Source organism: Dermacentor silvarum, chromosome 5, assembly GCF_013339745.2.
Source record: "Dermacentor silvarum isolate Dsil-2018 chromosome 5, BIME_Dsil_1.4, whole genome shotgun sequence".
Lineage (NCBI taxonomy): Eukaryota > Metazoa > Arthropoda > Arachnida > Ixodida > Ixodidae > Dermacentor > Dermacentor silvarum.
In genome coordinates this window covers 8,475,947-8,548,035 of record NC_051158.1, presented here as the reverse complement: position 1 = coordinate 8,548,035, position 72,089 = coordinate 8,475,947, and the positions used below count along the sequence as shown (strand labels likewise).

Genomic DNA, 72,089 nt, shown 5'->3' with positions numbered 1-72,089 from the left:
GGACAAACTGTGTAGCTGATTGCAAGCAAATGAGGGATAGAGGTTATTTGTCTCGTTCCTAGCACATCCTTTAACAGGAAGCAATAGAGCCCGAAGGCTGGCGGCTTCGTTACCCCATCAGAATTTGGGCAGTGTGGCTTTATTTTTGCTTTACAGAGACAGTTGCTCACACACTTTTTTCTATGTTTGTAATGTATTAACAACTTACTTGGATTTTGTTGTGGTACCATGATTAGCCGTAAGAAGGCACGCAGCAACTATTTCGGTCATCCATTTATATTTGGCGGCAAGGATTGCCATTTAACAAACCTCCAAATGCAATAATGAGTTTTAGTGCTAAAGGTAGCCGTTATGACTTTCAGCTTCCTGATAACTTCATATCGTATTCAACACAACAAGAAACTTAAATGTAGTTTTCCATGCATTAAACTTCACTGTTTGGCAATCATAAGCTGAAATTGCGGCGCTTCTGTACAATAAATGTTCAAGTATTTACAAGTTCTTACACTATTGCTTCGATATCATCCTTTTCTGTTTATCTAATTACCCCGAACTTTCTTTGTAAAACTGAGGGTTATAAAAGAGAAATTGGGTGAGGTGTGTTACGTTTCTAACCAAAAATATTGAAGCCTACATATTGTTACGGCAACACTCAGATATATGGTTCACTAATAATATCGCAGTAAATAAATATTGCGTCTGCTTTTAACATGCGGCGGGTCATCAGTGAACGCCCGTTAACTCAATGTTTGTATTTAATTATGTGTGTGGACAGGCCAGAAAAGCTACACGAGTCATGCGAGGATAAAAGAAATCTATGCGACACTACCTAAAGAAGTCCCCGTAGAAAGCCCGCAGTAGTCCACGATTCTATACTAAAATCTGAATAAATGACTCTAGAGTCTTTGCACTTGATGTAAATGTGTTGCTAGCGTTCTCCAGTAAATGAGTAGGCACAGCGATTGTGTGCCAATATGGGTGCTCTAGAATACGGAGTTTTCTTTATCATAAAAAAAATGCAGCCAGTTTCTCTGCTCCTGTTTATGTTAGCGCAGTAAAATAGAGCGTCGGTCAGGACTGATACACAGAATGTCTAATTTTCGTGATGATCTGAAATGCTTCATATTTCACTAGAGCCTTCCGGCCTACATATTACATCGCCATCACCCATATGTCAATTCCTGGTGGTACCGACTCCAACTGCTGGGTCTTTCCAATGTCTATGATGAACTCTACCGTGGATTTTCGGGACAAGAAATTCGAAAATGGCCCAACCTCGATTGTAAGTTTACGGGGGATTTTATCTGCTCACATTCTGTTAACAAACTCATGAAGTGGCTGGAGACATGAAGAGCGTTTAGTAAAAATCTTTTTTTTTTAATATATAGAAGAAATATTGAAAAATACTTACGCGTTAATAAGCGTGCGCACCTAGAAATCTCATGCTCTTCGTTACAACTAAGCTTTGCTTAGAACTGAATTTACTACTATATTATGCGAAGTAATCTCTAATATTTAGATCTGGGATAAGCCCTTGATTTCGTTGAACACAATTGCGAGACCCAGATTGCTAGGCGCTCGAAACAATACCCACGATTTTTGCGTGCTTGATGTTTTGCCGCGTCACGCTTCAAGTAGCAGTGGAATCTGAGAATTTAAAGTTTATTGTTGCCGCGTTTCTTGGCATCTTCAGAAATGCGAAAATCGCACAGCTCTTCTGCAGATTACAAAATTTTCATTCTTTACTTTGTTTTGTTAAGTTCCAGAGAGTAGACTCTATCCAGGAACTCTGCGCGAGACTTGAGACGTGATAACTAACTATTCATATCTTGCATATTTGAAAACGACGCATCAAGCCCCACTCAGGGTATGTTTCATGTAAAGCATCGTGAAAAAAAATGAAATGCATCGACCATTTATAAGACGCCATGCTGACACCGAGTGCAACGTACCACACAACAGTCTAAATTCCAAGTTGTTTTACTATGGCACGTTTTACACATATTGTTCGGAATTGCAGCGCAGGCACAATAATATTTGTTTCAATATTTATACTGCACGTTTTGAACTCCAATATTTTAATCAGTGCTTTTATTTTGGTGCACACTCTTTGCTCCTTTAGTGGGCTATGGATAAAAGGTGAAATCTGCGACGGTTGGACATATTGGGGTACTGTGACTAATATTCCTGACCTGGTTGTTTCGTTCACCTCTTAGTATTTCACGATTATGTGACTTTTCACTGCTTCAGGTTCTCGCATCCCACTACGAGACGACTTACTGGGGAAATCTTAAAACATTTAACCTGCGAGTATGCCACCGGGGTTTGCTATGAGGATTGCACTATACGGATGTTATTTTTCACCGCACATATTGACAGAACTACATTTGTTTCTTTACTCTGACGTCCCCAGGTGAAAGCTCTGGACATCCTGACGTGGATGAAGAACAACATTCCTGTAAATATGTTAATATATATATCTTTCTCGATGAGGGCTCACCAGTACGCACTGGAAAACATATCGAGCAATGTAGAAGCGTCCTTCAACCTATTCAACCCATGCGTTGAGACTCCCGACGCTCAGAATCACGGACACATCCATCCAAAACAAGTAAGTTTATTGTTACGATAGCAGTTACGCCGACGACCCAGTCGCGGTCGCGGCATCGCCGCCGCCAGTGTGAATGTCGCCCAGCGTCCCACTATAAATGGCGGTGCATGCCGGGGCCACTCGCGGGTTTTAGAGAGCCTTCCAAAACGCCGAGTGCCTTTGGCTGCAAGAACGACGGAGCGAAGTGGGCCCATTCTCTGTGCTTCGACATTGACACGGTGGTGGACTCGGGGCAGCGTTCAGCCTTCGGCTGCTGGCGTGAGTGCTGTCCCCGCGAACGCTGCAAGCGCACAAGCGTTGCTGCTCAGCTGCGGTGTGTTCGCACTGGTCCAAATTCAGTGGAGAGCAAACGTCATGCCGACGGTAACCAGTATTTCACTGGGCGCTGACAAATAACGCGGATTGTCCGTGTCATCTCGTGGGCCAGCGAGGGGAGACGCCTGGAACGCGACCGGAGTTGTTCTTCCTCACGTCGGCATTGTGAGATGCCTGATAGCCGACAGGGCGCTGTTCATTCAACCGTGCCAGCGTGCCGCTCCCGCATGTATGGCTAGAACAACGTTCTAGGAATCCAAGCGCAGCGCTAAACCGTGCCCTTTGGAGCAAACGGCCATTTTTTTTGCCACTACCAGATGAAGACGAGAAACAATTTCAGGCAGCAGTTGGAAGTATAGTCCCCCTAAAAAATAGTGTTCTAAATTCTAAAAGAGAACCCTTTTTGCTGCTTGGAATGACTCTCATTAAATGAAAGCCGCTGGTATTTGGGCAGCTGCACTTGTGCATACATCGTTCTTCGTGCGGTCCTTAACTTGTTCTCGAGATTTTTTGTTAACCTCCAAGTTCCTGCCCCATATGTTAACACCGGTGGAATGCAATGATTGTACACTTTTTATTTTCAACGGCAGTGGTAAGCTCTCAGTCGGGAGCGATGGAACGAAACATGTTAGGCTTAACATCAAGATACAGGAAGAGAACGGCGTGGGTCAGAGAGCAAACGGGGATAGCCGATATTCTAGTTGACATTAAGAGGAAAAAATGAAGCTGGGCAGGCCATGTAACGCGTAGGATGGATAACCCGTGGACCATTAGAGTTACAGAATGGATACCAAGGGAAGGGAAGTGCATTCGAGGACGGCAGAAAACCAGGTGGGATGATGAAGTTAGAAAATTTGCAGCCGCAAATTGGAATCAGCTAGCGCAAGGCAGGGATAATTGGAGATCGCAGGGAGAGGCCTGTGTCCTGCACTGGACATAAATATAGGCTGATGATGAGGGTGATGGTTTTTGCTTCACTGCGACGGTGACGTTTCGTGCAACGAACGGCGACGCAGTGGTAAAGGTCCCGGAAGCCCTCTTAGCTGTAAAATTTCTTGTCTACTCGCAGCCTTGATTCTATGAGGTAGCATACGTTGCTTTGTTGGCTAGTTGCCTGTCCCTATGTTGAAGTACTACTTGACGCCTGCTGCTGAAAGGTTGCTCCGCAACGGCTGCTATGGCTGTTATCGACGCTCGCTTACACTCTAAGGGCCAGCGTCCAAGTCTCGATCAATTACTCAATAGGATAAAACGCTGAGCATGTCGATGCAGGTTCTCCATTAAAATTGACGGCAGTTGTGTTGCCTCAGCCACCTTCGTCTTCATCTTCGAATCGCTGGTATAGTTTGAACCATTGAATATGCTATGGACTTAGGCTACGCTCTCGACTGTAACGCCATCCCACTTAGCATAGTAAGCAGTTGTTGATTACTCTCTTGTTGTTATGCGACGTCTGCGCCCCATATCGTAATTTTCTCTGATTTTACCTTTGGTAGTTTTCAGTGTTTCGTGTATAGGTTATTGTTCAATACCTTTATATATGTCTGCACAAATGAAAGACAATTTGTAAGTCGGTACGAGGTGCGTAGTTTCTTCCGGGCGTTCTCTATTATCCCTAGCTTCTGCGAAATTTGCGGGACAGTATAGCACTAATAAAACTTCATCATTTGGTGTACTGAAGGTAATAATGTATGACATTTTCTCTCCAGGTTTGCTCGGAGGAGTACGAAAAATACTACCGCCATCATCCCGAAGTGGATGCCGAGTACACGTTTGATCCTGTTGACAATTACACTTTGGCGTTCGACTCGGAAAAAGGGCTGAAGGGAAAGGTGATCACCGTTCACATTAACAAAACTATTCCCTGAACTGTTAAAGCACGAGTAAGGTAGAATGGCTAATTTGTATGTCGTTGCAGCTTAACGCAGGCAGCCTTTCCTTTTACTATTCCGGCGTGATAGACGTGACCGTATGTCATCAACCTTCGAGCAAGATCAAATAATGCTTCGGTAGATGAAACGAGCAAATGATCAACTGAGTTTGTATATATTGCAACGCATGGTCCGCCGAAAGCTCGTTAGAGAGGGTTACATATGTTGGCTAAAAGCATCTGTAACTTAAGAATGTTGCAAAAGGTATAGCGATCCGGTTTGTTTTTCAGTAATTATTCAGGATAAGCTAGTGTCTCGCGTGTTGGCTGGGCAAGCTTGAGAAGCCGGTAACATTGTTAAAGGGGCACTAAAGGTAAATACTAAGTCAAGCTAAAGTGATGGATTAGGGCTCGAGAACCTCTAAGGCGTCAATATTATCGCGAACAGAGCCTGAGTAATCGAGAAATTGAGGTAAATGCAGGACATGATTAGAGACTCTCCCGGAACATCCAAGTACTTGTCCGATGACGAAGGCACTCCTCATTTAAATTCTGTTGCTAGTACTCAATCACTCAATATAAAAACATAATTGTATTGTATTATAAGACGAAAGAAAATGCTACTTGAGCAGTTTTGTTTCATTTTTAGAAAAAAAAAAATAAACTCATTGATTTAAGACCGTTGACAACGGTGCGGCCGGTCGAAATGTTTCGTTCTCGCTCGACTCTGCGCAGCTCGCGCCTTCGCGTTTCACTTGTTTCGCTATCGCGTAGTGCTGCGCTACTTTTGCTGGCTCGCGAAACTCGCACAAACTGCAAGTAACAGAGAATTCCACGTCCATGCGATTTCGCGGCATACCCGAATGGTCCACGCCACTTGACCGAAAGCTGTGGCTGCGGCGCATCGTTCCGCCTTCTGTCGGGCGCCGTTTTACTCACCGACGGCAGCAAAGGGCGGTGATGGCATATGCAACGTCACGACTCCCCGGTTGGCGTGGCGGGAGACTTGAATTGCCATAAAGGTATTCGGACTCTTCAGATGCAATTTTATCGTAAACTAATTTTCACGAAACAAGCGTTGGGAGGTTTCTGGAATGGTATTTAAACAGTGTACGTCGACTTAGTATTTGCCTTTAGTGTCTGTTTAAAATTATTTCGTTACAGTTAGTTCAAGAAATTGCAGTCAACGTTGAAACTATTTACAACCTCCCCATTGTTTTGTCACGAGAAGATCACACGAATACGGTTAGTTTCTTCCTGCTGTAGAACAGATGCGCTTATAAACTTATTCTGCGTACAAACCCATAATAGAATCGTTCCACAGAAAAATTTCCTGCCACGTCAGGTAATCATGTGTGTTCCATTTTGCCGTGACAGTTGACTTATTTGTTGACGTCATAGATTTTGACGCCGTTGCTCCAGTCTGGTTATTAGTCATGGATCAGGGATTGCACGCGGCTTGTGTTACGCAAGTTAGCCGCTTCGGTCCGCTAATCTATGTGACGTTTATCTGTAAGGAGCACTACAAAACTCGCCACTAACTTTTTAACGAGTAGTTTTGTAGTTACATGATTTTTCAATTCATGCGTAGTTAGATGCGTTTTTAATTTTTTTTAGGATGTTTACTTTCCGTCCATACTTGCCCTGAAGCTACTGAGATAATTAAACGACCTGTCTTCCGCGCAAATTACCTTCGTTACAAGCAACGCGAAATCGGGAATCGACTGTGGGGAGAGCGCTTTCTTGTATAGGTGGCATGCAGTCACAGGCTTGTGATTGTTGATAACGCACTTTAGTCAACCTACAAAGAGGAAGAAGCCCTCTAGGTAATTACCAAATTTGCACGTAAATAACGCGACCACAAATTTAACGCCCAGTGAGGGCTTTCATTCTCTCATAAAAACAAAATAAAAGTATATTACTATGTTAACGCGAAGTAATGCAGCAATCAAAGAGGAAAATACGCATGAACGCGGCAGCCCTTAGGGGTTTAATTATCGTTACTGCGAACTGCCATCGCAAAATAAAGTGTGTACGAGTGCTGACGTCCTTGTCACTCTCGTCGAGAGCTGCGTCACCTTCCGTGACACCGATCAAGTTTATTGAACAAGAAGCACTTCAGCAATGCCCGTCACGCAATCGAAGGCGGCAAAGCGTTTCACGGATGGCGCGGTGATGCACCGCACGACTTCGAAGACTGCTCGCTTCCAGCAAAAACAGCGCCAATCGTCCTGCGCCCGGTTGCGATTAGTACGCTGAGAATACATTGATGCGACAACTAACATCGGTCAAAATCAAAAGAACAAAAACAGCGCTCGGCGCTCTTGTGCGAGGCTAGTGGCAGCGGGTTCCGAAAGCATGAAGGACTGCAGGCGTTAAAAAAAAGAAAACTCGATGTATCCGTGTGAGAAGCTCGAATGTCATACGAGGCGCATTCTGAAGCGCACACTTTTGAAAAAAAAAATGATACAGGCGAAAACTTCTAATATTTCTGCGCATACGTTTTTGTTTGGAAACTCACATGGGATTTGTGTTCAGATGCCGTGTAGACACAAGATCATCATCAGTTCAAGTCAACCTTGACTTAGGCAGGGATCAGAAGCGCTTATTCGTTTTCCCTCATGGTTACATCGATGGAGAAGTTGTACAGAACTATACCATGTGCTTGCGTGAAATTGCGCTTTTTCGCTCATCCACCCGAAAATGTTGTTTAGGTTGAAGTGTACTCGACCTAGCAATGACAATAACAGTCAAACGCACCCATGAGAATGGAATGTGTTTGCTATGTGTTTTCGCATCCGTTCATTACCCCCGGTGTGGTCATAATCGTCGTCAGACCACCACCTAGTCCTTAGCTTGACCCTCCCTTATATGGGAGGAAAAAAAAAGGAGAGATCACCATCGTTGATGATATTGGAACTCCCGTCTTGGTGCGGCAGCTTGCTCGAATGTAACGATCGAACTTTTCGGCGCAGCTCGAAACCTTTGTAATTAGTCCGACACGCAGAATCTGAGAGTGACACGATTGATGCGCGTATATTAGAGGTCAAAGAATAGGTTGGGGTATCCGACAAGGACGACGTTCGGCGCATTGTAAAATTTAGCAGACGTAACGGTCGTTGAAATCTATGTAATGCAAAGCATTGCGGGAATTGTTGCAGCACGAGACGCCGACGCTCGTCGAGCTGGCCGAGCTGCAGCGCCATGAGGCGCGCTTCGGCTATTTCTTATTGTCTACTGTTTTAAGACCTCGAACGAACAGAAAGTGAGTAAACGAACGAACGAACGAACAAACAAGAGAGCTAACTAACGAATGAAGGAATGAAGGAAGGAACAAATAAATAAAAAGAGCGAATGAACTAACCAACACACGAGCAGAAAAGTGTGCGAACGAACGCATGGAGGAACGAGCTTCCAAACGAACAACAAAGCGAATGAGCGAACAAGAGAGAGAATGAACGAACAGAGGAAGGAACGAACAAACAAACGAACAAAAAAGTGAGCGATCGAACGAACGAATGTAGGAACGAAAGAAAAATGAACCAAAGTGTGATCGAACGAATGAAAGAACGAACGAACAAAACAAAAAGGCGAGTGAACGAACGAAGAAGTGAGCGAATTAACGTCCATATAAGCGAACGATCAAGAAATTGAGTGAGCGAAGGAACTAATGAACAAAGGAACAAAAAAGTGAGCGGATGAACGAATGAACAAGTGAGCGAATACAGGAATGAATTAAAGAGCAAACGAACTAAACAGTGAACGAAGGAATAAATGAACGAAGGAATGACCCAACAAAGGAACTAGAAAGTGAGCGAACGGACTCACAAGTGAGCGAATGAACGAGATAATGAATTAACGAAAGAACGAACACAAAAGTTCAGAGCCCTTCCACTGCGAAGATGGAAGCCAGCGAAGCTGTGACTATGGTGGGTCTGCTATAGTGAATATTGCTATAGCGAATTTATATATTATCATTATTGACCATATTTAGCGTCTTCGGCATGTTGGTCTGAGCAAGGATACCGGCGTCTTGTTTTCGCCCGGTGCGATGGCCAAATGGTGCGTTTGCTGCACCAAGTCCGCCCAATCGTCATAGACTAGCGTATGAATCGCAGAGTTCATTGCCAAAGCATACTGCGTGGCATCGTCTGGATCCTGACGTCAGGATCCTGGAACATATGGTTAAACAAGCGTCCGTCCCATAGCGAGCCCATCGGGCAACTGTCGATAACAGCGCTAGCGCGATCTCTGCGTCACGAGACAAAGGGGCACAAAGATTGGTGAGACATGCCACCGCCGAGTATCGCGACACTTGTAAAAGAGGCATCGGCGGTGGTGAGGGGCTTAACAATGGTCCATTCATCATCCGTTTTCACACCTATGCTAAGGCACAAGTGGCGGGAAACCTCCTCGCACATGGAGCCAAACCACCACGCACATGGAGCCGTATCTGAATTGTACACGCCGGTCAGTCTACTATACGGACGCGATCTCCTGGAACCTAGCCCTCAGCAGCTTCGATGTAAAAAGCCAGCGATCGAAAGAACGAACGAACAAGTGAGCGAATTAATGAACGAATGAACAAACGAGTGAGAGAGCAAGTGAACGATCATCGGACTAACGAGGTTGCTCGATGACCCATGGAACCACAGATATACTGAAATACACCACAATAACTGGCGTGCCTCGGAGAAGAATGCTTCGCAATTTAAAATATACTTTTTCTTCAAAAGCGAAAGTGACGGTTGTAAGAAGTGCTGCTATCGTGCAAAATGATTTCCGATCATAAGGAAGTGCGGAAGTCTGCTGATTTTTTTTGTTGAAAGCGAAGCACTTTAAACGCCATAGCGCTTTTGTTAACTACCCTACCCCATGCTAGTCTGTCTATGTATTCTCCATAAGACGACCACGTAACAACAACAAAAAAAATCTATCCCCTACGAGGATTAGAACCCGTGCTTGCAGCGGCGTAAGCGAGCACCAATGCACGCGCCACATTTTTTTTTCTCGTTAATACATTAGATGAAAAGAGGCAAGGCAACCACACAAATAAACGACGGTAGAAACTGCAACAAACTGCGGAAGGGAATTCAGCTTTTCAAAGCGATGAACCCTGTCCACTTTCAGCTCTCGTCTGTCAACTTTCAGCTCTCGTTCTTGATCACACACGGTGAGTCTACACCGGCCGGGCCTAGCCAGAGGCAAATAGCTTGAGGCGGTAGGGTTCAATGAATGCCACTATCGAAGAGGGGAAACAGGCCTTAGTAGATCGCTCTTCGATATCGCCGTGTATACGTATGTTTCGTACGCTATAACAGACCAATGGGGCGTCAAAAATGTAGGCCACTCCAACAGTTGTGAAAAGCGCACAATAGGCACGACAGTTGAGCGAAGGAGCATGGCCACCATCGGAATTTCACGATATCACTGCGCATGCGCGTCTAACGTGTGAATGGCTAAAATATACTTACCATGCATCTGCAGCTGAAGGAAGCACGATGCCCAGCGGATGCACCGTGATTCTCTGCTCAGTCGACTGCAATGTATACTTGAAGTATTCGTAGCTGTGAGAATGCTATCGCACAAGTTATCCCGTGTTCGAGAGCGTCCCTCCACTCAAATCTCGACTCAGGAAAATAGATAACGGGGCCACCTCTCAACCGTTGTGGTCACCGCGATTCCATAATGGTCCACGACAGTTTTTGACAAGCGTTGCATCTTCGTCATTTGAAGAGGCGGCGATGTGCTGAACTCTGTGAAGTGTGGGAAGTGCCTCGAATTGATCGGATCGCTTGAAAATACGGGTGTTGGACGATAATCGTAGATGGGTTCTGGCAGCCATTTTTCACTATCTCGCATTTAGACTACCTCTTGGATCGCTGGGTTAGTGCCACTGCGTATATGCCTCATTCTTGGCTAATTCTCCGAGTAGGCACGCGGCACTCTAAGAGGCATATAATCCTTAAACGTGTTTACAAATGCGTCGCACTTCTCTCTACTTCAATTTACCGTTCTAGCTTCGACGGCCTTTATTACATCGCCTTCGTGCTCGTTAGATCGCTACACTGATACGTCTCGGAGTGTGCGTCAGCCTGAATTGGCGTTCTTATTTGCACATACATACAGCTTGTGAACGCTGTAGTGCGTAATTGTACCAACTGTACCGATTTGAGAAAACTTTGTGACCTGCGCCTTGCATAATCATATTAATTACTTGAGATTGCACGTTGCATAGAATGAAAGCAAATACAATCGCACATATTACATTTAGTTATTATATTTCAGCAGCTGCTTCAAGAAACTTTAGCTTCACATACATTATGACCATGCGCGTTCGATCTGTTTAATTATTGCGCATCCTTTGGAAGCTCTTATTACGCCGTGTTTCGTAGCACCATATGGGGTTTTTGTAGACAGTTATCTTCAATGTATTTGGCTTCCGCGGTCATTTGATATATATTTACTTTTGTGCTGCTGTAGGTCTGCGGTGCGAAGGCCATGTACAGCAACCTGAAATTTAGCGTAGCCGTCTACGACGTCGACTTCGACCAGGAAGACACGACAGTGCCTGGCTTTCTACATGGGCCGCGGCTCCTTCAGACGTGTCAAGGCAATCTCCGCCATGATTCCCGAGCCGAGCCATAGTTACTTCTACGACTCTACACTACACGAATGCCTGGCACGCGAATACATTCGTTTGGGTAATCCCTGTTGCCCCGGTTCTAGGATACGGGGACGTTGAAGATGGAAAATATAAATTATGTCCACCACAGCGAGATCAGAATTTCTGAGCCTAGTTATTGCCATCGCTTCGATATTAGTTTCAATGCAGCGTGAATTGTATCTTGGTTGTTCGTTCTCGCCTGTATCTTTTGTAGTCTTCTCTATACACACCCTGCCACGATTGTTTGAGAAAGACTGCAGTATTTATAAACAAAATAAAATATTTTAAAACGAAAGAAAACGAGCTCAAACAAGAGCGTTATACTTTTGGAACGGTTGTTTCTCTGTGTAGATTTAACAGTTCCTTAATAACAAGCCAAATTTCTGATCACCTATTCTAAATCAATGTTTCTCCATAGCTTTTCAAGAATAACTAAATAGGAGGCTTCAGTTGGGACTTTAGAAGCACTGCAGTGTTCCGCGAAAACCATAAACACGGAGCGGTCGTATTCAACTTGTATAATTGCACATAAATCCCTAGATGTTGCACTAAATGGGTTTTAGGCGGCACCGCTGTCAGCCATAGCGTCGGAATTCGACCGTAACGCCGTCCTGTTATTTTTCAAATTGGTCCTTATTGCGAAAGGTCGGATCCGGTCGTACACTCAGATTAGTTGTTTATTTTACATTAGGCACGTCTGCCTTGGTTACAGAAACGCGAAAAGAACTGTGCTGTGCAATGGGAGCAAGCGCAATTTTCGAATCGCACCAAACAGGCCACGTTGATGAACAAATGGACAGCATCACATTTTCTGCTCAAGTTAGCAAGATGAAGAAATTATCACTTTGCTTTAGGCGAGCTCCCAATCCCGTGTTATCAGCAACGTCAGCGAAAAGTACTTAGAAGACCAACAAGCTCCATTGCCTATGGGCTGCATTATGTTGGCATAAAGATCAAGCCTGTTGGTTTCCCGGATTCTTCTTCCTTATATGATTTTGATTTGATTTTGGTGTTTATTTCTTTTAACGAAAGGGGAAATCTAGGCGAAAGGCGGTAGGCCTGACTGTGCCTTGGCTTAATGTTACAGAAAGCAGCACACACATGCAGTGCATATACAACAACAAAATACACGTGTAAATCAAATACACAACTTGATAAAATACAACAGAAAATACAATGCTTATGCACATAGAAAACAGCTATGACGATGCTTCAGTACAATAACTGAATATTTATACATAGAAAAGATCCCAAATAAAAAACTTGTCGCGCAGCGTGTACCTTCCTACAGCGAGCCCCACAGCGAGTGGAACCATATAGGATATTCGTTCAAATATTGCTTCATATTCTGTTTAAACAGCGCTGCTGATGTCAAAAATTACACATCTAGTGAAGTTTGGCTGATGACAAATGGTACCTGAAAGGTTAATATCGTTTTGCAGTAGCTAGTTCGAGTAAAAGACACTAATTGTCGATGTGTTCTCATATGGTATATTACGGCAGGCCGGTCAGGAACAGTGACATCAAGTTTGTTTTGGTGAATGTATTGCAGTAGATGATAGTAATAAATTTGATGTGCTGGTAGAATAGTATATTTTCTTAATAAGGGTTCTGTGGACAAATCCTGCGGTCTGCTATAATTACCTTCAATGGCTCTAAGGGCTTTTTCTTGCAGAACAAGCAACCTATTCAAAATTTAAGATGGAGTGGTTGCCTACACAAGAATACGATATATTTTGGAATGAAAAAGAAAGAGCGTAGCACATAGAAATTTCGAGCCATGTGGGTATTAAATGAGTCATTTTATAAAGACATCCTATAGTTTAACTCAATTCTTTTACTAAATTAAAACATGCACATTCCATAAAACGTTTTCATTAAACAAAACACCAAGAAACTTGTGATTGGTAACTAGTTTTATGATATTGTTTTTATATTTAACAATTTCACTACATCGTTCAGTAGTATTGATCGGCCTAAATAATATCTGCGTAGCTTATTTTCTATGAGCCTATTCTCCAACCTGTTTAAATAAGAATTGATGCTTATTTCTAATTTAGTTAGGGAACAGTCAGTGAAAAAGGGCATTGATGTCATCGGCGTACATGACCAGATCGAGTGAGTCAGGAATATTAGCTATATCATTAATTTACACTATGAATAATAACGGTCCCAAAATTGATGCCTGGGGAACAACTTGTTGTATGCCCATGGAAGTAGAAGAGCAGTGATTGACTCTTACAAACTGGAACCTGTTACCAGTTCACTGATAATCTGCGTTCGAATAGTGTTATCTTGAGCGATTGCAATAACTTTTGTCTTTGACGCGCTCCACGTTAGACCAAGGCATATCGAGTAGACATGGGCTTGGATACCTTGTATTCAGGTTAGTTATGCAGGTGTTGGATATAACCGGTAGGCTGTACCACAGGAATCCAATAAAGAGAGGACCCTGTACAGTTGCAGCATAGAGAGTACTGACACTGCCCAGATCTTCCTGCTAGGAGCCTAAACATATGGCGAATTCGCTGGACCTTCGGCCGGACCCCTACCCACAACCTCGCAATTGTCTCCCAGTGAAAAGGCCCCATACGCAACTGTCTTCGCGCATCGTGCCTTTCTTACGTCAGGGTACGCACCTGTAGCAAGGACTTCAATTCTTTCATGGTGTGTGAGGCGTAGTGAAGTAAACCTCACAATCCCAGAACTTCCGAAAACGTCGGATTTACCGCCATCTGCACTCATGTCACTTAGTTTGCTCCTCTTGTACAAGAAATACAGCGATGGTGCACAGGTCTCTACGGATGGCCCAACTACATCAACCAGTTCCGGTGGCGCTGTAGTTCTACCAGCTACGGGAATAACCCAACGTTTCAAGACTTCGCATATCACTGTCTACAGTCTAGAGCAGCAGAGCTCACAGCTCTCCGCGGAGCGCTTCACGTGATCAATACAGAGAGTCCTGGAAAAAGGTCAGTCTTCTGCGATTCAAGGCTGGTCTTAAATGTATACAGTCGTTCCTCCGACATAGCACTCACAATCAACTGACGTGCGAAATCGTGGAACTTATCAATCACTGCAGAGAAAAAGGCCATAATACATCTCTTTTCAATGGATACCAGGCCCTTGCGGTATCATTTGTAATGACGCAGATAAGGTAGCTTGGACATCAAACCAAGAAGACCTCTGCGTCCACATTCCTCTCTCAAGGACAGACTCTGCGAGACAGCTTCGCATTCTAGCTGGACTCTCTCGTTAGCTGGGTTGAATACCGCACACAAAAAGTGCATCAGACAGCACAGAGTACACCCTTCGCGGCAACTCGGCCGTCCGGCCAGACTGCACCGACGCGAAGCGTCTCTTCTGTGTGGGGTGTGCTTGGCAGTTTCCTTCACGAAAGCTTATTCAGCACTAACTGGAATGGCTGGCCGTCCTGCATGTCCAAAGCATTCAGGTAACTAGATGATCGTCTTCTGAGTGAACAGACAATACTAGAACACCGTCCACTCCGATCATCGACGCAGAAGGCAGTGAAGGCCCTTTTGTGATTTCTGAGAACGTCTGGCTTGTGCGAGCGTCTTTGACTCTGCAGTGCTGTCCATGCACGTCCCTCTACCCCTCTGTCTCACTTACTTTTAGTCCCTTTCATAATAATGATACATGCATTTTGCGTGTTCACTGCGCACGGTGCGCGCGAGCGCCCCTACGAAGAAGACGAACTGGCTAATTCCATCCAAATCTTGGTCAATACCCCGCAGATGGTGTGCGCCATCAGATAAGGAATACCATATCATACTATACTCTCGAGCTGTCGGCTGAACTGGCCAGCGCTGCAGGTATCTTGCGTAAATATACATCGTAAATAGTCTCCAGTGCTTAATCCTTCATTTCGCGTAACAATATGCGCTTCATGATGTGACGTAAGCATCGGGTGTAAATCAGGGGCAGATTGCGTGAGTTCCCTGCAGACCCGCTCGTCTCCTCCTAAGGCCTTTAAGGACCAGCTTAAGACATATAATGAGCTCATCAAGCACTTTTACTTAGGACGTAGATAATTCTTCCTTCCAAACATGGAACTTAACAGGGCACAGTCAGTGACTCTCCGCTTGCTACAGACGAACTCGTACCCCAATCCTTGGCGTATGAGCCGAATCGACCCAGACTACGACGGAACTTTCAATTGTGCACAGTGTGGTGGACATGTGAACTTTGGACACATGTTGTGGGGATGCGCGACGCAGGCCTCCTATCTGGACGACAAGAACAAGTGGGGACGGCGCTCTTAGGAGCAGCGAGCTGCAAGACCATCTCTGGGCTGTCCAGAAGGCCCGCGAAGCGGCGGAGAGCCTAGGGCTCCCCGTCCCGACGTGGGAGGTGCCCTCTACACTTTAACGAACAGTCTGGTGTCCTTCAGGACCCTATTTAGAAATAAAGTTTAACCACCACCACCACCGATGTACACGTGTTCACAACCAGCGCAAGGAATCCTGTTCACGACCCCCAGGAATTTCTCTTTCGCGAACTTGTCTTTCACCGTCACCATTGCGTGTCTGAGCTTGCGCGTAGGGACATATGCGACATCGACTTCGTACGATCGAAAGATTCGGGACAGGCTTTCGCTTATGCCGGAGATGTATGGCATTGGAATTATTTTTCTTTTTTGTTGTCGCTGAAGCTGTTGTGGCGTTGTATTAGCTAAGCGATTTTCGATAGTTTGGATAAACGAACTGGGGTAGCCCGAAGACGACAGGTCACGGCGGGTAGTAGCCAGATCAGCTGCTTGGTACTCTGGGGTTGAGCAGAGTTTAAGCCGGCCGTAAGTCCGTGGCGCGTTAACAGAAAATGTGGGCCGATCCTGGCGGTAGTACAGAAAGGGTCCAAGCGCAATGGCACATACCCCTGTGAACTAGCGCAGCTGAGCCTGACTAATTTTAGCTAAGCATGGTTGGGACTACTTAAGCTTAGTCCGTCATCGATAACCAATTCAATAGCTAATCGATAATCTATAAATAATCAATAAATTCAGGAAAACGCTGGGGATGACTTCGTAGTGCAATAGGGTAGTACTTAGCCTAGCCCAAATACGGTGGCAATGCCTTGCGATAGCCAATCGATAGCTAATCAATAACTAATCGATAAATTATCAATTATTTCCGGAAAATGCTGAGGATGGCTTGGTAGTGCTTAGTCTAGCCCAAAAGCCAGGACTTCAGCTAGGTGCCCATCAGCTCCAATTTCTCTTTGGCATTGCGCCTCCAGTATAAGCTACGCAATTTTTTTTCTGCATAGCGTATAAGGGAGGCGAACACCGACTTTTTGTGGCAGGCCGGGTGCACAGAGCTGAAGTTGAAGTACATGCCGGTGTGCGTGTCCTTCCTGACTACGCTGAACGACATTCTGTTACCGTCGCGTTATACTAGGGTGTCTGGAAAAGGCAGACGGCTGTCGGCTTCTTCCTCTGTCGTGAACTGTATAGCCGGTTATATGCTATTGAGATGCAAAAGAAATGAGCTCAAAGCCGTTTCCTTAATCACGGAGAAGCAATCATCCACGTACCGAAGGTAGATCCTTGGAGAGGGTGCGAGACTCTAGTGACTCCAACGGCAAGTTCGCTGTGGTTACTGAAATCGGAGCACCCATCGACGTTCCATGAACCTGCTTGAAGTTGTTCTTCTGGAACGTGAAATAGTATTGCCCAGACAGAAGTGCAGGAGTCTGCCGATGTCTGCAAGGTCGATTGGTGGTCTTCCCGGTAGACTTGGGTCAGACTCGAGCGCATCAGCGCAAACCTTGACGGCGAGGTCTATTGGCGCGCCCGTGAAAAACGATCTCACATCGAAGGACACCAGGATTTTGTCATCATCGAGATCAATGTCGTGAACTTTTCCAATGAAGTCGTACGAGTTCAGTACGTGCGTTGTGTTTTGCCGTCCAAAGGGGAGATAATGCGGTGAAGGTAATTCGGCAACTTGTGCAAGGGCGAGCGGATGAAGTCGATGACTGGGCGCATTGGGACTCCTTCTTTGTGCATCTTGGGTAATGCACATAGAGCTTGCGCGCAATCATTGTTGCACGCACTTGATTGAGGTCAAAAAATCTATAGTACAAAGATAGAGAACGCAAAGACTCAACAGAAGGTTCAGGAAGAAGATAGCGCAACCAAATAAGTAAATTGAGGAGCACTCGAAGACACTCGCAAAGCAGCAGTGGGACAAGATCTGGGACTCAGGTGATGGTAGAATTAAACACGGGGGTAACAGGAATCTCCTCAAACACTTGCTTAACGAAAATGAAACAAGGGTGAATAAAAGAACAGCAATAGCTAAGTTGGTTCATCAGGAAATTCGGGATAGAACGCCGGAGGAAATGATGGATTGACTGGATTGCATTTTAAGAAATCACAGGGTTGCGGCATTTGCGATGTAGAAATGGTGCAAATAAAGGACACACTTTGGCATGCATGACGTCACACTGACATGCTGGTCGGAGGGTGCGGCGCAAATTTCTAAAAGTGCCAAGAAAGAAGTTCATTTCGCCGGCAGTAACAATAAATTTGCCTTAATATTCTGTCACAATAATCGTTCCAAACAGTAACTCACCCGACTAAATTGTTTCAGAACTGACTAGCAGTGCCTCTTAATGCAAGTACATAAAAAAATTACCTGCTTAACACTCTGGTTCTGAGTGGCAGAAAAGGAAGTTGTAACGGCTGACGGTACATGTAACACCAGTCATTACAAAGTCCAACAAAAACAGACCACAACCCGCATGGACGTGTGTGGCATTATGAATTCTGCGTTGCCTAAAAATAGTTTGAAATCAAGAAAAGTTAGGACAATTTGTGCACTTTTGCTTCTGGCCATGAAGACTACATATCCAAAGAAACGACAAAATAACAATAAATGTCACTTATTTGAATAAAACGTTAATTAGTACATTAATTATACAATTATTAATTTGTTCGCTGAACTCTCCACAACTGAAAGATTGCTGCAGCTTATCAAAAGCGCTACAATAGCGTATGCGTTAAATTTTGCGTGCCGAAATCAGAATGTTGATATGAGGGATAGTACTCGGAGTAGCATGTACGTGTGATGGGCTGGACATCACAGTTTTAAGAAAGCTGAAGTCGCTTCAGGGCTGCGATATGTCCCAATGGCAGTCTCTATCCTTAATACAATTCCAATGATACTTACAATATTGTTCTCGTCCCGCCGATGGCCACATTCAATTTCGCAAAAAAATTCATTAAGCAGAACGCGTCGACGAGTTTCCTCAGAAGTGACCCACTGGTGGAAACGATGTTCTCTTTGAGCGTCAATTTTCGCAGGGAGCAATTTATTTTTGGCGAGGTATGTCGGGAACATTGCATTGGATTCTGTATTTCAGTAAGAGAGCACAGAGGTCGGTGATACTTTCGTTTTCAATGCGCGCCTGAACGAACCATCAGGCCTCAGTCCAGGGCATTATCAGCTCTGCGAGGTGAAGGGTTGACAGATAATTTATGCGAAGGTCAAATCAGCAGTCAAACATACACCTCTTGGCCAAGGACTTCTTCTCGAAGTCGTAAGACTTGAACGCAAGATTCTCGAGCTGCGAGAGAGATTTGACCAAATCGAACGCCTCAGCTGTGCCGTCAGATACAATGAATCTTCCGCACACAGTAATGCTTTTCAAGTAGGGATGATGTCTTGCTGCTGATAGCAACGAAGGCCAAAGCATCAAGTCGTGGTTGAATTCCATCGCTGTGATGCAGCGGTGCTCGGCGAGTAGAGGTTTAACAAGGTCCAGTGGTGCGCCCGCTTTTCACAAGTTTTCCTCAGAGCCGTATGAGGCTTACCTGCAAGTGCTTGCCTCGACAACCGCAATATGGACATCACCATTGCTCTTTCCTCGTCCGTCTTCCCAAAGCTCCAGGGCAGTGCCTAGAAGTATCCTATTAAATTCCGGATGGTGCTGCAGTAACTGACAGCTCGCAGCGCCCTCATTTGTGCATGCAATGTTCTGCGCATTCCAATCGTTGCTGCTCCAGTCAAGGGTACATCTGGTGTCGACGGCATGTTCTGCATGCTGTGACTTAGAAATGATTCAGCAGTCCTCTTGGTGGTCCTCTTGACCACGTTAACGCAGTCCAGTAAGACCTGGAAGTAAAAAGAAATAGTGCACACCAGTGTTAGCGAATTAACAGTTGTTCCTCAGTAAAGCTCTATCAACACGCTTGCCTCAAGATCTGTCAATTCTGTTGTGAAACAGGTTTCTGCCATGAAGGCAGAAAATGTCATGAACGCTCGCTTGGTTTGGTTTGGTTTGGAGCCTATAGAAATAGCACAACCAACTACGGGGGATTGGCCATAAATCGGGCGGCAGTGGGAAGAAAAATGGGTACTTAAATGGGATTTTCTTACTTAAGAATGAGATAAGAAATTAATTTTAATCCTTAATATTAATTTTCATGCTATAGCATCTTAAAATTTGAAGCAAATATTTTTGTGGTCTTGTGAAAAAAAATTAGCATGGCAGTCTCCTTGTTTCCATTACAAAATTAAATATGGCATCGCATACGTTCCTACTACAGTGTCCTAGTGCCAACGCCCCCAGAGATAGAATGATAGGTAGCGTAATGGTCAATCCAAGTTGGCGGAGGGGACCTTCTAGAAGTCGTTTTCTATGAACTCTCGCCCATCTATATTGTTATGGGGAGATGTCAAAAAAGGGATTATACACAATATTTACAAGTGACAGTGAATGACACCACAAAATAAAATGGCGTCCCGGAATACAGCTCGTCCTCTTTCTCGTCTGCTATGCTACCCCTATTTCGTCTGCAGGATAGGAGCATGGCTCATAAAAATTACCCCCCAGAGGCGATAGCACCGACTCGGTGCAGTCGAAGTACGACGGCACGGATAAAGTTCCTAATCGGCATTGTCGCCAGAAATCTCTCAAGAAGAGATTCGTCGCGCGAACAGCAACGAGCTCGGTGACAGAGGCAGCGAGAGTCGACCGACGAAGAAAATGTGCTTTCGCACGATATTGCGTGGTTGGCCGTATGTTAACCGTATGTTAATTTTTGTGTTCTTTTTATGTTTCATGGCCAACTACAGTTTCTTTATTTCTTTCTTTTTTTTTCTTTGCAAAGCGAACATATTTCTTTCTTTATTTATTTCTTCATTTATTTATTTACTAGAACACAGAATATTCAATCAAGCATTGGTTCTCTTAAAATGTGTGTGTGTGTTTTTTTTTCGTAACACACATGTATTCTATCTACATGCTGTTGACATCCCATTCCTGGTCTGTCCCCCATCGTTGGCTTATGCTACTTTCCAGCACCGTTACTAGGTAATCTAGTAACCTTGCTTTCCAGTCCCATCCTCATCATCATTAAATGCAGCACGCTCCTCGAGCCTCCTAGAACGTTCTCTCGCTCGAACGAGGTCGCACCGGTCGTGCAGTGCCCCAGCGCAAGTTAAAGCTGTAGCTGTTCCCAGCGTTCGCTTCCTCCTAATTTGCATCGGTAAGTGCACATGTACCTTTACGCTACCCCCTTCATCAAAATTGTACCTTTGCTTGTCACTGGAGTAGCTTGATTTTTTCAGTCTGCCCATAAGTGACGCCATAACTCAAAGGAGCCAAGAAGGCTCCTTGCAATTAGGAATTTATTTTTTTAAATTCGAGGTGGGCTGCCTTAGGGCATAGCAGCGTTGCCTATGAGGGACACCGCGCAGGGCCCCTAAATAATGTTGGCCACCTGAAGTTCTCTAACGTGCACTCACGAGCCCGGCACACGGACGTTTTTTCAATCAGATTCCATCGAAATGTAGTTGTGGTGGCAGGCTCCCCCACGCCTTCGTCATCAGCAGCAGACTGCTAGAGCCGCCACGGTGGGTCTGACATTGATTGATTGAATAAATGTTTACGCTTTATAAAGGAGACCCAAAATCTTTTCGAAGAAAGGGAATGTTAGGAATGAGTCATAGCCGGCAGAATGCGTCCGTGTCTTTAGAATAGGCTATTGGTGTGAAACTGCCACAGCCAACTGACTACACTAGTAGTCAGTTGGTTATGAGCTAATTGACATCTGAACAATGATCCCTGCTGCTCCTGGGAACAATATTGATTAACTGTGATTCTTTCACATGCACCCAATATTCGGTCACTGGTAGAAAATCTCTGTTCTGGTTGAGCAGTGGAGAGTGTGTCTTCCTCTGGCAACCCTTCAGTCTCGTCGTTTGATTTTTTTCTTGACTTTGCCGACCCGTGACCTCGACTGGTTGTTTTTCGATTGTTTTTGCGAATTTTCCACTTTTTCGAGTTTACGCTGCAACCACCCTACAGGCTGCGCAGCTAGTCAGTCCACTGTAATCGTTACAAAATTCTGACGGACGTACTTATTTATTAAGGAACGAAAAAGCCTCAGCTAATGTCTATTAGACGTTGACTTTCATATCCATAGGTCGGCAATGCCACTCATCAGTCGACTAGGGGTGTTAGTCTGAGTGGGAGTGAGCTCGGTTGAGCGCGATCTTGCTAAGGTTAAGTCCAAGTGAGTCTGGCTGAGCAAAATTGGCGAGTCTGAGTAAGAGCGGGCTTTAAGCACAAAAATATATTGGTGAGCGAGTCTGAGTGCCGTATATTTTGCCGATGTATGCCAGTCAAACCATATTGCTTGTAATTTGTCTTCGCCTTTCAATAAACTTCCTTAAATGTCTGCAAATTATTTTCCTGCTGTGCCCCCACCAATGGCTGACGTTGTGAGCGAAGATAATAGGTGTTTTAGTTTGCAGGTTCAATAAGTGAGCATGGCCTACCAAGATCCAACGGCTTACCAAGCAGCCTATGGCGCCGCGGCCTACGTCCCCGCGCCATACGACCCCGCGGCATACGGCCCCGCGGCATACGACCAGGCGGCGTACGGCCAGGCGGCGTACGGCCAGGCTGCGTACGGCCAGGCTGCGTACGGCCAGGCGGCGTACGGCCAGGCGGCGTACGCCCAGCCGACGTACGGTCAGACGGCGTACGGAGAGACAATTGCACCCAAAGGTACATAGAACGGAAATCGCTGTGGGCCTATTGTGGACAAGCAGCACGTTTGCAAAAAAAAAAAAAAAAAAAGATAACGGCTTAAGGTTTATAGTTAGTGAAGGGAAACGCACCATTGCGATACTTCACCGCTTGTTCTTGCAATTGGGCGCTCTGAACGACGACTATCGCCAACTTTTAAGCGAAGATTTATAGGCTCACAAGTTTCGGTGGTGGTGGTGGTAGTGGTATCACGCTGAAAAGTGGGCCGATCCTGGCGATAGTGCAGAAAGGGTCCAAGCACAATGGCACATACCAAGGACAAAATAGAGAGAGAGAAAGAAAGACAGCAAGAAAGAGAGATAGAGAGGGAAGAGGGAGAAAGAGAGAGAGATAAAGAAAGCAAGAAAAAGAAAATCACCAGCCCTTCCCCTGCCGAGAAAATGGGGGTGAGGAAAGGTTGTCGTGTGTGTACTTGACCTACTACTTTCCCTTCCCTTTCCTTCTAATTTTGTTTCTCTTTCGTGCAACTTTTCCTTAAGTTGCGTTGTACGTTTCCTTCCCTCGATGCATACATTTAATAAACGTATATGTTTCAATGTTTCATTAACGTGACATGTCGTGAACTTTACGTTACCCTGACGAAGGTCAGATACACGACAAGCTTCGCTTACCCCCATTTTCTCGTCAGGGCAAAGGGCTGGTGAATTTTTGAAGTCTCGCTAAAGCTTGTCGAAAATCTATTTCGCCTGTGCTGACGCTGACGGCAACGCTAGCACATTTTTGTTGCTTGCTCGGCACAAACATATGTCACATGCTCGGAGCGAGCCCGTACATCCGCTGTCACAGTTTGACAAGCGGGCACATTGTAGTAACCTGTATACTTTATACAGAACTGCTGGCGCGCGTACAGAACCACGAACAAGCATTTATATCGATGGTCGTGAACCGTCCTTTATCACCAATGCGTGTACATGCGTAGATAGTCCAGTTTGCGCATTTTATCTTTTGGGCAGTGCCTCGGAGTATAATTTTTTACCTTAAAAACAACACAGGATTGCGGCTGTTTTTTTTTACTTGTGTGGTTACGCAGAAGCATTAACTCGAAGTGAACACGGACTCATTTATTCAAATATACATGAAACGCAGGACTGCTCTCCCCGAACAACTGCTTAACCGATATAAATAAAATTCACTCCATAGAAGAGAGCAGGTTAAACTCTACCACTCTACCAACTGAAGCAAGGAGAATTTCCAAAAAAAGATTCCACAATTTGATAAGTAAGATTATCATCAAGAAATACAAATTTTGAGCATTGTAACAAAAACAGATATCGCAGTTATGCAAACTGCATCTGCTAGAGCACTTGAAGAGTAAATACAAGTGGCTGTACAGCTTACATGAAGTTGTAACAACGCATATGAAAGTGTTGCAACTATACGTACGTGCTCACAATCGAGGTATGTTTCAGAGCAGGGGAGTTTTTCGTCAGCTAAAACCATTGTGGCGAGGCGAGAGCGCAAATTTAACACCGCCTACTCAGTGACGTATGAGGGAAAGGGAACACGTGGAAAGCAAGGTGCTTGTGCCATCTCGGCCCCGAGTACAGTACGTCAATATTGACTACTTTGGAAGTCTTAATACGTTCACTCACAGAATCGTGGAATCCTGTTTTCGACGCGAAGGCTTCAAGTGGTCCATTGAGCGAAAGAGCCGGCGTCTGTAGTCTGTATCACCGAAACGGGACATAAATTCCCATTGGCTGCGACGCCACGTCATGAACGCGCCTCGACGGAGCAGAGCGGGCGAAAGGGAACACTTGATGGGCGATAGCGCGCCACGCGTTGCGTCAGGGGAGAGAGCATCGCCGCGACGCCACGTCACCCTCACGCTTGCTCTTGGAAGCCGGTGCGCGGTCCTCATCTCTCTCTCTCACCCCTACTAGGCTTAGCTGTGGCGCGCGCCGGCCGGCCTTGGTGGCCGCTACTGCTTCCTCGGTCTCTTGTCGCGCAGGACGTCCGGTGCTTGCGGCGATGGCACCGCAGCTGCTGCTGCTGGCTGGCTCGGGCAGCACGTACCACTATGGTACATTACTCGTAGCACAAAAGTCGAAGCACCGCTCAGCGGCGTTCAATTGGACATTAATGCATTCGCATTCACGACTCATAAGAAGTGCTTAGATGTCCTCGGGTTTTTTCATTTTTATTTTTGAGTTGCGAAGTTCTAAGAATGATTCCTCAAACTATTTTGCGACTTGCAACATTTGATGTTCTAAAAGCAAAAATGTACCCCATACAATCGGTAAATGATCTTTTCACGCAAGAAATGTTATAAAATGCGGTACAGTCCATGCCGAGCAGTACGATTTCTCTATGCCCACATATTTGGAACGTAGCGTGACGTAAACCACCAATTTAAATCAATGCGAACATCTGCGCTGAGATGGAAGCAACGAGCTTCACTGACAATGCATCCGTCTAGAAACATGTACAATGTACTAATTTCTTAAAATACTTTTTTTTATTTCAGAAGAGAAGGAGGAGAAGTAAGTATAACCTGTCGCTTGAAGCATCTCAGGGTAAACAAGGTAATGGTATCGCGTATATGCATTCATGTGTGTAGAGTAAAACTAAGTCACGCGTTCTGTCTCCATACTTAGAATGAATGGCGGGTGTTTTATGCACTGTGCCACGTATTTGGAACAAACACTTTTGCTGGTCACTATGCAAAAGCTTAAACTTCACGATGCGAATGCAGGTTTACCAATGTTTGCCATCTTAATATACGGATGCTAGAAAGAAGAAACGTGCTGGACAAAACTATGTTAACCCTGAACGAATTTTTTCGCATGTGATAGCTGTTATGGGCTTCCGGCTGTCTGAATGTCCATAGTCGTCTTCTATCGTACAAGTGTGTCACGCGTGGTGTCGTTAAGTAACGCCTAAAAAAAAACCACGTTGCAGGATCGCACAATTAGTACTTACTCGAGAGCGGGGACTTTAGTGTGCCCAGACTGTTCAAGGGATACTCATATTATCTTAGAGTATTCATTATTCGTCCTTTAAATGAAAAAAATCCCTCTAGACACCATAAAAAATAGCGACGAGGCTCGCAGCACCATAAGTAATTTATTATAACATAAATAATTTCCTAAAGACAGTTTGTGTTTCACTTCTATTGTGTCGTAACATCATAACGCAGCATGTGGTCACGTGGAGGCAGAATATTGGGACGTTTTGTCGCTCGCAGTGGCTCGCTCAGTCGTACGCTGTGCTGCTACAGGGACCCTCAAGACGAATAGCAACTTACGAGGCGACCGAGGTAGCCAGTGTGATCATTCAAAAAGTCGCCATGTCCTGCTCTCACGTAAGCACATACTGTGTCATGACATCACAGCCAGTGTCCTCCTGGATCACGGAAATGAAACTTGTCGTAAGAAAGCTATTACAATAAATTATTTACGGCACTCAGAGCAACGTCCCAATTTTCGTCCTAGGATTTAGAGGTGTAGGACGCGCATCTAATGCAATGAAATGAACAGGTTAAAAGTATGTTCATATTTCTTTAACGAACGTCTTGCGCTTCACTAACGAGATTGTAAATCTGCCAGGGCCGGGACAACGTAAAACTATTCCAATCCGTTTTCATTCCAAATCCGCCATTAGCCCTCCGTGATAGGTCGAAATGGCGCGGGTCCCGGCGAGGCCGGCGTCACAATAGTCGCTGAGCGCGCGCTTAGGAGGTGCAGTACATTTTATTTTAACTCACGTTAATAAAGGGGCCCTGAACCACTTTTTACTGAAGTGGAGAAAGACATTTGAAGTGAAAATAGGCTATTTCAGAAATTATCATCATCATCAGCTTATATTTTATGTCAGCTGCAGGACGAAGGCCTCTCCCTGTGATCTCCAATTACCCCTGTCTTGCGCTAGGTGATTCCAACTTGCCCCACCATGTTTTCAGCCGTCCTCGACTGCGCTTTCCTTCTCTTGGTATCCATTCTGCAATTCTAATGGTCCACTGGTTATGCCATCCTACCTGCCCAGCTCCATTTTTTCCTCTTAACGTCAACTAGAATATCGGCTCTCCCCGTTTGCTTTCTGATCCATATCGCTCTCTTCCTGTCTCTTAACGTTAGGCCTAACATTTTTCGTTCCATGGCTCTTTGTGCGGTCCTTAACTTGTTCTCGAGCTTCTTTGTGAACCACCAAGTTTCTGCCCATATGTTAGCACCGTTAGAATGCAATGTTCGTACACTTTTCTTTCAACGACAATGGTACGCTCCCAGTCAGGATTTGGTAATGCATGCCGTATGCACTCCAACCCAATTTTATTCTTCTGTAAATTTCTTTCTCGTGATCAGGGTCCCTTGTGAGTAATTGACCTAGATAAACGTACTCTTTTACAGACTCTAGAAGCTGACTGGCGATCCTGAATTCTTGTTCTCTTGCCAGGCTATTTAACACTATCTCTGTCTTCTGCATAATAATCTCCAACTCCAGTATTACACTTTCACTGTTAAGGTCCTCAATCGTTTGCTGTAATTCGTCCCCATTGTTGCTGAATAGGACAATGTCATCTGCAAACCGAAGGTTGCTGAGATATTCGCCGTGAAACCTCCCTCCTAAGCCTTCCCAGGCTTAGGAGTGAGCACGACGCTCCGCCTTCTAAATTACACCGTGGCGCACAGTTCAAATTTCATTAGGATGTTAACGTAGAGTCCCGACTTCCAATTTTGGTGCCTACGACGCGGTAGACTAAGTCAAACGTGGGTGTCCTCAGCGAGTCGTAGTGCGCTTAGCCAGTGGACTCGTGGCGGCACCCCGCGGCGACCACGTTATCTACGCTTGCGCAGCCGACCTCAGCGACCAATAGCAGCCGCGTACGGAAATCCGCTTTATTACGAAATAAAGCGGCCAGAAGGCAATGTGGAGCAGGCTTCTGTTTGAAAAGAGAGCTTTTGAGAGAAAGGTGCCTTAGCGCTCCGCTTTCGAGCTCCACGCACCGCGTACGATAGCAAAACTTCGCTGAGATGTTCACAGCAGCTAGACTATGCTACCCGCGGACTACGTTATTTCACCAAGCCGGAGGGGTGATTCAGGACCCCTTTAACACCGGATACATTAGGCAAGTAACTAAGTGCATGCGTGGTGCTTGCGTTATTTATCGAGGTGCGTGCATTATTTATCTACGCAGATGGAGCGTCGCCGCGTGGGCAACTGTGTTGTGTGCCATCGTTATCTCTTTGATACTAGTCGGCGCACTGATCGTTTTCTTCGCCATGGGCTTCGGTAAGCATTTGTGTCTGAATTCAAGTGAATCTTTTCAGAATTCGTTTCAGGTTCACACATAATCATTAAACTGTGTTTTAGCTGAGCGCACTCTCATTGCGCTTCGCTCGTGGTGTCATGCTCTCAGATGGGCTGCAGAGAGCTCGGTTCATTTCACTTTTTTACCCTGCACGTCTCTCAGAGACGCGAGCGACAAGCACTTGGCTTGGATGCGAAACGACAAAAGCCATGCACCGTCACGCTCCGATCAATCAGCTCGGCAGTGGAGCGAGGACACCGCAGCTGGGCGCAAACTGCTTGGCAACGCGCATGGCCTCCGTGATGGAAGGGTACGCACTATCTTCACTTCCCAATTTCGGAGGCTACGCTACGCCCATCACTACAGGGAACTCCGACCACACAAACCCAACAGACAATAAAGCCATAGAAAGCATCGGGGAAATTAGCTGTGGTTGAAACTAAAGCGCAGTAAACAAAGATCATGACCCATTCCACTCTGTGAAAGTGGATGACCAACGAAGCTGTTTAGCACACGACGCAAAGCACACGACTTGCGTCGTCTTGCATGGCGAGCCGCTTGCAGCTGGCCTCTCGGGAACGATCTTCATCGGTTGTTTGCCGCCCGCGCCACCGATTGCATTCTCGTATCTGTTTTCGCCGTCGCTCTTCGTAGGGCGCTGCTCTTCGGGAGTGCGCACTATATATGCGCGGTCCCCATTACGACGAGAGAAGGGAAATTCAAAATGGAGAACGGCAGCTTGCCTTGCCTTCAACGTACGATGGTGCCGCCGCCCTGGGAGAGCGGAAGGAAACCAGGCACGCACGAGCTTGGAACGACGACAAAGGGAGGGCGGTGTGAACGTAGGACATGGCTGACGCGGCCGAACAGCAGTAAATCTTTGAGAAACCTTTATTATCTATCCGAGGGTCTACTGATCTTGAAAATGGTGCCTATTGACAACTAATTTACTCAAGATGGATATCCAAGTGATGAGACGTATAAGGTTTTGCTTAGAATGAAGCGATATTATATCAAATTCGGGACCTTAGTTTTTGCTTACGGAGTTGAAAAATTCATGGAAGCCTAGTGACCTACGGCTTCGCTCTACAAAAAAAAAAAAAAAAGGGGGGGGGAGGGGGAACAAAGTGGACGAAAAGATAACTTGTCGCCGCTAGGAGCCGAACCCACAAACTCAGCATAACGCGTGCATTGCACTACCTATTGTGCTACGGCGGCGGCTATCAATTCGTCCAGTAACTTGGGTATCTATGTTTAGTAGATATAGCCCTATATGAGAGCGTTAGCCAGCGCCACTAAGAACCATAGCGGGCGGATGTAGAACATTATTTTTGCCCAGTGGTGTCACGTAACATGCGATCTTATGAGAGCAGGCACGTGGCTAATAAACCTTCGTATGCTACGTTCCTAATGACATCAAGGCTGCCAGATTCTAGACACTCGCTATGAATAAACTAGAGAAGGGGAACAGAGGGGCGTTTTTTAATTTCGCCCACATCGAACTGCGGCCGCCGTGGCGGGCATTTGATGGCTTAGTAGTGCAACACCAAAGCCACTACGCTACCGCTTCGGGTCATACTGGAATTCGAGAGGGCGTTGTAGCATCGAACGTACCAAAGTACAAGTCCTCATCATCATCATCAGCCTATATTTATGTCCATTGCAGGACGAAGGCCTCTCCCTGCGATTTCCAATTACCCCCGTCTTTCTCTAGCTGATTCCAACATGCGCCTGCAAATTTCCTAACTTCATCATCCCATGTAGTTTTCTGCCGCCCTTGACTGCGCTTCCCTTCTCTTTGATTCTATTCTGTAACTCTAATGCTCCACCGGTTATCCATCTTACGAATTACATGGCCTGCCCAGCTCCATTTCTTTCTCTTAATGTCAACTAGAATATCCGCTATGACCATTTTCTCTTTTACCCACACCGCTCTCTTCCTGTCTCTTAACGTTAGGCCTAACATTTTTCGTTCCATCGCTCTTTGTGCGGTCCTTAACTTGTTCTCGAGCTTCTGTGTTAACCTCCAAGTTTCTGCCCCATATGTTAGCACAGGTAGAATGCAATGATTGTACACTTTTCTTTTCGATGACAGTGGTAAGCTCACAGTCAGGATTTGGTAAGGCCTGCCGTATTCACTCCAACCCAATTTTATTCTTCTCTGAATTTTTTTCTCATGATCAGGGTCCCCTGTGAGTAACTGACCTGGATAAACGTACTCCTTTACAAACTCTAGAGGCTGACTGGCGATCCTGAATTCTTGTTCCCTTGCCAGGCTATCTTTGTCTTCTGCATATTAATCTTCAACCCACTTTTACACTTTCTCGGTTAAGGTCCTCAATCATTTGCTGCAATTCGTCCCCATTGTTGCTGAATAGGGCAATGTCATCTGCAAACCGAAGGTTGCTGAGATATTCGGCGTTGGTCCTGACTCCTAAGCCTTCCCAATCTAAGTGCTTGGATACTTCTGCTAAGCATGCAGTGAATACCATTGGATAGATTGTGTCTCCTTGCCTGACCCGTTTGTTGATAGATATCTTTCTACTTTTCTTTTGGAGAATCAAGGTTGCTGTGTAGTCCTTGTAGATATTTGCCAAGATAGTCACGTATGCCTCCTGTACTCCTTGATTACGCAATGCCTCTATGATTGCTGGTATTTCTACTGAATCAAATGCCTTTTCATAATTTATGAAAGCCATATAGAGAGGTTGATTATACTCCGCAGGTTTCACGATTACCCGGTTGATGACATGGATATGATCCATTGTAGAATATCCCTTCCTGAAGCCAACCTGTTCTCTTGGTTGGCTGAAGTCAAGTGTTGCCCTGATTCTATTGGAAATTATCTTGGTGAATATTTTATATGATACTGAAAGCAAGCTAATGGGTCTATAACTCTTCAATTCTTTAACGTCTCTTTTCTTATGGATTAGTATAATATTGGCGTTCTTCCAGCTCTCTGGTACACCTGAAGTTGTGAGGCATTGCGTATAAAGGGCCGCAAGTTCTTCAAGCAAGATATCTCGTCCATCTTTGAATAAATCGACTGTTATTCCATCTTCTCCAGCAGCTTCAAGGCCCTTCTAACTTCATCGCTAGTTATAGAAGGAGCCTCTGTATCATTTTCGTCACTACTTCGAATGAAAGTAGCTTGGCTGTTTTGGGCACTGTACAGGTCAGTATAGAATTCTTCCGCTGATTTTACTATGTCCTCGAAATTGCTGATATTACCCTGCTTATCTTTCGGGGCAAACATTTTACCTTGTCATATGCCAAGTTTTCTTGTCACGGATATGTGTACAAATATGTACAAATATGTAGTACAAATATGTGCCCGTAAATGCGGTGAATGCTCAGTGTTGTCTTTCCATATGCAAACCACTACTCCGGGAAAAAAAAGACGCAACTTAATACCCGATAATGTTGAGATGGTGTTTGCTTGTTTTAGAGCGAAGCTCTTAGGCGCTCGTTTCTGAGCCGAGCGTCGGCATCGGCGGCGTACCGAGCGAACGCGGAGCGGGTGATGAAATACGCGAGCTGCGAACGGCGGAGACCAATGAGAGCGACCCCTTGAGTGACGTGCGCGCGGGAAACCGGTGTCATGCGGACCCGCCCGACGGCTCTAGCGTGTTCGTATCTGATTCTCAGCCGGACCGCTCGTTTCGTGCGCCATCGTCTGGTCGCGTCAGCTCTCGCTCACACTTGTTTGATTTTATTGGTTTGGTCTCATTCGCGCTTGTTTGAATTGTCGTGGTTTGCGATTGTTTTGTAATCTCATTATATGCACAACGCGAATTGTGTAGTACTTTCTGGAAGCCACGCGGCACCAGCGATTACACTGGAATCTTGGACGAGTCATGTGTGAAGGCCAACACACCTGGCCCGCAGAGCAGATTTTCGGCGATCGCCGACTCTGCTACATGTCTCTTTCAAATTCTTTGCCTCATTATATCGCGAAATGAAAAAGTTGTCGCAGTTTCACCTGAAAGGCGAAGCATCAATTGCGATAGCAAAATTGTAGAGAGCTATACGGAGTAATGATAGTAGCTTTATCAGCTGTATAAACTTGGACATGCAGCAGCACCGGCAACACGCAGAACTGTTGCCGACGCCGTCGGCGTTTTGCCCGCGTTCGCTCAAAATGCGTGCGGCGTTGGTGACTGTTGCCGGAGCCTCTGATATAAATAGGCACTTGGTGCCGCAGCTAAACGTCGCCTCCCTTCCCTCCCTCACCCCCCCCCCCTCCTCCACGGCCTCTCGCGCGTCGGAAGAAGGCGCGTTTGCTCTACATATATGGTGATTGTAAAGGAGGAAAGAGACGCCTACTTCTGCAGCCCTTAAGGGAGCACGGCGCAGAACGCGCGTTTGTTCTCCGCCGTGCGTTCACTCCCCGTGAAAGCGCGCGCCCCTCGCGCCCTTTCACTCGCACATACAGCGTTCGACGCGCGGGGACGATTTCATCTCCATTGACGTCATACGGAACCTCACGGCGACGGCGACGGCGACGGCCGACGGCAGAAGTCTGCTTTTGAGTGTCCATATAATTGCTATCCCAATAAAACCCGTATAGAGCTGCGCTCAAATTTTGCATTAGGAAGTATCGTAATTGTCGGTGCATTTTTTCATTGCTTCCACAACTTTGCTTCCTGTACTTAGTCAGTCTACAGTTGAGGTAAATCTTGTAACCTACGCAACTTGTCTCATTTTCTTGTATCAAGAAAATAGAGTTAATTTCTCGAAACAGGTTTAGTGGGCTCTTAACCCTCTGAAACGCTGTGTACACAATTAATTGTATACGCCAAGAAAGTGCGTCAGCAGCACTAGCATTGATGAAAGTAATGGTACTTATAGTGTGTCGCATACATCTTGAAAGTGCTCTGATTGGAATTGTGTTGCAATTTTTAATAACGGGTTCAAAATGCTTTAGTGAAACGAGTGGGAAGGTAGATGATTTTGTGTACTTGCTCAGAGCGAGTGTGTCGTGTGTAGTGGGTGTACTCCTTTCATTGTTTTTCACAGTGTGTTGCATCAGGCATAATTTTCATGTACCTGGATAGGTGCTTTTCAAGCCTACTAGACATGAAATAGTTGATTTTCTCATATGTAATGTTCCTGCAGTCAGTTTTCGCATGGAGTCCATGCTCTGTAAACCTGACAAAACTCTCTAAAGAATTGAAAATTATTAATCTATTCTGCAGCTGTATGCTTTTTATGAGACTGAATATGCAAGAAATGCGGTGAAAGTAAGTTTTCAGTCAACAGAATTCGTTGGCGTCTGAAAGGGTTAAGAAAAACCATAATTTACCATCAGATGTGGACCGAGGACTTGGCATTACTTAAAAAGCGATTTATCGTTCTGAGTTCAATTCGAAGGTGTAATGCTCGTCTAGTTAGCGCCGTAAATTTCTTCGAATATGACCCACCAAATAGCTCAAACCGAGATTATGCAGTGAAAGTTTTTTTGTTTGTTTAATTGAGCGTATACGGTGGCCTAAACGGCAGTATTTGTCGCCAATAAATACCTTAGGTGACGGCTTTATAGTGCCTGTTATAGGCGCCTAAAACAGCATTTCGTAGTACCCAAACATTCGGTCTCTAGACTCAACTCAGCAGTGAGTCAGAAGTCGTTTGAATTGTGTACCACGTGTTTTTGACCAGAGTGTCTATATGATAACAATGGTGCTAAGAACAGTGGCACGGGTTTCACGCGTAGAAAAGTACTCTTCACTTAAGCGGGAGTATTTGCACCGCACTGTGACGAAAGTGGAGATGCATTTTTGAGCTTAAACGCCTTCGAGTGTGTCGCTGTCCATCCGACGATGTTGTTCTTACCCTTTCTAGTCAGTTCGGTGAGTGGGGTGCTTATCTCGGCATAATTCGGAATGAATTCTCGGTAATAGCTGGTCAAAGCGAGAAAAGCTCGCACCTGACGCATTGTCTTCGGTGCTAGTGCGGCTTGAATTTTACCCAGGGTTTTCCCCAGTGGTGCCAACTTGTTCTTCCCGGTTCGGTGTCCCAAGAAATTGGTTTTGTTCCGTTCAGAATTCGCACTTGCTTGGACACACGGTGAGTCCCGCCGTTTCAATTCGAGCGAAGAGGTGCCTTAGGGACGAGATGAGCTCTTCCCAGGTTGCGCTCGCTATGAGCACATCCTCGTAGTAGTGCCCGACGCCGGGAGTTCCCTGGGTAATCTGTCGCATTAACCTGGCGAAGACAGCAGGTGCCGTCTTTATGCCGAAATGCAAATAGTGGAACTGGTATAGGTCAGATTTTGTCGAAAAAGCCGGTTTGGATATAGACTCTGCGGAAAGTGGGATTTTCCAGTCTCCTTTCACGAAGTCTAATTTAGAGAAGCATTTCTTGTTCGCGGAACTGGCGCAAACCACGTCTGCTCTGGGCATGGGTTTTGATTCCGCGATTAGTACGCCATTCAGACGCCGGAGATCGATGACAAAGCGTTTGGTTTTTAGTGAGTCAGAAGTCGCTTGAATTGTGCACCAGGTGTACACAATTCAGTGTGCGCCTGGTACACTGAATTGAAGCTGGTACACCTGGTACGCTGAAGCCAGCCGTAAAAAGTGCGCGTTTCACAAAAAGCCAGCCGTGCCGTAGCCATGGCAACCAGGCGACGCCACACAGGCACGGCTCCGCCGAGCTCCCGCCAGTGGCGCGCTACTGCGCATGCGCCGTGACGTCGTCCCGGCGCGTCTGCGTTCGCCGCCTGAGAGAAATAAACAAATAAAACAAAGTGAACGTTCTTGGCAAGGCAGAATTCGAGCCCGGGTACTCACGGTCCGAAGGCGAGCGTCATAACTACTGCGCTATACACACACACTTGCAAAACGTTCATTTATGGGAGCCATATGGTTGCATTGTACTGACGATTGCAACACAGCTGCCTTTGGGAGAGTGAAAGAGAAGAGAGCGAGAGAAGAAGAGAAAGAAAGAGAAAGAAGGAGAGATACAGAAAGAAATACAGAAAGAAAGAGATTGAGAGAAAAATTTAAGCTTTCTTGGTTAGTCAGGATTTCAACCCGGGTACTCGCGGTGCGAAGGCGAGCGTCATACCCACTACGCTGTGCACCCACGCTTGCCGATTTCCTAGCAAAGCCAAGCTCGACTCAGGCGTAGCAAAAGCCGAACCTAGCTGCTACCAAGTTCAACCTAGCTACACGACTATAGGCCTAGCTACAACCAAGTTTAAACCTCGACAACCAAGTTTAAACATCGCTCGTACGCGCCCACGCGTCCAGCGCTAGCCACGCGAAATCTCGCGAAAGGGAAGGTACCTCCGAAAATGATCGCTAGAGCATACCTTCCTACATGCGTAGTTAAGTTAAACCAAGTTAAGACCTAGCAGCAACCAAGTTCATACCTAGCAGTAGCAGCCAGTAAGCTTCGCTGTGACTAAGCTTTTTTTTTTTGCCAGAGTTTTTATATGATGACAATGGTGCTGAGAACAGTGGGACGTGTTTCTCGCGTAGAAAAGAAGTCGCAGTTTCACCCGGAAAGCGAAGTATCGATTGCGATAGCAAATTAGTAGACAGCTATACAAAGTAAGGATAGTAGTTTTATCGGCCGTATAAAGTTGAAAATATTCGCTTACTAACTAAATAAACAAGCACGGTGTCACGTGCGCAAAGGTAAACATGAACACATCTCACTGTTAAAAACGATAGAAGGACAAAGCGCGCCTGCAGCAGCGGGCAAATTGACCTTCGCGCTGCCTCGCGTCTCGCTTCAACGCGAACTAAACGTCGAAAGCACAGAGCATACGAAGCTACCCGCAAACGGCGCATGCACTTTTGTACTTTGCACCCATCGCAGATCGCTTTGGAGATGAGGTTCCCGCGGTGCACACTTCGGCAACATAGCAGATCGCTTTCAAGATACGGTGCCGCGCGGAAGCTCCGTCTGTAGCAGCCGCAAGAGCAGAACGCACCCCCATCCCTACCGTCTCCGTCGCCTCCTCTCCGTGCCCCGCGAGCGAACGAAGAGTGCGCGCTTCCGGCCACCTTCCTCTCTCGCCTGCCGGCTCACCCGGCTCACCCTCGCACGCTTTCACTCGCACAGACAACGCACGTCGCGCGGCGAGGATTTTATCGCCGTTGGACTTTATACGGAACATCACTACGACGGCGACGGCAAAAATGCGCTTGGAGTGTCTATATAATTGCTATCGCAATAACTCTTCCCTCATGCGGGAGTATTTGCACCGCACTGTGACGAAAGTGACGGGACAGTAGCTGTGGACTTCTTTGTTTGTACCGTACTGAAAGTAATTGCACACAGTTCCCCAACAATGCACAATCGCAGATTCTTCTGATGTGACCACGACGACGGAGGCCACGGCTCCCAACATCATTATTCGATACAATCCCGGCAAGGTAACCAGTGAGGTTTCCTCAGTGCCAACCACCACGCCCACGACACAGAAAACTGAGACACCTACCGCTTCAACAGCCGCTCCCACCGAAAGTAGGTCTATCACTCGGACTCCTATCCGTCTGTCTGTCTCTCTGTCTGTTCAACAGGCTGTCTGTCTAGTCTGTTCAACAGTATGTCTGTCTAGTCTGTTCAACAGTATGTCCATCTAGTCAGTTCAACAGCATGTCTGTCCGTCCGTACGTCCATCTGTCCGTCCGTCTCTCTGTGTGTGTGTGTTTGGGGGGGGGGGGGGGTGTTCAACAGTCTGCCTCTCTAGTATGTTGAACAGTATGTCCGTCCGTGTCTGTGTGTCTGTCTGTCTCTCTGTGTCTGTTCAGCTGTCTATCTTTCCGAAATAACAGCACAGGAATAGCATAAAATCACAAGTGGTACAGTGCTATTCGCAGAACAGTCAGTCACGCACCATAATCTGATAGCCATACTACAGTCAGCCTAAGCTGTCTATTATAACATAGGCACTACTAGATTTCATTGGCCAATGCACCAACTTACACCAGTGCATGCGCATCACAAAGGCCAGTACGCGTCGTGTTTCACCTCACAGCCCACGGCCTTAATTGTCACTCTGTACGCATTGCGAGCAGTGATGGACGACCAGCCCTTGGTGTGCACTATGGGCAGGAGTCTCAACTCGACGCGGATGTTCCCGCCGGACGGCCTGTGCGAGTACATCTTCTTCGACTCGCTGGAAAAGGATGGCCGCAACTCCCTTGCTGCGCCCAATCTCTTCGACGCCAACTTGCTGATCTTCATCGACGCCGCACAGTTGTACAAGATCACGGCATTCGGTATCGGCATCTCGTACGAGTGAGTAAGCCGGTAATACTTGTGGTGCATTCGGTGAGGGGGGGGGGGGGGGAGGGGCTGGCCCCTACATCGCTCCGACACACTGAAAATTTAAATGTGGCACCCACTCACTGCATGCTTAGAAGTATTCAAGCTCTTGACTGGGAAGGCTTAGGAGTGAGGATCAACGGCGAATATCTCAGCAACCTTCGGTTCGCAAATGAGATTGTCCTGTTCAGCAACAACAGGGACGAATACAACAAATAATTGAGGACTTTAACCGAGAAAGTGTAAGAGTGGGGTTGATGATTAATATGCAGAAGGCAAAGATAATGTTAAAAATCAAAACACCGCCCAAGCACTCCGTACAGATGGTTAAGCAGCGAAGCTGAAACGTGCGGCTCCGGTGTTTAGCAGTGGGTTAATTCCGACGCTTTATTGAAGCGTTTCTCAATTATTGGTTACATGTTTGTGTTTCTAGTGGAACTCAAGCGCCAATGGCGGGCGGATGCTGCTAACCACGACGCCGAGCTAACTCGAGATATCGAATGCATGCGACAACGGTGAGCTGAGAAGACGGCGTTGCGGGCAGAGCAGCGTCAACGTGGCAATGGCGGGAACGCGTTCGCTAACGACGCCACTAACGGCCCTGCCAATGGCGCGCGCGCTTGGGTGCGACGTAGAAAACGACGTAACTGACGGCGCAGCCAAGGCAGACGTTTAGCGAAACATGGGATGAACGGTTTTGTCATTTCGCCTAGCCATATACAGCTTTCGCTGTAATATCCTGGCAATTAAGAGAAAGAATTCAGGATCGCCAGTCAGCATCTAGAGTCTGTAAAGTACGTTTATCTTGGTCAATTACTCACAGGGGACCTTGATCATGAAAAGGAAATTTACAGAAGAACTGGGGCGGAGTGCATACGGCAGGTATTGCCAAATCCTGACGGGAGCTTACCACTGTCGTTGAAAAGAAAAGTGTACAATCATTGCCTTCTGCCGGTGTTAACATATGGGGCAGAAACTTGGAGGTTAACAAAGAAGCTCGAGAACAAGTTAAGGACCGCACAAAGAGCGGTGGAAGGAAAAATGTTAGGCCTAACGTTAAGAGACAGGAAGAGAGCGGTGCGGATCCGAGAGCAGACAAGGATAGCTAATATTCTAATTGACATTAAGAGCAAAAAAAAAAAAAAAAGTTGGGGCAGCTTAACATTAGTGGTGCGAAGACTGGCAAACAGCGAAGCTGGCGACCCCACCTAGTTTTATCTCGGTTCGGCCAAGTTTTTGCGAGGTTATGCTTCGAGACTCGGCCACGTTTTGCGCAAGATCACCCCGGAATCATCGACAGCCCAAGGAGCAATGAACACGCGGTCATTAAAGTATCCTGGACGCTTCTGAACGCTCAAACGCTTTTGCTCGGTTTCGCCGGCTCGTAACTCCGGATCTTCTGCGAATCGCCAACGTTTCGCCGCGCGTCGGCGGCGCGATGCTCGGGATCGGACCTAAGTCGTCTCACTCGCTCTCGAGTAGCAGCGCGGCGTTTTTCGCGCCGCGCTTCCTCTGCTTCGGGAGTGACGCTCTTCTAGGCCGCCCCATCTTCGCGACGATGTGCTCGGCGCGGAGACGGCGGGGCTTTGGTGTCGCCGCGGCGGCAACGCGGAGCTATATATCCCGTGGGTCGGCGCAGTGACGTCACGGATTAGCATCGTGTCTGCGTAGCCGCGGCAACCACTCCGCACGGTGCGTTGACGTCATGGCTTGGCAAAGCTAAGACGAAGCGATGTGGCGCGCGCGATGACGTCACGGCTCACGCAGCTGTGGCGAGGCTCGCCGCGGTCGGCGCACCTGGGGCGAAGCTTGGCTAGGCGACGCAAGGTGACGTCATCGCCAGGCGGAGGTTTTGCGGTCCTACACTCGATGGACCATCCTCGAGCCTAAACAGATTCGCTAGTTCATAGGGGTATGTGCCATTGCGCTGGGCCCTTTCTGCACAACCTCCAGGATCGGCCCACAGTTTTTGTTCGCCCTACGCGGCCTAACCAAGAGCTTAAACAGCTCCGCTGTTAAAATGGAGCTCGGCACGCCAGTAATGCATAGGGTGGATAACCGGTGGATCATTAGAGTTACAGAATGGGTTCCACGAGAAGGGAAGCGCAACCTTTGTCCTTCAGTGGACATAAAAATAGGCTGCTGCTGCTGCTGATGATGATGACCCGCTCTTGAATGGAGCCCGAGAACGCGTGGCCGAGCCGAACGTGCAGCCGCTCGCCAGGGAAGCCGGAAGGCGGAACTGGAAGCACGTCAGTGCTTCTTCTGTTTGAAGCAAACAAAGCGCGCACGCGCCTATAGGCCTCGCCCCGGCAGACGCCACGCCGACAACGGAAGCTGCAAAAGCCACGTGACTGGAACTATACGCCGGGTATCGATCGCGCTCCCGGGTCAAAGGTGAGAGCGGATCCAAGTGCTCTGAGCTGGAGCGCGGTGCTTTGAAAGAACCAGCCGAATGCGTTCCGGGCGCATGATTTCGACCGGCTGAATGCAACGCGGCACCAGAGCGCTCAGAAGTGCTCGGTAATGACCAGCCGAATGTACCATTACAGGGACATTAAAGAAAAGCGTTAAATTAGCCTACACTGATACAGTATTTTTCCAAAGGGGCGATATTTTTTTTTAATATCCCCGATAACAGGTTGGCTATTAGAAGAGAAACTGAAGGTAAAAGTTTTGTTTTTTGAATTTCGCTCCAGAGCTCCAGGACATTTACTTCAGCGTAGACGTCACGGATCACAAAGCACGTTTCGTATTGCGGCCGTTCTTGGCTCAGTAATTTAACTACACCTGAGCTGACGCTGTCAAAATCATGACATTATGGCAGGCTGGTGCGAGATGGGTGGCATCAAAACCCATCTTTCATGTTTGAGTCCTTTATGGCTTACCAGTCCTCTTTCAAGCGGTAATAGTGTGTTTTTGTATTTTAGAAGGGTAATCTTTAGCCAATAGGCTCAATTTTTCTTTTCTATGCAGTGTCCATGTAAACGTTTCCGGCAAACGCGAGGTGTGATATGACGGACAGCGACTGTCCAGTAGCACATGTTCTTTATTACATAAGCCAGAATTGCACCTCTTAATAAACCGCATTTCTTGCATAGTTTAAACATTTGAACTTATTCGAGGCTTACGCTAACGGGTAAATTTGAATTTTTCGTCTTCGTAACAGTTTCTAAAATCTCCTCAAGGCTTCGTAGTGCTTCGGTAGACTTTTTCCAGCATTTTCCTAGGTAGTTTCTCGCGTAGATTTTGCTGAGGCATTGCGCTTGATTTTTCCTTCGGACTTTTTTTTTTATTGCAATAGCAATTATATGACCACTCCAGGCGCATTTTTGCCGTCGCCGTGATGTTCCGTACAAAGTGCAAGGGCGATAACACAGTCGCCGCGCGTCGTATGCTGTGTGTGCGAGTTAAAGCGTGCGAGGGGAGCCCACCACCGCGGCTCAATCTTGCGCGCGCAAGGGAGGAAAGTGGGAAGGAAACGCGCTTTCTTCCGTTGCGCACTAGGTTCTGGAGGGAGGGGAGGGGGGCGGCGTTGTACTCCCGCAGCGACTGCGTGACTAGCGCGAACCATTTCTTCAAAGTGATCTGCGTTGAGGGCAGAGTCTATGATCGCTTCAACGGCTCTTCCTTTGTGTGTGCGTTCTCGCCGCTCAGTTTGCGTTAAAGCTGCTGCTGCCGCCGCGCTTCCTCACGCCAGCGTTTTGACTGCGAGTGTCCGCGCTCGTCGAGTGCGATGTGTTCATGTTTGCCAGCGTGCGCTGACACCGTGTTTCTTTATTTAGTTAGTAAGCGAATGTTTACAAGTTTAAAGGGCTGATAAAACGGCTATTCTTACTTCGCATAGCTGTCTATTAATTTCCTATCACCATCGATGCTTCGCCTCTCGGTGAAACTGCGAATTTTTTAAATAAAGGAATTAGTTTAGTATACGTAATTTACGACCATTCTTCTCCGGAGCGTGCACAAAACATTGTTTTAATAATGTGGCCTGTGCTAGCGCTCGCAACTGTAGGTTGTAATTGTAACCAGCACGCGTGGTGACGAGTGCTGTTCTCATGACGTAGTGCTGCGTATCACCTGGAGTTATTCCTGAATCGGAGCGCTATGGGGTTCAAACCACTGGAGCCCTTCTGGGCTAACTCCATCTACCACATCGGTGTTCTGGACACAGCTACCGTGAACCCGAGGGAGTTTGACGTAACAGCTGCCCTGAGGTGCCTCAAGGTATGACTACTGTGACCGCCTGCATATTTGATGCTAATAAGAATTGCGTCAGAACACACACATTCCATCTCTTCGCAGGTCTTGCGGGACCGTTACTCTCAGGAAATCATCGCCCAAGGCATCAAGGTCTTCACAGTTTTTGCAGCAATTGTTCCGGACGGCACCTGGGCTAACTACTACACCAGAAATTTCGCGTGAGTTTACTGCGGGATAAAAGCTATATAAACAGGGAGAAGATGCCTGTGACAGGATGCCGACGTTTCGATAGGAGGACCTATCTAGGCCCACCTATCGAAATGTCAGCCGGCCTGTCTGAGCTACTTTACCCCTGTTTATAGAACTTTTATCCAACAGTCTGTTTTCATCTGTCGGCCCTTATCGTGACTTTGTAAATTCACTGAGAATTCAATCTGCACCTGCAAAGAAAAGGAATCGGTGCGAACACAAATTTGGCAGCCTAACGAAAAAGAAAAGAAATTGCAATGTGTTCAGGCGTTCCGGTGTTTTATAACTTCTCCGCCACTTCACGTTGTGTAATTCTCGAACATTTTATGCTGTTGCACAGTATGTTGAGACCCACACAGTACACATGTGCGCCCCATATATTGCCCGCCGTCATAACCGTTCCCTCTGTCCGTCGCCCCACACTATCCTATGGCGCCACCGCTGGCCGACAAGTACGGCGGGTCTTGGTAACCGAACAAGGAAGTAGGTAGGTAAATTTAGCAAGTTTTTAGCCCCCTAAACCAAGCATGTGCCTCTTTGGACTCTTAGCGACTGTTTCGTAAGTTGTTTTGTGAGGTAAACAGCCTGCAGTAAAATAGCCAATATGCTCCGTCCACAATTCACCTAAGGGGGATACTTGCGCCTCCATTTTCGGTTATGCTTTTCAAGGCAAACCGAAGGCCTTATAAAAGGAAGTCATTTCGTTGCATCAATGCTGCTATATTATGCAGCGCTTCATTCCTTAGCAGGGAAGGCTGCGAAGGGCTACGCAAGTAGCGTGGTTTTACAGTGTGCCTTTGTGTTTCATTAGCGACGCTTTGCTACTGAAACTACTTCATATATCCCAATTACAACTTGTGGACGTACGGGTTCATTAAATAACATTATTTGTACATCTGTGTGGTGCACACATGTTACGCAATATGTGTAAGTCCCTAGCACAAGCGGTGTACCGTGGCAACTGGTCGCAGGAACTCCGATCTTTGAATGGTAAATAGGTTTAGATCTGCGACACCTTCCAAGTAATGGTTACTCCACCCTTAAATAATGCGCGGTATATACCGGTCATTCTGTTTACCTGTATAACAAAAGGGGACGATTACATTTTTTTGCACCTGATCTTTTTATTCATGTTGTTCCTCTTCATCTACATATTTCGTCCATGTACTAGCTGCGCTACACGGAACGCCTCCGTAGTTTTCTAACCCAACCTAACGAAACCTTACTTAAACTATTCTTTTATACGATGCATGCGTTCTTGTTGATGTAGTCAAGAAATGCGAATCATTCACTGAATACTCAAGATGTAAAGCTTGTAGTGTTCGTTCTTTTAGGAAACCCCGTGTGCGGGGCACTGTTTTCAGTCAGAGATAGCGATACGCAGATATGTCTTCTTTTTTTTTTGTCGAATGACTTCGCATGACGTCAAAATGCGACTTGCTCCCGCCTAAGCGTCCCGATCGAATTAAGGGAGCCGAGAGCTTGTACGTCGCTGAATTGCGACCATAGGCTTTAAGAGGTGAAACAAAGTTAGTCTTTGTCCCCGTGCGCAGGAACTGGTTTGCGCCTGACCTGTTCATCGCTTTCGGCCACTACCCGCGAGGGGACAACACTTTGCCCAACTGTCGCGTCGTGCCACCGACGCTGCTGCATCAACCTCGGGACCTACCTGACAGCTACCAACACAGCATGGTGAGAGCCAAACATGTTGCACCAAAAGAAATAATTGAGTATCACTAAAAAAATTTTAAAAATAGCACTGTACATTAGAAAAAAAAATTTGGGCAGAAACCCTCGAAGGACGATTATGTCAAGCGATAGCTTCCAGGTGGACATGCTAGGATAGGCTGCTGGGAACATTTATTAGTTAGCTCTAATGCTAGATACTATTGCGCGTGCAGTGTGCTGTGACCTTAAATTGCCTCCGGGATTGATCGGCGTTGCGAGAAAGAGAAAAATATAGAGGGCAGGGAGAATAACCAGGTTGCACCCGGTTTTCTACCCTACACATAAGTAAGGGGAAGTGAGAAGGAAAGGGAAAGGAATAAGAAGTGATGCGCGCCCACGCATTGCAGCATCTAATAAGCATTTAACAGCGGTTGCTGAGTCCCCTAATCTTTAAACAGTTCAGCAGGGATCTCATGGCGTTACAAACCGCATTGAAACCCTTGAGAGCAGGTATAATGGGCACTGGTATCATAACCAGCCCACCAAGTGGCCACCTTCGATTACACTGTCTCCTGCATTGGCCCAGTTTACTCGGCCAGACAGCAAGCTTTTACGGCCGAGAGAGGGGGTAAGAGCGAATGAAAGTGTCGCTTTAAAAAGCCTCCTAGTCAGGCAATCAGATACGGCACCCACCAACTTTCAGCTGCAGTCTGGGCTAACCTGGCAGACTGGCAGATGGCAGGACAAGAACGAATTAATCGGCAGCTCGAAGCGATCAACGCAGAAATCGCAAAGTAAAATAATTTTTTTGATGTTGTGTGTGGACATCTAGTCTGATCGGTAAGAAATATACCAAAAGATGAAGACGGAGACCAAAGCTAAGGAATTAAATAAATAAAAAACACGTCAGATTTTGTTGGGAACAAGGCTTCCATGTCTGGTCTGAGACGTGCCATCTTTTTTTTTTCTTTTTTCCGGCTTACAAAAAACCCGCACTCAATGCATACCCTTGTGCTGCTTTATTAGTGCCTCGCAGCAGTTTCGAGAAATCCGGACGCCAAATGTCCCATGAAAATCATGGCTGCTCCAGTTAACAGTTTTCTGTGCGGCGTTTTCTTGCTCAGTGCGGAAACCGCTGAACTGAAACAGCAGTGATTTTCAGTAGAGATGTTGAATACTTTTCCCGGAAATAATGCATGGCGGAGTGTCTCCAGCAAGTTGTTTTGCTTTGACTACTGGTTGGAAGGAATTCTTCAATTACATCACCCCTCTGTAAAGTTATTTTAAAGCTAATTAGCGAAAGACAACAAGACAATCTGTGATTACGGCAAAAATTCTGATATTTCCGCTACTGTTATGAATCTTGTACAGTATAAATGATCAATTTGTCTGTGTTGTTGGTACGTACGGCTTCATAACAAGTAGCGGCATAAAAGACGACCGAGGGAACCGGAGCCAGTGCCAAATCTTCGCGATGTACTACGCTCACGTGACCACCTTCTGCATCGTGGCGTAATGACAAGGTCACATCCTGGGAAACGAAACCAAAACTTGCTCTCGAAAACCCTATTATATTAAATTATTTAGGGCAGCCTGATGCTTGCAAGTATTTTTTCTTAGGTTTCGAGTGGCCGGAACTTCCTTTAACGTAAGCATTTTGACGAGTCGGAAGTACCACGTCAGAGAGCTTCCAGTGAGTTGGTAGCATTCCATGAAGGTAGGTTTTTAGGCACAAACAAGGGCATGGTGACGAGAGACACGAACGACACAAGCGCAAACTTTCTGCTGAAATTTGATTAGCGAGCGCGGTGAAATTTTATACACAAGCGAGGTGTCACGTACTTTCCGTCGCCCCCCCCCCCCCCCCCCCGCCCCCGTCCAACAAAAAAGAAAAACAGGAAAGAACAAAGCACCTTTAAAGAAACAAGTCGACCGTACGAATGGTGACACGAGCAGCACGCATCGAAGATTCTTTCTATACCCGACACAGGCCGAGAAATAGTAGTTTATAGCCGTAGACCTTGCGATAGGTAATCGAGCTCTTTTTTTGTGTTAACCTATAGGTATTCAATGTCTAGCGTCTCATTAACGTATCTCATCATCTCGTTGGGGTGCTTGGCGAACAACATGCAGCCTTTAAAACAGGCTGACAGTCATACTCCCGGCGATTAACCGTCCCCTAGTTTGTGCACAAAAGCCTGCTGTCATGGGAATATCACGCCACTGCACCTTAATAACTTGAGTCAGTCGTAGCAGAAGCACGGGGTATGATGAGCTAAACAAAAATCTCGCGTGTGGACAAGTTGTAAGTTATTCATCCTAAGCTACGCATAAACGGACGAGCATTACTCAGGAAGTCCACAGGACGGGTTATGCCTATCAATTGCAAAAGATTATGCAGAAAAAATGTTAATATTAGTGCGAGAACAGTAGAACAAAAAAAAATAGAAACGCCTAAATAGAAACGCAAATATCATGTCATCAATGAAAGCCATTTCCTCCTTTGACAGCAATTTCAAAGCCTAGTTAATGTATGCCCCCAGTGCGCGATCAGCGTACGCGTGAAACAGCCGAAGCTTTTCAAAGTATAATATGTGACGGCAGAAATAATCATCCAGGCTCCAATAATGCTGTCAAAGGAAACGGCTTTTGATGTTTTTTTTTATTGCGATAGCAATTATATGGACACTTCAAGCAGATTTCTGCTGTCGGCGTCGGCGTGAGGTTCCGTATAAAGTTCAAGGACGATAATGTCGTCGCCGCGCGCCATATGTGCGAGTGAAAGCACGCGTGGGACGCGCGCTATCACGGAGAGCGAACGCACGGCGGAAAGCAAACGCGACTTCCGTGGCGCGAAACGCTGTGGTGGTATGGGAGGGAGGGGGGTGACGCTTTGCTGCGGCACCAAATGCGTATCGTGCAACCGGGCGCAAAGGTAACTGGCGACGCAATCTCCCATGCGAAAGGAGCAAAGAGGGAAGGCAGCGTGGGAGGGAGGGGGGGGGGGGCGGCTTCTACTCTGCCAACAAATGCGTTCATGTACTTTGCGCTTTGCGCTTGGTTCTTTATTATTTTGCGCCGGTACGGGCTGCCGGTGTTGTCGCGCGCGCCGTATCTTGCAAGCGATCTCCACACGGCTCTGACCTTTGTATGCGCTGTGCATCCGGCCGCTCAGTTTCCGTTGAAGCGATAGACTCGCACGAACCTTCGCTCGCCGCGGCGGCTGCGCTTGCTACCAGCGTTTTGACAGTGGTTGACTGCGGTCATCGAGTGCGTTCTATTCATGTGTGCTTGTGCGCGCTGACACCACGCTTGTTAATTAAGTTAGTAAGTGAATGTGTCCAACTTTATGCAGCCGACAAAAATACTATCCCTACTCCGAATAGCTCTCTGCTAATTTGCTATCGCAATTGATGCTTCGCCTTTCGGGCGAAACTGCGACATCTTTTTTAACACGAATGGCTTCCTGCAATGCATGTAACGAATGTGGCGTGCCGACATCTAGGAGCGGGGAAGCCAAGTACTGTATTGCGACACTAACGACCGCCGACAGGGAGCGCTTCGGTAATCACAGCACAGCGGAGGCTACAACATGGTGTAGCCACGGAATAATGAACCGAGTGTAAACGGCTTCGTGACTTTGCAAACTCGCAGTTTTCAGCGAGGTACTGTCTAATAAATAATAAAATACCATTATTAAAAGTGCCCGACGGCAGGATTCGAATCCAGGACCTTTAAAAGTACAGAAGCCCGAGATTGACACCATTACGCCATGGATGCAAGCGCCGACACGCAGCTTAGAACGCCCTTATAAATTTCTCGCGGGCATGTCAGCGCGTTGAGGTGCCTGGCGCGTTTCAGCGCCGCACGCCAACGGGACACCGCGCGCAATGCAAACATACAACACGGTCGCCGTCCCGCAAGTCATGCGCCTTTCGCTACAGGCAGGACCGTCAGTTATTGAAACAAACATACAACAGCTTTTGTGAAGTGACGTTTAACTTTCGTGTTCTACCGATTCCTATGCAAGAGGAATCGACCGTAATTTTACATGTATAGTTTGTTTATTAGTTTAGAAAGTCTCGCTTTAAAGGAACCATGCAACTTGAGAATTATACTGCTATGCCGTCAGCGTTTATAAGTGGGGGCACAGTCCTCATAGAAAAGATCGCACCGGAAACATTGCGGACGACTCCGGATTCATTTTGACGGCCAGGGGTTCTTTGACATCCGACTAAATTAAGTACACAAGCATTTCTTGCATTCCGCCTTCATCGCAATGCGGCGGCTGTGGCCGGACTCGAACCCGCGACTTGGAGCACAGCAGCGCAACCCCATAGTCAGTGAGTGCCACAGCGGGTAGGGGTGCTTGAGAAGAACGATGCTATGCCACCTGTTTATTAAGACTTCATGAAAAAAAAAAAAAGCCGCTTAACCTTGAACTCGGCCGCGCAACGCTTGAAACAGCGAAGCTGGTCGATCGTAGCTCAGCAATTTCTGGAAGTGCGCGCGAACTTTTCATCATATTACTCATGATGATGATAATTTCTTTTCGCACGTCTCGGACTTACGGCCGTCACTGCGCGTTGCATAGTGCAGCTGGAACACCGATACCGCGTTGCAATGCCGACAATGCGTTCCAGCAGACCTGCTCCGTGAATGCGTCTCTCTCTCTCTCTCTCTCTCTCTCGCTCTCATAGCGCGCAAAATCTCTTCACCTCGCAAAGCAGGAGCGTGCAAACGCGCCAACTGTGGACGACGACGACGACGCTCTAACGCAATCGCATGGTTGGCATAAATGCATGTTCTGCAAGCGTGGCTGTATGTGGTTACGACGCTAGCCTTGGGACCGGGGGTTCGCGGGTTCGAATCCCCACTCGGCAAGAAAGTTTATTTTCTTTAATTTCTTGATAGTTTCTTGATACGAACCGCGAACCGCAAATTACGGCTGGCTTAAACAGCTTCGCTGTCAAAAGCTTTCTAAGCGTGTCTAATGATGCTCTTCTCCTCAGTTTAGTGGCCTGGTTTATTCTGCGCAGACAACGGCGTTCGAGAGCTTCCACAGGCTGTCAGCGCCAAGTTTGACTCTGAAGTATGCACTGTCAGTGACCATGAAGGGTCGTTTGGCGGTGCTCACGGACCCGGCTCAGCACGGTTTCTTCTCGCCATGCGAGGCCGACTCCACCTTCGATATGTTCGAAAGCTACGCCCAGGTGAGCCGGATCAAAAAATCATCATTGCCACTGGCCTAGTTCGACTCAACCCAGCATTGGATTACCGCATTTACACGATTTTAACGTGCACCCAATTTTCACTGGCCAGCGAGGAAAAAAAAAAAAAAAAAAAAACAAATGTGATGTCGCCAATTTTTCACTCACCAGTGTTTAATGGTGAGATAGTAATGGCGATTAGTCTTACTTAGACAAAGAAAACTTACTGTATCTCAGCTACAGCAGACCGGGAATCGCTCGCTAGCCCTGTCGAAAGACTTCGTCGTATCCCTATCAACCGCACAGATCATCCCATATTTGTGCCTACTGTGGCATTTGAGCTACCGCACTTATTAAATCGACTGTTATTCCAGCATCTCCTGCAGCTTTTCCTCTGGTGATATCTTGCAAGGCCCTTCTAACTTCATCGCTAGTCATAGAAGGAGCCTCTGTATACTGTTGATCAGTACTTCGAATGAAAGCAGCTTGGCTGCTCTGGGTACTGTACAGTTCAGTATAGAATTCATCAGCTGCTTTTACTCTGTCATAGAAATGTCTGATAATATTACTCTGCTTATCTTTCAGTGCATACATCTTGCCTTGTCCTTTGTTAAACTTTCTTCTCACTGATTTCAAGCTGCGTCCATATTTTACGGCGTCCTTAAGTTTTTCCACGTCATAATTTCGAATATCCCTTACTTTCTTCTTGTTGATCAGTTTTGACAGTTCAGCGAATTCTGTCTGACCTCTTGAGCTTGCCACTTTCATGTTTTGTCGTTTCTTTATTAGGTCCTTTGTTACTTGGGAGAGCTTACCTACTGGTTGCCTTGTTGCCTTACCTCCCACTTCAATTGCTGCTCCTGAGATCAGCCTAGTTAGGGTTTCACTCATTACCTCTATGTTGTCTTTATCTTCTGGTTCTAAAGCTGTATATTTGTTTTCGAGCACCAGCCTGAATTGGTATGCTTTTACCCTTACTGCGTCTAGGTTGGCCTGTTTCTTCTTGACTAATGTTACTCTTTCTCTCTTCACATTGAGAGAAATGCTAGACCTCAGTAACCTATGGTCACTGCACTTTACCCTACCTAACACTTCTAGATCCTGCACTATGCTGGGATCGGCAGAGAGTATGAAATCTATTTCATTCCTTGTTTCTCCATTAGGGCTTTTCCAGGTAGCCTTCTTGTTGCTGCGCTTCCTGAAGAATGTATTCATTATTCGGAGCCCATTATACCAACATCCCTCCTCTAGCGTTCCTAGAATCGATGCCGTAGTTGCCAATTGCTTGCTTACCAGCCTGCTTTTTTTCCACTTTTGCATTGAAGTTGCCTATTAGTACAGTATACTTAGTTTTGCACCTTCCTCATCGCTAACTCAACATCTTCATAACACTGTTCTATTTCTTCATCATCGTGACTGGAGGTTGGGGCGTAGGCTTGTACAACCTTCATTCTATATCGCCTATTCAGCTTTATTACGACGACTGCTACCCTCTCATTAATGCTGTAGAATTCATCAATGTTGCCCGCTATGTCGTTATGGATTAGGAATCCTACCCGGTATTCTCTCTTATCTGGAAGACCTCTGTAGCAGAGGACGTGGCCGTTAGTCAGCACTGTATAATCCTCAGCAGTTCTTCTAACCTTACTAAGGCCAATAATATCCCAGGCAATGCCTGATAATAATAGTCGATTTTATCAAAGATGAAGGAGATATCCTGCTTAAAAGGCTTGCGGCCCTTTATACGCAATATCTCACGATTTCAAGTGTACCAAAGATCTGGAAGAACGCCAACATTATACTAATTCACAAAGAGGGCGACTTCAAAGAATGCAAGAATTGTAGCCCCATTAGCTTGCTTTCAGTATCATATAAAATATTCACCTTGGTAATTTCCAATAGAATCAGGGCAACGCTTGGCTTCAGCGAACCAAGAGAACAGGTTGGCTTCAGGAAGGGATATTCTAAGATGGATCATATTCATGTAATCAATCAGGTAATAGAGAAATCTGCGGAGTGCCATCAACCTCTCTATATGGCTTTGATAGATTATGAAAAAGCATTTGACTCAGTAGAAATACCAGCAGCCATAGTGGCATTGCGTAATCAAGGAGTACAGGAGGCATACGTGAATATCTTGGCAAATATCTACAAGGATTCCACAGCAACCTCGATTCTCCAAAAGAAAAATAGAAAGGTATCTACGAGGTAGATATACGAGGGTTTTGACGGGAATTCAGGGCGCAGGCTCCTTTCCCAAGCGTATCACCCCTGAAGGAAGCCGAACACCAGGCCGGGATACGCTTGTGCTCATTTGAACCAGTGGGTGCCCGGTGGCGGTGGGAATCGAACCCACAACCTCCCGCAGCCGAGGTTGGAATGGCAAACAGCCAGTGTGCATTGTCAGCTTGTGGCTATCATTATCAGCATCGGAAATGATGCTCCAAGTCTTTTACGATTATTCACATGTTGCGCGTGGTAGTACCATCTATATTTATCCCTTCATCTCATCATGAATAAACTGTTGCAAGTCAGCGTTGTGTGCGTGTCGCTCTCTCGAGTCCCTGTCTTTTTTGCGCTCTTCCCCCCCCCCCCCCCCCCTCCCCCCCCTCCCCCCAATGAATCACCAACATGCCCAAGCTTCCACGCTAAGTAAAGAGAAGAAAGATTTCCGCTGTGGAAGTAAAATACAAATTACACAATACAAAAAAGCCACTCTTATCGGGAGAAGACGCTTGGTAAGCCAGAAAAGTCCCAAGAACGGAAGGCCGGTGGTGACGCCATCTCTAATTTCCACGAACAATTTGTCGTGACGCCATGGATTTTGACGGTTCCTGGTTGGGCCTAGTTAACTTTGTTTGATAATAACAAACCATATTGCATTCTAAAAGAGCAAAAGACTGAACTTAGCAAGTTTCAAGTACCTTTACTGAACCACAACCGCGCTATGAGAGCGAGAGAGAGAGAGAGAGAGAGCGAGAGAGAGAGAGAGAGAGAGAGAGAGAGAGAGAGAGAGAGAGAGAGACGCATTCACGGAGCGGGTCTCCTGGAGCGCGGTGTCGGCATTGGAACACGGTGTCGGTGTTGCAAGCTGCGCTATGCAACGCGCAGTGACGGCCGTAAGTCCGAGACGTGCGAAAAGAAATTATCATCATCATGAGTAATAACATGAAAAGTTCGCCAGCACTGATCCGGAAAATGCCAGTTTCACTGTTTCAAGCGTTGTGCGGTCTAGTGCAAGGTTAAGCGTTTTTGCCTAAATCGTTGACTATAAAGCTGTCCGAATAGAATTTCACAAATCAACTTTCGACCTAATGACTTAGGTGCAGAACAATATTGAAGCACGAATTGAAGCCAGTGATTGGCACATCCATTTGGAATCAATTTTGAATCAATTTTGAAACGAGCACGAGACTTGAGATAAGCGTTGCCAAGCTTGCGGTGAAAATGTAGTGCTGTTCCACTTATTTTTTTTTTCTTTTCAGAACGCCCTTTTATACCTTGAAGCTCAAAAGTTACTGGAACACGATTGTATCTCGTCGCAAATTTTGGGGACGCATATCTCGAATAGCTCCTGCGCAAATGTTCGTGACTTAAGCTATTGCGTTTAAGCGGCATTTATTTACTCCTCCCGGAACAGGTGTGCAAAAGCCCAAGCTTCTTGTCGACACGAGTTTACGAGCCTTTGGTGGATGCCACGCAGATTCCCCACTTCTTGGAACCTATAGTCTTCTCTTACGACGACCGAGTAGGACTCTGCAAGAAGGTGCGATCCACCGACTTATTTCACTGGCGACAAGTAATTGCACAGACATAAGCAAGTGAGCTGAACGTTCTGTGGGCCTCTAGCATCAAGCGAAAGCTTGGCCCCAAGCACCCCTGTCTAAATGCATGGTAATGGCGAAATAGTTTAGCTCGTCACCGACGGTAGCAAATTCCGGGATCTTTGTTTGATTAAAAATAGCTTAAGTATAACGACTGTAAGAAGTAGCTTTGTGTTTTGGGCGATCAATTCTTAAGAAGAAACTTTCAATACTGCATGATTAAAAGATACCTAAGTAATTGAATAATCGGCAAATAAAAACAATATCCTAATTTTATGAACTGCACCCGTTCAGACGCGAAAATCGGAGAAAATTTGTGCATTACACAAAGCTTATTAATTTACCACTGATTTGTTAGTGCAGTTTTGCAGTACGCTTGTAACAGTGCAGCACTCTCAAGTAAGCTTATGAAATTATATAGCAAATTTGTCTGCTGGAGATGCTCTGACAGATGCAGTTTAGTGTTATATGAGATTTGGTGTTGGGTTATGGATGCCTAAACATTGTAGTTCAAATTTTTTTACTGAACAATTTTTGGAAATGTTTTGAAAATTTCGCAGGCTCTTTAAGGAAGCTTTAGCTCGGGGCCAATTCGGATTTCTCTATTCATATACATGTTTAATTTTTTATTTCAAATATAGTACACTGTATGATAACAAGCATACAAAAAGGGGTCCCAGATTGAAACCTGCAGCTAATATATCGGAGTTTATTTTTAGTTTTTTTTAACGTTAGCAGATTTTTATTGCACATTCCATATAGCACAAATCTATTCATTGAGCTTTATTACTCGAAAGGGTGGACATTACTTACATCGAAATCAAAATGCACAATCGACTGATAAATAGAATTTCACAAATCAACTTTCGACCTACTGACTTAAGTGCAGAACAATATTGAAGCACGAATTGAAGCCAGTGATTGGCACATCGATTTGGAATCAATGTTGAATCGAGCGCGTGATTTGAGATGAGCGTTGCCAAGCTTGCGGTGAAAATGTAGTGCTATTCCACTTACTTTTTTTTTCTTTCCAGGACGCCCTTTTATACCTTGAAGCTAAAAAATTACTGGAACACCATTGTATCTCGTCGCAAATTTTGGGGACGCATATCTCGAAACTGATATCATCCTCATAATTTGTTCCAAGTGCATATTACTTTACAAGTCACCGGCTACAATTAATAAATTACAATATGCACCATGAAGTAGTTAGTTTAAAAATAATTAGCAAACGTTTCAATTAGTAAAATATTACATTTTATTTCTCATGTGCATAATGTCTTCCTCTGGCAGTAACCTAGGTCAAGAAACATAACACTGCTTTGCGCCATGGGTATAGTTCTAAAAATTCTGTTTACGATAAAAAGAGACAGTCGTATTTCTCTCTCGTACAAGAGATCTCAGCACCGCTGCAGCGGTGCTGAGATCTCGTGTACCAGAAATTTGAAAGCATTGCTTTCAGATCACAGCTTCGGCGGAAGTACAATCTCAAGTAAACTGATCTGACAAAATACACCTGTCATGTTCTTTTGATCCCAGTTATTTCTAAAAGATAGCACGATGTTTTCAGCGTGCCCAGTAATAAGAAGGGCCTTTATTTTTTATTTAGCAGGTATTCCTGCCGTCACATGTTAAATGGTAGTTGAAACGACGCATATCTCTGTCATGAGTTGACAAAGCTTCCGCAGTAAATCAAGCACATTTATGCAGTAAATTTCTGTATAATGCTGCTAAAAGAAAACTGACAAAGTCAATTATGGAATTTCCCGTAGCAGTGACTCCTTTTGTCGTCAACCAATTCTGTTTTCCCGACTACAAGCCATGCGTTATCGAAGCAACAGCACGTCAGATATACCACATAATCTTTCATTGGTTTTTAAGTATATTGTTTTCTCGTAATGTTAAACTAATACCCATTGTTCCTGTTTGGTTGCATTGTTTTCGCATTTTTCGGCAGCTCTGCACAGTCAAGGCACAGGGGACCTCCGTGAAATTTGGCATCGCCGTTTTCGATCTCGACTACGCTGACTTTTCCAACACCTGCGAGTCGAAGGGCGGGCCATTCTCAAGGCTGCACCTGATCCGCAGTGTGCTCAACTTCTTCCGAACGAGGTTCAGGACCACTGCGGACACAGCAGATTGCGTGAACCTGGCCACGTGACAGACATGTGCTTCCAAAGATGCGTACTTCGGAAGCATGAAAGCAGCATACTTCCGCAGCAACCTAAAAACAAAAGAAAAAAGAAAACGCGCGATAAACGCTTGCCGAGCTGTCTGGTGCCTGTATCGTTCTTTACTTAGATTCGTTGGAAATTAATCCTTTGTAGAGAGTATTGTAGAGAGTAGTTGTAGAGAGTACATACTACCGTTTACGATCCGATGGAGGGCAGTAGCAACTCTGGTAAAATCTTGTGCCTGTCTAGTCGCGTTGCACTAGAAATATTATTGTTGTATACGTGTTCTTGTCAGACGCACTGGGGATACTGGAATGAACACTGCTACGTGCCGTAGGCGTAACTACAATTCTTTAAATTTGCTCATCCGTAAACTTGTAATTTCTGAAACAGGCTTTCAGCTAACTGCTCCTTTACAAGCAGGGGCGAAACTGTTTCAAGCAGCTGCAATATAATAAATTCGGCACTACTGCAGTGGCTCACTTTCCACAAAGTAGACTAGAATTACTTTAATGATACTTCGACAGTGTGCTAACTTGGGTCGGTTGGTACAACGCTATTGAACGGGACAAGAGGAGAGGACATGCATGAGCACTGACTAACAACCATAATTCTTTTTGATAATGAAAGGTTACCTACTTATACGCAGTCATCACCAACTGCACGAGAGCTTGCCACGTTGACAATTCACAACCAACATATGAGAACTCTTCTAATTAAAGGTACGGAGGGTGCACTGGCTAATGAATTGCCAAACTTGAGGATAGCCAAAGCTTCAAAAAATGTGGTTGATCCCTCTTATATAGGAATCGGTATAGAACACGAAAGTGAAACGTGTCTTCACAGAAGTAGTGTAATGTTTATTGCACATTGATATATAATGTCTATTGGTGTTTTGTGGCTAAAGCGCCCTTAGGCGTTGATGCACCCACGCTGACGCCTGGTGGCACGTCTCCTCCATCACGACTACCAACGTCGATGACCATGAGCAACCGTCGTGCATATGGAAGCTGCACTACGCTGCACACGCTAGCACAACGCGAAAGACGAAGCACGTAACTGACACACTAATACAACGCGCAAGACAAAGCACGTAACTGAATCGTCACCGAGTCAAATCAGCGCGTACAGCGCGTCGTAATTGCAGCCTCCGCGATCAACTTCAGAAACATTTTCAGAGCTAATTGCGGAGGCCACGCTCCGCTGTGCTGAGTACGGTGAACGCCACCTAGGTGGCGTTGGTAGTGCTTCTTGATGCCAGCGTCCCTTCGAATGCTGGCATCGAGGCGTCGTAGTGCTGAGACCACCGAAGCGTTCACTGTCGGTGCGCGTTAGTGTCATAATGCAGTACTTCTCTTTTCTGCTCGTAGGAGGCGGCACCGCCCCGAGCAAGAGCGCGGGTACACGGAGGAGTGTTAGATATATAAGGCGCGTCTGTGTAGCTCTCTGCAAATGCGTTTGTGGCGCAATGGGTTAAACGCTCGGCGATCTATCGTCGCGGACCGAGAGGTCGTGGGTACGATTTCCAAATTTTGCATGTTTGTGGAACTTTTTCCTCTGGTTTCTTTCTTTGTATTATGTTCTATGACGTATTTCCGTGACGGAAATACGTCAGTGAAGTCTTGGTGGACCCCGGCATAAAACACTTTCGTGTTAAAATCTCGTGCCGCTTTAGAGACTGTTGTTCCATTTATTTCCGTTTATTGACGAAAGGGTAACAGCTGCTGCCCTTTATGTTTTATTCTGCTCCACGAGATGGCGGAACCAACGCAGTCGTTCGCGCAAACGTCTCCGGTAACCCGAGGTGTTCCGTAAACTGCAATACGTTCAGGAACTGGCTACAGCTCTCTAGTAAAGAGTTCTAGCTTATCTGTAAGCACGTTAGCTTTTGCCAAATGCCGCATTACCAGAGAGGTATACGACAGAACAACGCTGATGGCAATATCACGTGAAGCAGAGTTTTAACCAAAGAGCACACAAAGCTAAGTTTGCTGTGGCCTACCATGTTCTACCAACCTGGTATAGTGTAAAGCGTTGGTAGAGAGAATCGATAACGTGCTGTCATTTTATGACTTAGCTTTAACAAGGACACTCACGCAAAAGAAAAACTATTTTTTAGCTAAACAAAGCATCACAAGGTATCTTTACTAGTGCTGCTATACAGCCATCCACGTCTCCAGTAAACCGATCGCCTGTGAACTGTCAGACGCTTACGGACAGCTAAATCTTACTAGAGCTTGCACTGTTACAAAGGGGGCTCTCGAATCCCATGGGGTAGGGCTGTCACAGCTGCGAGCTTGACCAGGTGGATCAGCAGAGAGAGCTCAGGAAGAGATAAGGCTACAACAGGAAATAAAAAGACTATAAAGTCCAATTTCTTTTAATCTCGCTGCCACGTCAATGCTGGCACATCAGTGTGATATCAGAGGTTTCAAAGTGTTTTATTTGGAACATTGGGACATGTAGTCAATGTTTGCCGATAACAGTCTAACTAGGCAAGAGCAGACGTCATAATCCATGACATAACAGCGAGCTATAGTGCGGGAGCTTCAAGGTGGCGGTCCCACCCGTCGACATACGAGGCGCGAGAGGCCAAGAGCAAGCTGACGCTTGAGGATCGTTTATACGCTCAATGGACGATGCGAGGTGGGCCATACTTGTGCTCATACACATGATCCTCAAAGGCATCAGGACTAGGTGGGACAAGCATGTGCACACGTTAGGCCGCAAGTCCGGCTTACTCAAGATCCCTACCTCGGAAGGGAGTGGGTGCCAGTGAAAAAGATACAAGAAGAACTATCGCAGGGGTGGAGTGCGTTGATACAGAAATCAACTCTTGAATCCTGCGCCCAACGCTTATAGATCTATAAACGTATAAAGGTATCTATAAACGTCGCCCACGCCCACCGCAGCACCATGTAGGGTCGCTGCGACGCCAGTTAAGGTCACCACCTACAGCAAAAAATTTACAGCTGTCGGGGTTACAGCGCGGAGGCCTCCTCCGTTTCGTTGCACTGCCAAAGCACGATTTCCTGCGCGCGCTGGACTGCGTGCGCTTAACTTCATGGCAGTGATTTGGTGCAAGGGCTTCGTGTACAAGAATATCTACACCTTCTGATCTGTATCAAGCTCAACCCGTTGAAACGTCACGAAAGCACAGCTAGCCCTCCATCATTACGTCAACGGCGAGAAAGACGCCATGAAAAAAAAGTCTGTTTCGCCCGGGAGGCGAAGCATCGATTGCGATAGCAAGTTAGTGGACAGCTATACAAAGTAAGGATATTAATTTTATCGGCCGTATAAGCTTGTAAGAGTAGGCACACTAACTAAATTAACAATATGGTGTCACGAGCGCACAAGCAAACATGAACGCTTCTCACTCGATGACCGCGGAAACACTGTCAAAACGCTGGAGTGTGTCAGCGCGCAGCAGGAGCGAGCGAATTGAGCTTCACGCCTGGCGGGAAAACGGTTAGAGACAAATAGATAAATAGGATGACAGCCCCTAGAGAGGGGCGCAGAGGCTCGCTGGAAGCCCCAGGAAGTTCAGATGGTCGAGCGGCCACTCCAGGAAGGTATTTTCCCGGATTAGATTCCCTAAGCAGCACGAATGTTTTTTGAGCTACGAAGCTTTCTTTTCAAGAAATCCCCGTGGATTTCTTTTCTAGCATTGTGCTGCCCTCAAGTGGATGGTCATGCTTACTTTATCTACCTTGCCTATCTATGCATAGCTGATTAGGACAAAGATGTGTATTGCATCGAAGGAAAGTTATTTTTAACAAATTATATTGTCGTCTTGAACTGTATGCAATATAAAATACATCCGTAACCACAAAACCATTAGGCCAATATTTAATGTTACAATCACAACCCATACATGAGCTGCATGAAAATACACGCTAATAATGAATGGCTAGAAATTAAGCATATAATTAAGTTATCTACCATAAGTCGGTCTCTGTTGCCAAAAATCGCGGCTTCCAGGCAGCCAAATCATTCGAAAGGGTCATCACTCGTACCGGAGTTTCCCCGTCAAGAACTCGAACTCGATTTCTAATACATTCGAACAAATTTGAATTGATTTGAATTTTCGAATCAATTATGAATTGAATAACGAAAACAGGATAGGCTTTCAAAATTTGGAATAATTGCACACCCTTACCCTGTGCCTGTAGCTCATGAAAACAGCTATATTGTACTGTACTGAGTCTCGGTAGCCACATGATTTAACATGGTGAAGTTACTAAGAGCGTTCATTCAATTATATAAGGTCGCACTCGTAAAGCAATAGCTATTTTGCTTACTATTTGTGTGCATATATATTTGCACTGTTGACCTGTTCGACGTGTTTTTCACTGGACCAATCACTAACAAATGTAGGCTATCGGTCCAGATAGTTCGTAACCATCTCTTGCGATTTATCAATAACATTATAATGGATGAATAGTAGGATCGAGTATTGGTCAATATAACCCAATTAAACCTGGTTTCAAAATAGGTAAGTTAATTTTACACAAAAAAAAAAACGAAGAACCTACCCATTCGTATGTTTTCGACCACTGTGCCTCATTGTTAAGATGTGCGACCAAAGACGCCGAGCTATACCATATATTGTACGGTTATTTCCGGAGTCCCCGGTTATTACCATCGTCCAAATTTCCGGAGTCCCCCACTACGGCGTGCCTCATAATCAGATTGTGGTTTTGACACGTAAAACCCCATAATTTTTTTTCTTAATGCGGTTGAACACACGTTCGGGTGCGATGGAGAAAACCACGTCACTGACGGTACGCCCGCAGTCCACCGTTGTCGCATTGCCGCTTGCGATTCTTCAAAATTAACTTGCTTCAAAATTAAACCTGTCTGTCACGTAAGACAATGAATGGCTCATACCCCCTTAAGCAGTGGCTCATGCCACCGCAAACACGTCCTCCCCATTACGACGACAGAAGTGAAATTCTACGCTGGAATGATGAGCGGCGACGGAGTCATTTGTGGAAGGCGAAGACGACGACGAACGCGGGAGCATTGGCCCGAGCGCGTTCACGCTGTTGCGCCCAACGAGCCAGATGTAGAAGAAGACGACGACGCTCGAGCCATCGCTTGTGGTTATAGTTTAACGGGTGACAGGAAGACGAATTGACGGGCGACAGGAAGACGAATTGACTAGCCCTACACAGCTTCGCTGTATAAGAAAACCGCCGACCCTTCCACTCCCAAGATGTCCACTAGTTTGGGCCACTAAGCATGCGCTGGCAGCTGTCTTGCCGGGCAGGCAACGCATGTCACGTGGTATGTGCCCTACAGACAACTTGCTGCTGGCTGCTGTCTGTTTTAGTAGACAACTTGAGTCACTGAGTACGTGCGACTCGGTGTGGTAGTATATAGGGCTAATAAAGATAGCCAGTGAAGCTTTCATAAGCGCTCTTTTTTGTAGATAAATCACAACGGTATCTGTCTCGTCAATTCCGTTATCATAATCATCACAACACTCATATTAATCGTGATAACATAAAAACATGACGTTAATTGCACACCCATCATAGGAAAGACTTCTAATCGCATTAACGCCGCCATTCATTTCCAAAGGGTGCAGTGTTTAAGGGCCAATTGTTTGCGCTCAAAACATTTGAAGTGAGGCTTGACTTACAAGACAGCTTCATTACAACGTTTGTCGTGCGCTTCGCCAAGAAAAGCGTGTCCTAATAGGTTGGACTGGCGGTGTCCGAAAAGCAACCGTGCAGTGCGAAAATAAACCAAAATACGATATGACGATTATTGTGAATGGCATTGCAGTTTCATTTGAGACATTATAGCGCAAGACATGTATTTAGTCTGATACCGTCTGTGGCTTGCATTCAAAGGACTGGTGCACGAGAACAATCCTTACAAACTAACTACAGGAGTTACTGACAACCATTACCCTTGGCATGGCGCAGATAGCCCTATAGCAGCCTTCCAGCGAGTGTTTAACAGTATGGAGCACCGTGAGACGTGTCTTCAAGCCTGTGGCCGTCATTTTCAGCGTATTCTCTAATGATCACTGCACTGCCGATAGTAAAACCTTCAATTTTATGATGACCATTACAACCGCACAATTACTTTGCGCACATCCGGTAGTTGTGAAGCCAGATTTATTGCGGGCTTATGGCTTCTCTGGAAAAAGTGGTAATCGAAAACGAAAAATAAACGCTATTCTCTACAGTGTCTCAGCGCGTGCAATGTGAGCGAATCGTTAGCGACGCTATGCTAAAGCATTATGTCGGCTCGGTCATGGGCAAATCTAGGATACCTCAATGAGAGAATCCTTATTTGAGTACGCGAGTGTTCTTGCATTCCGTGAAACGTACCGCTAATTCACGTGCACTATGTACACATGTCAAAATTGTGTCGCGTGGTTATGAAGCTGTGAACTTGGCCCTGTAATTTTTCGTGCTCCCAACAGTGACAGAAGATTTATCGCGTAACGAAGCACTGCAGGAACCCACTTCCCGATTCAAATTAAAAAACCGTTCCTGGAGCAGAAGCTGGTTCGAAAACGACCGGTGCTTTTGGAGACAGCCGAGGACACGCGCGAGCGCACGAGAAGTGGGGCGATGATGATGATAACGATAATGATGGTGATGATGAATCAGTTCATGATGATGGTGATGATTCGCAATCTGATGCGGGGCGGGGCATTGACCGGGAAGTGGGTGGCATATAGGAAAACAAGTAAAGGCATTAATGGTGACAATGAGTGATGGTTATGATGAGGATGGTGAGGTTATAAACCCCCTTATTTAAATATCGGCATGGGGGCCTGCTTTTGTCTCCGTCTCCTAGCCCTATACCACAAAGAACCCGGGCCATAATCTGTGATATCTACGAGAAGAGTGAGTAGTCAGTTGTGGTGAAGACCATATTCACCATGGTCAGAGGTTGTCTGGATGACTAAGGGATATGTGCCGTCAAACAAGGTGTCTTGCTCCGAAGTTCTAGGACACTTACATAATAGTCGGAAAAGCTGTAGGAATTTCGTGGTGGTATGAAATAGGTAGGATAATTGCAAATACAAAGAAAACACGAAAGACCAAGAACAAAGGTGCCAAGTAGCCTAACTAGCAAGAGTGGCACCATCGACTATTGCGAGAGAACTCAACGTCTTATTTCACATGCAATTTATCTGCCCGATTCTTCGCTAATGCACCTTAGCGGATATGAGACATAGCAAGATACAGGGGCTAACAAAATAAAGTTTCATTTTTTTATAAGATAACTGCAGGAGGGATATATTGTTGTCTTTATTGTAAGGTGTTCTCACCAGTGCGTGCCGCACATGCATAGTAACTTGAGCCACTCCGGCCTTTCTCACTCCAGCGTTTTTGACAGCGAGTGTGGGCGGTCATCAATTGAAATGCCTTCATGTTTGCTTGTGCGCGCCTGACACCGTGCTTGTTAATTTCGTTAGTAAGCGAATGTTTACAAGTTTATAGGGCCGATAAACTACTACCCTCTTTACTTCGTATAGATGCCTCTTAACTTGCCATCACAATCATTGCTTCGCCTTTCGGGCGAAACTGCGACTTTTTTAATTTCATGACGTCTTACTTTCATTTTATTTTGATATACCTCTACAATCTGCACAGAAAACCCGTGATATCCCCTTTCTCATGCTTATCCGATTTGTCCCCCCCCTCCCCTCCCCTCCTTGTGTCTTTCTCTATTTCTTTTTCTATCTCAGAGTGAACTATACCTGGACATATTTGCTTTATTCAACTGTCAAGTTTTTCTTTTATTCGAAGCCGACTTGCTTGTTTGGTCTACATCCTGCTAACGCCGTACTCTCGATGTTTCTTCAGCCGTGGGTTTATGCTCTCTTCTAGTGCTATCATCATTAAATTCAGCATGCTCCACGAGCTTCCTGGAACGTTCTATCGTTCAAACAAGCAGACGTCGGTCGGACAGCGTCCCAGTGCAAGTTCAATCTGCAGCTGTTCCACTTGTTCGTCCAGTCCCGCTTTGTCTCGGTGAGTAAGCATGCACGTCCCCGTGATGTCTTCCCCAGACCCATGCCTTTGCTATTCACTGACCCTATTAAACTAACCTATGCTCTTCCCCGTCACCTATGTGAGGCGACAGTACCGGAAGAGAGGGGGACTCTATGGAATTAAGAATGTTTTTCAAAATTTTCCAGGTGGGATTCCTTAAGGCATAATAACGTGGGCTTTGAAGGACAACGCGTAGGGCTCCGACATGTGACCTTGACTACTTGATGTTCTTTAATGGTCCCCCGGAGCACGGATACAAACATTTTTGCTATCTGGTTCGACAGGTATATCAGGTTCTGCAGAATCTCTATGGCAGCCCTGTAGAGATTCCGGACGCCGATGCCCGAAATCGAACCCACGACTCTGTGTTCAGCCCCGGAACGCCGCAGCCACCGTGGCGAGTCTGGGATTTATTGATTGATTGATCGATTCAAGAAGCTTACCGAAGACTTATTCAGAGAAAGGTGTTAATGGGGAAGGCTGGACATGTCCATCTCATTAGCATATGCTAGGTGCGAGTTCGAAACTTCGGAAATGTCGGCAGGGCTTTGCCAGATGCTGAGGTTACTTGGTGGTGGTTAAGTGACATTTGCGCACTGATCACGGTCAATCTTCGGGAGAGTTTTTTACTGATGTTGTGGACTGTTCTGCTTTCACGTGCAACCTGAGTATGATTGAGCTTTTGGTAATTCTTAGTAGTGAATATCGGTAAGTCATTCATAGCCCGAGTAAGCCCGGATCAGTAGAATATTGGCGAGCCTGAATTCGAGTGAGCCCGAAGAAGAAAAAAAATTTTGTGAATGAGTTCCATTTATTTTGCTGACCCAGGTTCAAATCTTAGTTTCTACTTTGTCTTCATTATTCAATAAACTTCCTTAGGTGTCTGTAATTCCTAACCTGCACTCTCATCAATGGCACCGTTGCTGACATTTTTTGCAAGCATAATCAGTGTCTCTCTTTTCAGGTTCACTTTGTGACCATGACTTACTACGATCCTCCGGGTTACCAAGCAGCCTACAGTCAAACGCCATACGGCCAAACGCCATACGGCCAGATGGCATACGACCAGATTGCGTACGGCCAGATACCGTATGGTCAGGCGGTGGACGAATCGTCGACGTCCAGCACGTACGGACAGGCAGCTATCGTCAAAGGTATATGGAATGGAAATGGCTGTGTGCATATTGTATACAAACAGAGAGTTTGGAAAAAGAAACGATAGCGGCTTAAAGACGTATATTGTTCGCAAAAAGAACTCCCTATTACAACGATACTGAACGGCTTCCTTTTGAGATTCGGCACTGTTGAACAATTATCTTGGCCAATTAACTTTTGTAGGTCTAACTAAGGCTTAAGTCTATAAACTAGAATTAGGTTTACAAGTTATATTTAAACTGTATATCATTCAGTCTGCGGTCTATGCGCGACATAAAAATTAAGAGAATGGACTTAGTAAATTGTACAAGAATTTCTATAAATTTTTTAATAGCAGGAAACGCCAATGGGTCGTGCAGACTTCAAAACAGCAAACGCCATTTCCCAAAATATGAGTTCGCGGTTGCCAGGGGCGTAGCCAAGAGAATGGGGGACATATTTTTTGAGAGGCAAATTTCTGTGTACCAGCGATACCTGGCATAGACAACGTGCGAGAACACCCGCTGCCTCCTCCCCCGGTCAAGTGCAAGGCCCCTTGATCCTTACACTCTGCCCATTCCCCGAACATTTCTCGCTAGGCTACTATCTCTTGCACAAATGATTATCATAACGTGCACAAGAACTGCCTTCAGAAATTACTTCGCAGACTTGTCAACGTTGTTTGTGGAACATATGGTGCAGTGCACACAGCAATACGAGAAAGTATTTCACAGAGTTACGATGTTGTTTTTAAGTGCGAAGCACTTGTTTGCCTAGTAGGAGTAAGGGTCAGAGCAAGGTCACGCTCAAGGACGCAAAGACATTATGATAACGTTTTATGTTCGAAAAATTGGGCCGATCCCGGAGAAAGTGCCGTTCAGGAAATGTGAATATAGTGCAAAATCAGGTGGCCCGATTGGCCGGTGCCGGACATAGTGCAAAAATTCACGCAGGAACTCCTCTGGGAGTTGTCTAAGTATGCGTAAGCATTGTGCCGCTTCCTCATCTGCACGCAACCCGGTGTAATTATGAAACATGATCCGACCAGTATAAACCCTTATCACCCTTATCGGTTGTTACCAACTTATCGGACTCGATCCTAGCCTTATCAACCCTTATCGGTTGGTATCAACATTATCACAATTAACCCGATTCTCATGAACTCTTATCGGTCCTTGTCAACCTTATCGAACTTTATCAGACCCTTGTGAACAGTTATCGATTTTAACCTTATAATTGGTCCGACCAATATAAGCCCATATCGCTCTTTAGCACCTCATCCATCCTCGTCGAACCACTTGGCGACTTTGATGAGACCCATATAACCCCTCATCACTCTTTATCGATTCATTGATTGCTTATCTGTCGGTGTTGCTCGATGACAAGCACATGAACCCTCAGAAGTCGGTGGCATTTCGTCCGGTGAAGTAACGTCTAAACGGAAGGGGCATCTCGCGTCCACCGAAACGCATCGCGAATGTGGCCTGTTTGAAAAAAAAAAAAATTCGCAAAATTAGATTTTTTTATATCCACAACGCTCCACGATGGTTCTATACATGTGCTCCTAGAGGTAGCTTTTATTCCACCATCACTAAATCTTCGAACAAAGCCTTCATATCAACTGTTCTCATTCGATATTTGTTTTGTACCGCAGGTAAAACACGTTCAGATATATTCACTTTCTGCAAGTGTGAGCGTTTTCGGTAAGACACTCGCCTTCGGAGCGTGTGCGGTCTCCTAGGTTCGAAACTCGCCACCGCAAACGATGTTTTCCTTTGGTTTTACGCATTATTTTCTTTATAGCGATTTGTCTTACGTGGCGAACGGACAGTTTTCCTCGTTGGGTAAGCATAGAAATGCTTACGCATTTAACAAACACCGGATACAGTGAGAATTAGGGTGGCCCGTGGTGACAGGTGAGGAACATAGTCGCAGACTTGAGCTCCAACACCAACATGCCGTCTTCGGCTCGCTGTCGTCGTCTTTCCGTCGTCATTTCGTTGCCTTCGTGGCATTGCGTTCGATCGTTCAATGTCCTGTCACCGCCATCCTTCCCGCCGTTTTTACTCTCTCGCTGTCACTGCTTTGTCATGCTTTCGTGATCACGCGGTCTTCGTGCCGTCGTTTTACCGTCGTCATTAATACATCGTCGTCATGCCATTGCCGACATCTCATCGTCACCACAAAGTAGCCGACATGTCGTCTTGGTCGTTCCATCATGATCATTTTGTCGTCAGAACGTCGTCGACATACGAATGTAATAATTTTAGCGTCGCCATTCATTGTCGTCATAGCTTCGTCGTAATTCCAGCTCCGTCATTCCCTTCGTCGTCATCATACCAACGTCGTCAATCCAGTGTCGTCATCTAATGGTTGTCGCGCTCCTTCGTTACGAGAACATGCCCTCGTTTTTGGCCGTTCTATGCAGCCACATGCGACGGAATCGCATTCATCCAAGCTCTTTAGAACGAAGCGGCAAGAGATCAAACTCGGCCAACCCGTGGTTACCCCGTTACGCGCAGGAAGTTTTTGGCGTCATCCTAAGCACGTCGATGCGTGTCCTCTCCATAGAGGCACCATACACGAATCGAGTGCCCATTGCGTGACGTCGCGGTGTCACCAACCACGTGTTCACCAGATGGGTTGATCTGGGAAATTGCGAGTACGTCTCAAACGTTGGAACGCATTGGCCATTACTATAAATAATGCGTAGCAGCTATATGGCTGAAAAAGCGTCAAAGAATGACACTTAAGAAATAAATAGCTTGCCCGCAGATCTGCCACATATATACCTGTCAGAAATGCTTCGCATGACATAGGTAGTCATCAAGGATGGTTTCTGCCTTTATTTTTATGTCTATTTATTGGTTAGAAGTATGATGCTTTAGTTGTATTGTTTCTTTTTGCGATTTCGAACAGTTCTAAAAGATTTCATGGTTTATATAAAGAAAATAGTTCCTTCAGTCAGTAATTTTGTAAGTTTCTTTTTCCTTTAAATGCGAACAACATCAAATTCGGTGCAGCGTAACCAAATGTTACGATTTCTTCGTGCTCATATATTGCAAGGTAAACCTTCCATTTTAAATCACTAATCACTAAGCAGCGATCTTACGTGACAATGCATATCCTAGAAACACATGCGCAGCATACTGAAACTTTCTTTTTGTTGTTACTGTTTTTTTTTCGTTTATTTGCAGACGAGAAATATGACAAGTAAGTATATAACCTGTCGCTGGCAAGCAGTTCAGCGTAAACGGTGTATATTGGTATGCCTTGTACGTGCAATGTATTATCACCCTTTGCATTCTGCGATATAGCTCGGGTTAACTTCAAGAACACCAGATATTTGTAAAGTGAAACTAACTCGCATGCTTCGTCTACTTACCTGGAAAAAATGACCGATATTAATAATTGCTCTGAGCCACGTATCTGAAGAAACACTGCAGGGTGGGTCATCAAGCAAATCGATAGCTGCAGTCAGTACAACAATACGAATTAAATGTCCATGACGATAATGCCATGTGTTCATGACGATAATGCCTAGTAGAAAGACGGAACGTACTGGACAAAACGGTCTTGATTACAGACCACTGTTCTTCGTCTCTTGTAGCTGTTGTAGGCTTCTTGTTGTGTTAAGTTTCCTTAGACCCGCCGTGGTTGCATAGTGGCTATAGGTATACGAGGACTGTTAGAAAAGTATCCGACCTTTGGCCGAAGGAAAAAAACTGGCATAACTGGAGCGTTGGAAACCTAATCACCCTCAAAGTAGCCTCCTTGGGACTCCACACATTTCTCCAAGCGGTGCTGCCATTGTTGGAAGCATTCCGAGAAGGCCTATTTCGGAATGGAGTTTAGCTCAGCTGTCGTTGCAGTCATAATGTCCTCTCTTGTCTGAAATCGCACTCCTTTCAATGGCCTCTTGATTTTGGGAAACAGCCAGAAGTCGCAGGGGGCCATATATCAGGAGAGTAAGGAGCTTTTTGAACTATAGGAGTCTGGTTTTGGCCAAAAAAGCCTGAATCAAGTGCGACGAATGTGCAGGAGCATTGTGGTGATGGATGCGCCAATTTCCTGTTGACCACAACTCCGGTCTCTTGCGCCGCACAGCATCACGTAAGCGACGGAGGACATCCCTGTAGTACTCTTTCGTGATTGTTTGACCCTGTGGTGTGTACTCGTGGTGTACCACACCGCGGGAGTCAAAAAAAGCAGTATCACTTTCACTTTGCTGCGCACTTGGCGGGCCTTCTTTGGTCTTGGTGACGTGGAATGCTTCCACTCTGACGACTGGGATTTGGTTTCCGGGTCGTACCCGTACACCCAAGACTCGTCACCAGTGATTATTGTGTTCATGAAGTCGGGGTCACTGTTTGTGGAATCCAGCATGTCCTGTGAGACTTCACGAAGTTGCTTTTGCTCCACCGTGAGAAGCTTCGGCACGAATTTCGCCGCAACTCTCTCCATGGCCAAATATTCGGTCATAATGGAATGTGGAGAAAAAGTGGTGGATGCCCACTTCTTCCGCAATTTCTCGGATAGTCACACGACGGTCCCGCATCACCACAGCGTTCACTTCAGCAATGACGTGGTCTTTTCGGCATGTTGATGGCCGACCGGAGCACGGCTCGCTCTCCACCGATCTGCCCGGTTGTACTATATACTCCTTAATTTGTGTGCTGCTCATAGCATCGTCACCAAAAGCCGTCTGAATCTTCCGAATGATTTCCACTTGGCTGTCGCACAGCTTCTGGTAAAATTTGATGCAGTAGCGCTGCTACAGTCGCTCCGCCATTTTCCTTGCAATAAAAAAACGACGAGAGCACTGCGCACTACCTCATTCAAACGCTGCGTCCCAGCGACTTACGCTATCGGCAGGTGGGAAAAAATCCGCGCATGCGCACGAAGGTTCAAGGTCGGCTGATGCAAGCGCGCTTGTTTCATAGGTATCAGGTGTTCGCAAAAAAAAAAAAAAGGTCGGATATTTTTCTAACAGACCTCGCTTGGTGTTGGGCCACGTAGGCCGCATTCCCATGGGGGTGAAATGCGAAAACACCCGTGTAGTTAAATTTAGATGCACATTAAAAAACCTCAGGCGGTCCAAATTATTCCGGCGTCCCCCACTACGGCATGCCTCATGATCCGATTGTGGCTTTGGTTTGTAAAACCCCCGAATATAATTTTAAATAAATTTCCTTAGTCGTCTTATATGGCAATGTGCCGCGGTCTTTGTCGAATGAAGCCGAAGCGGTCGCCGTTGAAGTTTCGCAAAATTCACAGACTCTTTAACGTGCACCTTGAGCTTAACTAGCAAGTTTAATCAGTAATAGTTAGTAAGTAGGCACTTTGTATGTGCGTATATCGCATGTGCCTTTTAGCAAACGCACGTTATTTACGCCGGATGCATTTACTAAGTAATCAGGTCAATTGAATATCAAAGCGCGCACACTTTGTTTCTTTACGCAGCCGCAGCTTCACCGCGTTGGCAACAGTGGTGTGTGCCACCGTCATCTTTTTCGTATTCCTCTGCGCACTGATCACGCTCTTCGCTTTGGGCTCCGGTAAGCATTTGTTTCTGGGTCCAAGCTCAATTTCACAGGATTCATTACAGACTTCTACCATATGTTCTTACATGCTTACTAGGCAGTGTTATAGACTATGGCTTAGCGTGCCGCTTCGCATGATATATAATCATCAAGGACGGTTTCTGCCTTAATTTTACGCGCAAGCGTAGATGCCCCGTCTGTAAAGTCGGCGAGATTATGTTTGTCGGTGAGGGAAGTGAGCACCGGAGGAGGAAGGTGAAGAATAGAGTTACCGCATTCGCGCCCTTTCCGTTTGTGGTTCGTCGCCACGGTCATCGCTGTGCATGGAGGAAGGAAAACGTTAAGAGGGATCATCGCAGAGTAAATTAGGAAAGAAAGTTCGAATTTTGATGCTGAGCGGCGTTCTGCTAGTATTTGCCAGCCAAGGTTTTTTTTTTTTAATTGACGTAATACTGCTGTAGAAGTTGAAATTTCTAGAAACAAACCTGGCAGCGTGGTTCTGAATGCGTTCAAGTTTGCCTACAAGATAAGAGGTTTGAGGCTGCCAAGCGGCGCAAGCGTGCTCGAGTATTGTGCGAACATTTGTGCTACAAAGATGCTGCTTTACGCTTTTGGGGCTTTATGAAAATTACGTCCAATGAGGTGCAACATTCTTGATGACTTTAAGGTGAGATATTCAATATGTCTATTCCAGGTCAAATTATCTGAAAAGTTGACCCCACGACATCTGCAGTGTTCAACCCATACAAGACGCAGTCCATGCAAATTATAAACAAATCTCACGGGGATGCGTTTACGGGTGAAAGGGCCCCGTTTACATTTTGCACTGTTTATAGACACGTCAAACTTCGAGTACCAACCTCGAATTGTTTTTAAATCACTCTATTGGTAGCTAACATGATGGTTATTTTGTATATCTCTACAAATTACAGATCGCACTTTGCGCAGAAGTCCTTGCGCAATATTATTTACATAAACTAAAGATGACAACGGCCCGGGGCACGCCTGAAGTTACGGTGACACCAGTTGATTTTGCTCGGCAGATCAAGACATGCTGCGCTCGCCAAGTAAAATAATTTTTGATCCAATCGACTATACCAGGATAAATGCAGAGACATGATAATTTATGTAACAGCAAAGCACGTGGAACGGCATCAATGGCCTTTCGGAAGTACAGGAATACACAGTATACCTGGTTACCCAAGTCGACAGAGTAAAATAGATCATGGCAGATTTCAAGCATTTCAGTAATGCATGAGAAGCCAGGCCTGAATTTATGTTGGTCATTTGAAACGATACTATTGCTACGGAGGTGTTTCATCAAAGCACTGTAGATCATGTGTTCAATTATATTGCAGCACACGCACGTTAGAGATATGGGTATGTGTGATGGGCCTGTGTATTTTTGAGACCACCTTTAAGAATGGGCACTACGTCAGCTACTTTCCGTTGTGCTGGAATCGAACGGCTTAGTAATGATTTAATAAACAAAACAAGTAAGAAAATAATTTCTTGAGAGCAAGGTTTCATTACTCGATCTCCAGCAGATCTGCTTTTTAACTTAGAAAGCAACTTCAGAACACCGTTGTAAGTGACCGTAATCATGTGCCTATTCTCGTATGCTATTTAATGTATTTCAGGAAGGGGACTAGTGTATGCGGAAGAAAACAGATTTAAAACAGGAATTAAGAGAGCGTACCTTCTCATACTCGTCAGACACCAATTTATTGTCAACTGATAAATAAGAGACTGTGATCACTTCGGTGCTGTTAAATTTAACAATTTTCCTAAATTCTTGATGATTTTAGTCTTGTATCAAGCGTAGAAATGGAAATTTCTTTGTTTACTTTAATCTATTGTTTAATTTTTAGCTTAAGCACCACATTTCTTGGAAAACACACTGCTTGTGATTTCTTAAATATGTAGCATATAGGCGGTGTTTCGTGCTAAATAGTGCTCGAATTTCTTTATTCACCCGGGGTTTGTCATTTCGGCGTTTACTTGTTAAGAGCTCTGAGGGAATGTGTTGTTCTATTCAAGCCATTAGTTTATCTCTGAAAAGAATGCAAGCTTTATCTATGTCCAGTGACTGGGTGACTTTTTTTTGTTTGGGCGAAACGCGAAAACACCCTTGTACTTAGATTTAGGTGCACGTTAAAGAACCCCAGGTGGTCCAAATTTCCGGAGTCCCCCACTACGGCGTGCCTCATAATCAGATCGTGATTTTGGCACGTAAAATCCTGTAATTAATTAATTCACAAAGATCTGGGTAGAACCGAAACAGTTCTAATGACTGATATTCACCTCATTTTGTGGGCTGTTCTAACCTAAGTATTAGTGTAAGTGGCCACAACGCAGTCATGATCCCTAATAGCGAGGTTTGCGACTGTATTTTCGATCAACGACTCAGAGTTAGAGAAAAACGAATCCAAAGTTCTAGCGGAAGAATGGTCTTGCGTCCTCAGCCACGATAAGGACTCAGTTCGAGTCAGACAGCACAGGTTTTCTCTCTGCCCAGGGGGCGGCAGGCATAATAAAGTTTCTAGCAAGAATATAGTTACAAATTATGGTAGTTAAGAAATTGACAACTCATTAAATGATTTCGGGTTAGTAGAACTTGGAGGTCGGTGAAAGGATCCAATAGCGCAGCAGCTGCCATTGTTATGTTTAGCCTTGCACCAGGCATATTCAGACTAATGTAGAGTTGTAGGCAGCTAACTTCTTTGAAGACATTCATTAACGAGCTTAAAAACGCCGCCACCATGTGTGTTTGTCACCTCGGTTGCCGTATTGTTTTCTAAGCCTTCAGATTTCGGCGTCCTCCTTTAACATAAAGCAGTGACAAGTCAGAATTATGAAGTCCGTACTTGGTCAGTACTCGCATTCAGTTGTGTACCAGGTGTCCTTCTCCAAAATTCTTACGCGCGAACAATAGTGCCTCGAGGATCGGAAAGTGTTTCAAGTGAACACTACACC

The 72,089-nt window shown here is 45.8% G+C and overlaps 1 protein-coding gene across 1 annotated transcript; it reads left to right on the top strand.

Annotated features, from left to right (window-relative positions):
• Nucleotides 1-27,688: 27,688 nt before the first annotated feature.
• Nucleotides 27,689-54,400, top strand: LOC125945309 (uncharacterized). The gene is made up of 9 exons (XM_049667080.1): nt 27,689-27,777; nt 36,113-36,274; nt 36,829-37,051; nt 41,146-41,305; nt 41,384-41,499; nt 43,084-43,222; nt 48,238-48,411; nt 52,049-52,174; nt 54,190-54,400. Exons 1-9 carry the CDS (start codon nt 27,768-27,770, stop codon nt 54,391-54,393), a joined length of 1,314 nt encoding a protein of 437 aa, XP_049523037.1. The 5' UTR covers nt 27,689-27,767; the 3' UTR covers nt 54,394-54,400.
• Nucleotides 54,401-72,089: the final 17,689 nt, after the last annotated feature.

Coding starts and splice junctions, on each gene's coding strand:
- LOC125945309 (XM_049667080.1), top strand. Junction 43,223..48,237: donor ACAGCTACCAACACAGCATG/GTGAGAGCCAAA, acceptor TATTCTGCGCAG/ACAACGGCGTTCGAGAGCTT. Junction 48,412..52,048: donor TGTTCGAAAGCTACGCCCAG/GTGAGCCGGATC, acceptor CTCCCGGAACAG/GTGTGCAAAAGCCCAAGCTT.